A 72,089-nucleotide genomic window follows, 5' to 3' on the forward strand; every position below is an offset into this window, starting at 1 on the left:
AGCATACAAGTTGGATCTACCTGCCGAACTGAATAATGTTCACGATACATTTCATGTATCCAATCTGAAGAGAAGTCCAACTCAAGTTAACGTTACCATTCCTACCGACGAAATTCATATTGATGAAACGCTCCACTTCGTTGAAGAACCTGTCGAGGTCACGGATTGGAAAGTTAACACGACCCGCCGGAGCAGTGTCAAGCTCGTCAAAGTTCGCTGGAATGCTAGACATGGTCCTGAGTTCACCTGGGAGCGTGAAGACCGGATGAAAGAGAAATACCCCCACTTATTTCCTGAGAACCCTGCTTCTACAAGCAGAATTTAAAATTTCGGGACGAAATTTATTTAACGGGGGGAGAATGTGACAACCCTCACTAAACCAGGTATCCGTACGACTTAATTAACTAATAATTGTTGCCTAATTACTGTGCTTAACTGAGATTTCTGATAAACTGCTACTTGATTGTTGATACTTGTACATATCTGCATCATACCTTGATTTTTCCGTCACTACATTATTTACTTACTGAACTCTAGTGACAAACATGATGCACAGAAGCACAGTAGCATTTGAACGGATAACCTAGTGAACATGCTGATATAGCCAGCATCAGGCAGACACTGCCTCTAAAGGCCTGAATGAGCCAGAAATATTTTACTACACCCATAGTGTGTGTAGAGATACAAGGGTTGTATAATTGCGTCTCTAGGAATAAGATACAGAGATTGGATGTGCCTAAAACGTACTCTAAGCACAAAACACAGCACTTTTATCAACACACTAGCTTCTAGCTAATTAATAAAGTGCCAAAACATGAGGAAATATTCCTGACACTTTGCAGAATAAATTGTGTCGCTAAAAATATTATTTACGACGCTTAAAGGATTACTTAAGCACTTTAACGGATTACTATCCAACCGAACAACCGGACTATACCCGGAACATAAAAATATTGCCAAAAATATTATTAGTCTTTTTCTGAGCCAGTTAGGGTCCCTGATTACCCTAACACCCGCTTTATAACGCGTCTAACAACTAACGGGGTTAATCTCTAAAAGTAACCAACTTAACGTAACTGAACTCTAACTGAACAATCGAGATCCAACCGGGTACCCCCCCCCCCTTTTAGGCCGGTTCCATTCTAATGGAACAAAGGTACAAACTTTTGATTATTTAATTAGATTACGTGGATATCTAGACGACATATAACCGTTGGACGAAGGAGCATGATTTTTCTATAAATACCACACACACACATTTAGAGAATTCACACACACATTTCACTAAACTCTCTCTCCCTCTTGCTCTCTCCCTCTCGGCCGAAACTACCCACACACACACCTCCATTTTCGAGTTCTTGTCTTGCCATTCCAAGCTTACACAAGTGTCGGGGATCACGTACGAGGAAGCTTGAAGCAAGCGGAAGTTGAAGGACCACGTTCATTTGCTTTTATCCATGCCATTTTCGCCAAAGATCTTCCCTAGCCCCGAGCTAGAGGTATAACATTTAAAACTTGTTCTTGATCGTATCTAAAGTGGTTAAAAGGATTTTTAACGGTTAAAAGTCGGTAACCCATCTTTTGAATCTAAAAAGTCTACTAAAACTCGAATATTGTTGGTTAAAAGCATATAACGCGTGTAAAAGTCGTAGTATTCGAATATGTTGGTTGTAGAGACCCGATCTACGATGTGGTGGCTCTTATCATCGTTTAACCCGACTTTGTTAAGATCCCGAATCTTGACATACACTTGTTTCTTTTGTACAAGGGTTAAAAGGTGAAACTCCACCACACGGGAAACATGAACTTGTGTAAAAGTATTTTGACTTGTAAAATAGTATTTAAAACGAGCCGATCTACGTATGTACAAGTGGTACATTCGTAGAACCAAGTGTCGAGAAAATCATGTTTTATATAAGTTGGATAACATGCTAACAAAGATGATTTTTATAAACTACAAGTGTATAAACACTTGTGAAACGAAAGATCCGACAAAATAACAATTTTTATAAAAGTTGTCGGGAAGTTGTAAAGGATGATTTGTTCTAAAAACAGGGTTTTTACAAGACTAAACTATTATATACATAGATCCACTAAATATAACGAGATCTACACGATAGTTTTAGAAAAACTACAAGTTCATGTAATAATGCGATTTTACATACTAGTCTACAAGTTTGAAGTGTTGAAACTTGTTTAATGTGTTGGAAATTGATTGGTTGATTTAAAGAAGTATTGGAATGATTTTGTAAAAGAAAATGATACGCTTGATAGCGTGGCCACCTCCAGTTACAGGGGAAACTCTGGCGAAATTTTCTAAAATCTAACACTTAGAATTATTTACAAGTGTTAGACTACTTTTGACATATTTTCAAATATATTTCGCCATGACTTTATTTACAAATATTCGGAGGTGGGGTTTTCACAAAAATAAACGTGATAAATATTTATTCGATAAATATATTTTTCACAACACTGTTTATGATTATTTTGTGAAAATGTATAAATATTATTTTTAGAGTAAAAATAATATTTACTAACTTTGTCGAACCCAAAATAATACCAACGCCTTCACGACAAACATATAAGTTACAACGGTAATTACTATTACCACTAAATCGCCAAAACGTAACTTACACTTTATACGGAAATATTCACGAATGCGGATATTGTCAACGTATTATTTTGGAAAGTATTATGTGAAGAGAAAATATATATTTTTGAGAAAAATAATTATATTTTGGGAATGAGAAATAAAATATATTAAGTGAGACTTAATATTATAAACACGCATGTATTAATTCCCCCATCCTTGGGAAGGAGATTTTCTACCAAGTATATACACGGAACGGTTGTCTAACCGTTTCCCGAAAAATTAAACTATAAAGCTAAGGCACGGCCATCCGTCTAATAGAATTAGCACATGTAGGTCGTTGCACAGCAGTTGGATATTTGGATTACTTGGTGTTGTGACGCACTCACTGTGAGTTCATGTCCCCCTTTTCTCTTAACTGTTTTCAGTTTTATAAACTGCGGGGGTGAAATACATGTTACTATGATTATGAATACTTGATACATGGTATGGTTAGCGTAAGGAGGGTTACTACTTAGATCATGTGAGTGGGTAGGCGCAACTTGAGGCCATTAATCCTCGTAGTAGGACCGAGGGACAGGAGCGGTAGATCTATCTGGGTGTAGCGAGCCCAGCCCCAGGTCCAGCTGAACGGACCTCGGGGTGACTTAGTGCCCGACGCATAAATCCGCTAGGTTTGAGTCATCCCTACTTGCACTTCACACATATCAATGGCCTTGCAAACCATTGGTGATCTCTTTTTTCCTTATTTGCTACATACCAGGTTTTTGATAAAGATAAAGGTTTATATACTCACTTTCGCATGAACTCGCTCAACATTATTGTTGATTTTTCAACTTACATGTATTTCAGGAAATTAACGATCTGGCGCGGTATGGCTTGTTTTCCGCTGCATTAGGCCCGAGGTCATCCAGGGTTCGAGACTTGTGACTCTTTCCTGGACAAGTCACAGTCCCTGAACCATGTTTACTTTAAGTTTGCATTTGTAATGTTTAGACAAGTTATGGTTGTTGGGTGTTAACCCGCTAAGACAATGTTTAATATTTTTATTATCAATGGATGATCTTGCATGTTTTAATTCATATAGCTTTGTTATGATTAAGCTATGGTATTAAGAAGTCACACCAAATTAACCACGCTTCCGCAAAGCCAGGGTGTGACAGCTTGTGCCTTGTGCGCCTAAATCAATTTTTATAAACTCTTTTCAAATGAGTCGGTTAATTGTATTTGCCAGTGAAAACTGACGTATTTTCCAAAGACTAAGGGACACGTACCTCACGAAATTAGGCTGGAGCTACTTGGTGTCAAATAAGAGGATCTTGCAAATCCTTAGATGCCTGGAGTCTGTTATTTCAATTTCTTGTATTTTGTTTTATGATCCGCCTGTGGATCTCTATTACAACCAAGTCTGTATATTCTTTTATTTGGGCACTCGGACACTATGGTTTGTAATAGTATTTAAATACCAAGCCTTCCGCTGTGCTGCTATATTGTGTGTTTGACTATGATGATATCAACTACGTCACGATACTCCCCACCGGGCCCACTAGTAATACGTGGAAATATCGGAGTGTGACAGGTTGGTATCAGAGCCAACATTGAGTAAATTAAACACTAACCTTTTGTGTTTAATCTCAATGACACAATAAGCACATTCCTTAGACTTCCGAGTCTAGGCAAATGACCTAGGATTATTCTTAATTTTCCTTTTGTCGTTTATGTTTTGCTTTACTTGTTTTGACATGTTTACTAATTACTGATGTAGTTACATGTACATTTATCGTTGATTCGCTTCGTGCATGTGCATTATTTGATACAAGTGCGAATAAATCATTTGTTCACATGAATTTATTTTACACTCTTCGTTTATTGTGTCGAAATTACCTACACCCTTAGAAGTAGAGGTAGGTGATAATAAAAGTTTTCTTATTTGTGATATATACCGAGGTTGCAAAATTGATATTGAAGTCGATGAATACCCGATTGATTTGATACCTATGACGATGGGATAATTTCGTGTAGTAGTGGGAATGGACTGAGTGTCCTGCCACCATGCCGATGTAATATGTTAAGGCAAGGTGATACAACTGACATCACCAAATGGAGAGTATGTCGCTATATATGGAAAAATGAATTGCATGCTCGATGATGGAGGCTAGTAAGCTTATTCAACCTGGGTGCAAGGCGGTAGGTGGGTGGTGGCAGGTGATGAAGTATGGTGGTGGTGCTAGTGGCGTTAGGTGGTGGTGTGGTTGGGGGTTTTCCTTGGAGAGAGTAAGGATGAGCTCGGTACCAGTACCGGTATCGAAAATCGTCAAATACGGGTACCGGTATTGGTACTGAAAGTGTTCGGTACGGTACCAGTACTGGGATGATACCTGTATTTGTATGTAATATTCGGTAAAATACTAGTACCGCAAATGCCAAAAAGTGAGTACCGATTCTGTATCAAAGCTATTTTAGTACGGGAAATTTGGTACCAGAACCCGTATGATACCAGTATCCTTTAGAAAGAGTGTTTGTGTTTACAGAGGTGTATTTTTTAATTATGTGGGTGTATATATATATATATGTTTTGATTATTAAAATGGTTTTTTTATATATAGGTAAACATACTATATTTCTACGGGGTAGAGGTAAGGCTGTCTACATCTTACCCTCCTCAGACCCTACCTTAGCTTTGCTATTGGTGAGATTTACTGAGTATGATGATGATGATGATATATAGGTAAACATACCAATTTGCCCTACACTTAACAATTAAAATTAACGAGGTTAGGGTCAAATGATGTAACGTGCGAGATTTGTATATATAAAATACAAAATTAATCAATTTAAAAAGTAAATTACACCGACTGAAATTTAATATAAAGATAAAAGAAGAAAAGATGTGATTTACTCTAACATTTGTATTTGGCCACATGTATGCATGAAATTTCCTGAAATTAACTCTATAACATTTACCAACTGCGGTGAACAGTGCTTCTTAGTTTCTTTTTTCTTCCTACACCTGCCTGGCAGTTGGTAATTGGGCATTTTGGACGGTGATTTTTTTACATCGTTGGGTAAGAAAACTACAGCTTTGCCCTTGATTCCAAACCAACCACCGTCACCGGAGACGTCATAAGTTAACGTTGATTGCCGAAAAATGTAAACTTGACTTAAACGAGCTAGAGGTTTTGGTGTTGTACTTTAAAGATGCCGATCCACATCAAAATAAGACATGCAAGGTCAGATCGGGTCGTCGGAGGTTCGCCGGAAACCTAGCTTGGCCGGCCGGATCTAGGGTTCAACTACCTTTTTATCTTCTTTTTATTTTGAACTTTGAAGATGATTAGAAACCCAGAAAAAGATCTAAGATCCAGATGAAAATCAAGACATACAGCAGAGGTCGAAAACACCAAAGAAAGATTTAACTTTTGGATGTCGTTCCAGAAGAAAATCAAGAAGAACAACCACCTCCGACCATTTAACGGGCTCAACTATTTGGGTGATTTTACAGGCCAAGAGGTAGCACCAGCCACGGGCTGTAATATGTTGTCGTTATGGTGTAGTGGCTGGCGGATGGATAGAAGATGGTGTGGTGATGGTTTGAGATGGGGGTGGGATAGAGCTGCGGTGGCTATGGCGATGAAGTTGTGAGAAAATGAGAGGGATATTTATCTTTGGGCTTTGTGGTTTGCGTTAATAGAGGTGATAAATGTAAAAAAAAAGTAATTAAAAGCATTAACAGTTAACATGATATACTAAGAGGATTGCCATGTGTTGGTTTAAATTTTAAAACAAAGAGATAATTTGTAATAATTTGGTATGTGAATGAATTCTATATTCTTTTTTATTAGAGTTTAATGCCTGGATAGTCCCCGTGGTTTGAACTTTTTTTGTTTTATCTTTTCTGACAAACCGTGTTAATTCTGACCGAATAACATTTAGCATCGATATTATCGAAACCAACATTTATTTTATGGTTTTCCGATCAATGTAGAACATGTGCCGATATTCATTTAGACATTTTATGACTTTATTTTTTGGTTTCTTTTTTCGGGTGTTATAGTGAGTATCGGTACCATAATAAGGCATAACAATGCTAATCGAATTCCTCTTTCGGCTGTTACATAAAGTGTCGGTATCATAGTAACTGAATTGATACCAATAGAAAACCCGCTACGTAGCGCGGGTTATCCTTCTAGTTTAATATAAAAATAAAGAATAAAAGATGTGATTTACTATAAAATTTGTATTTGGTGACATAATTTTCCTATAAATTTCAATTTATACATTGGGTCAAAACTCGTGCGTGCATTGTCCAATGTCTTAATTTCTCCCAGTAGAGACGTTGTTGACTGCTCCTTGGAAGTTATCCAAAATTTTATACTACGACCAAGATTCTTCATAATTTGGTTGACCAAGGCGTGTAGCAATTTTCTACATATTCTTTACTATAATAACATGCAAGTTCTAAACTCAACAAATGCTATATATATTTTTTTAATTAAACCCCTAATGGCCTAATAACATATTTATAAAATCATGTAAGTTCTCCCGATCGATCAATTGGGGTTACTGAATTAAATACATATAACAATATGTTTCAAATGTACATGTAATGCAAACAGGTAATGTTTCATTACCAAGACGTGTAGCAATTTTCTACATATTCTTTGTTATAATATATATAGCCTAAAAACATAGATTCATGCAAAATTTATAAAATAAAACAATGTATTTGAATCATTCGTTGATTTTAATCTAAATGATAAAACTTTATAATTATCCCCTTTGTAAAAAAAGGTATTTGGTGTTACAACATGTGTTACGTATGTAACATGCGATGTATAATAAAAAAAAATGGGTTGATATGTAATATTTGTAACACAAACTTCCTATCGGCACCTTTTTTATTTTTGTATTTTTAGTGATGAAATTTTAGATTTAAAGCTACCTTGAAAAAAATGAAAAAAAAATTGTTACATAGCTTTTTTTTAGATTTTCTTATCTCAAGTGAGTTTGCTAATTACCCCTTCCAATATATACATGTTTGTTTGTTTGTTTCTACAAAAGACTTGTATTTCTAACGATATGAAGGTGTGTAGTAAAAAAGTACCTTTCAAAGTGACTGATAATTTCAGTCTCATGATAAACAATGTGGATTTAAGAAATATGTTTAAAGGGTATGTAAGTTAACCGCTTTAATGTGTGTGTATATGTATGTATATTTTTTCTATAATTACGTTTGTTGTAGAAAGGCACATGAGCCGAGGAGAGCATGAGTTCAACTAAGTTGGAATTTGGCTCGTTTAGTTAAAGATGGTTCAATCTTGGCTTGTTTCAAGCACTATGTCCTTATTAAATCCAATCCTTTAATAACGCATTTATTTTATATATCATCATAAGTTCATAACTATATATACAATCGGTGGCGAAGCTTGAATTTTTCGGTCGGGGGGGGGGGGGGGGAACGTATATACCCACAAATTTCTATACGAAAACTACATATATAACACTACTGAGCGAAAAATTCGGGGGGCGGGCGCCCCTCTCCGCCCCTCTTATCCTTCGCCCCTGTATACAGTATTTATAATGTATATATATATGTACATCGTATAAATTATTACGTACTTATATAAATAACAAACATGTTTAGACTCATAAACAGTGATAAACCTAATCAAGCTTGCTATATACAGTATATATCAAGTTCGAGATCAAAGTCATAAATTAAATTAGTTTTACTTTGGGCTCGGACTCATCAGATTCATGTTTTGAATACTTCAAACATGTTTGAGATTGATTGATATATGGAAAGCATTTTTTGAATTCGATTGTAATATATAGAGTTACACTAATGTTTGATTCAAATATACTGAAAAGATTTCATAATTGTAATGCATATAACAATCCTTTTCATAGTGAAGGATTGATGGATACTCCGGTTCACAACTACCCTCTTCTTTGTCACTATACTTGTAGGAAGGGCGAATTGAATGGCGTAAAATAGTCGTCCAATTTGAATTTCAAGTGATCATTCATTGTACCGAATTTTCTTTAGACGCGTCCCTAAAAATATTATTTTGTCTAATTCTCGATCATTCCATAACCAATTCAGCATACAAAAAATATATTGAGTTGACAAAATGTTAGTTTTTTATGGGTTGGCGTTGATGTTAATTATGTTGAAGTGAAAATTAGGTACGTATTATCATTTATTATATATTTTCCAAGTTAAAAAACAAAATAAAAAATATACCTACATACGATCCGATTTTATCATTTAAGCTTATATTTGGCGTCCTAAACATACACATGAGATATAGTTTTCTTTTTGAATTTTTTTCCCCATGTTTAGTTGCGAAATGCAAAAAAATCTATGTATTTACTCTAGTAGAGTAATTATAAGGTAATTATAATTACTCTACTAGTGTTATTTGCGCATTTATTTAAAAGATTTTGAGCCTAAAATACGTGTTTAATAAGATAAGAAAAAGATTCAAAAAAAGAAAAAAAATTCCCTCTTTCATTTCTTACGTTAAGTCAATTTGTATGTTAAGACTCATTTGTACCGGAACCTAACTCCATGTGTTTATCCAGTTATTTTGTATAATTTATGTTGTGTTTATGGGTTTGATTATGTTTTTGATGCGTGCGATCTGTTACTTGGTTTATACGTGTTTAATTGATTATATGCATGTTTATGTTTTTTTTTTGAACGACAAAATTCTTTTAAAGACTTTGCCTTTTCAAGAGACCATCGCCCCACTGGTTATATGCATGTTTATGTAGTTGCAATAATTGATTCCTAATGGGCAGCGATGGTACCTAAAAATAGCTAAAAATTCAACTAATAGAACTTAAAAATTAGTAACAATTACAACTAACTAGATAAAAAAACTTAGAGTAAATAAATTCTATAATATTATCATTATTATTATATATTATAAATTTGAAACAATTTGGTGCAATAAAGTTGGTATCTTCTGTTTAGAGTGTTGTATAATAGGTTTCATTGATTTTTTTTTTGTTATGAGTCATAACTAGGGACGCGTGGCTTAAACTTTTGAGAGCCGCGTCTCTCACTCTCATCTATTTTTAAACCTTTCTTCAACAATGGCCATTTTCCTCACCGGCACAGCGTTCCTGTTCTCTCCCAAGATGTTACAGAGAGAGACACGAGCCCCTCCGTCGAACCCAGCAAGCCTCAACGACAACGTCAGGTGACCGTCACTGTCACCATCACCTCAAATTCTTTGTAGTTTCTGCGTATCAGTACCACCGGGAGGTACGACGACACAAGGCGGCGTTCGAAGATGCTAACGGTGGCCCTTATTCTTAGCGGCGGTGGGTGATTTCTACACCTCCTGCATCACCCATTGATTCTGTTGTTCTCTTCCATCTATTTTTTCTAAACCCTATTTTTTATTTTGTAGGAACCGTGAACGAAGAGAATATCTTATGGTATTTTACAGTAACATTGAGGTTAATTGTTGTATTGTTAGATATTTGATTAACATTTGAGGTTAATTGTTGAATGCTATTTCGCAGAGAAAGAGGATTGGTTGACGGTCATTTGGTTAAAGGTTTGAAGTGGGTTTTGTTAATTGTTGATTTCGATATGTGTGGTGTTGTGATTGCTGATTTTTGGTTGTTAAGCCAGATTGGTGGAAAAATTGTTTGCGATTGAAAAGAAAGGGTTTTCAAACATATCATAGTTGGTGATTAGTGATTTTGTTCCTAAAATTTGGTCAAAATAGGGTAAATAGCAATTTTCTACAAGATATATTTTATAACTCTAACTCCAAAATGTTTCTACTGTATTGATTTCTTGTAGCTCAATTCGATGGCCCAATTCTTTTTTACAAAACAATATTTATTTATATACAAGACTATGACGTTTAGACGCCGTTGGACCAATCAGCAACTACATGCGAAGGGTTTGTGGAGCTTAGATTCAATGATTTTTTACTGCAAATTAGGTAGTTCATCCCTATATGTGACACCGTTTGATTTCGGTATCCTAGGTTCGAAGAGCGATGATTTGTATATAATTTGATTTGATAATCTATTGGCATCGACTATGAGTCAGTATACAGGACCACAACGAAAAAAAAAGATTAGAGCTAGATCCTTAAAGAACTTTCTGAATCTGAAGATACCCGAGATGACCCTAAAGAGTTTGGAGAGCTCAACAAAGCAACAAATGTTAGTAAAGTTTCTTATTATTTCTTATAAAATTTGTAGTTAATAAAGTAATCATGCTAAAGAAATGAAATTGATGATATCAATTTTTTGTTTTATGCAAGAAAGATGCAACATTCTTGAGGAGGACAACTGGCGACTTAGAGACGGATTTGTAAGGGGAATTCTGCCTGAAGATGATCTGGTATGTTTAATCTATGTACACAGTTTTTGAACTCAGAATATAGCAACTATTATATAAAGGACCGAATTGATTAACATATACAAGTAACTGGCATAAAAAGGTGAACATAATAGGTGTATTTTATCAGTTTTTATTAACATTGAAGACAATTGAATAGTGGAAAAATCAAGAATATGTAAACATATTTGAACTCAGAATATAGTAACTATAAAAAGAACCGAATTGTGAAAACATATGCAAGTAACTAGCATCAATGGTGTCACTACCTGCATAAAGGCCTTTTTCAACACTCTTTATTGAGGTGTAACTGAATACAACATTACTGGATTGTATTGTTCGATAGTTAGATGTTAATTATGACAGGCTGGTTTGGTTAGAGAGAAGGCATTTGGTATGACAAAAGATCGAATGCTTTATACGAGCATTGTGCAAATTCAAAGGTTGTAACCATATTTATTCGTGTAGGTAAGTTAACTAATTTTGTTTAGTGTAAACTAATTTTATGGAGACATTAATTACAATAACGATTATTTTTTAAACATGTTTTTGTGCGAAATCAGGTAACAAGATGATGATAGAGGAGACCAAACGCAGTATCCATGATGCATTGTGCGTTGCTAGAAATCTGATACGTAATAACTCAATTGTATATGGTGGGGGAGCTGCAGAAATTTCATGCTCAATTGCAGTTGAAGCTGCTGCTGATAAATATTCAGGAGTTGAACAGGTATCATTAATATTATTATAATCATGTTGCACTTGGCATTTTGATTTTGTGGGTCCAGTATATACTGAATTTGGTTTTCGTTGACGACAGTATGCGATCAGGGCATTTAAAGATGCTTTGGATTCTGCCCCCATGGCTCTTGCTGAGAATAGTGGTCTGCAACCCATTGAAACACTGTCTGCAGTCAAAGTCCAGCAAATTAAGGTATTTATCACTCTACTTTCTAGCATGAGGTGGCAAAATGGGCACAACGGGTAGGTTTTGACTGATGAATGCAATAACCTTGGCAGACTTTGATGCTCCGCCTCTTAATACCAATTATACGTTCAGTAGTTTCTCAAGGGTAGCTGCATGTCGCAAACTAATACAAAAATTATTATTTATACGTGTAATTTTGATTTTGTGATCATAATTTGTCCCAGTTGGCTTCTATCAACTATGATATGTCACTTACATGGCATGCCTCCCAAACATGATGGTCATGGCTCCTTTTGATGAGGTTGAGCTTTTTCATATGGTGGCAACTGCTGCCAGTCGACCTCACAAAACATCCCCTTTAAAAACCTAAATCACTCTCTTCTCTCTTCGACTGCAAATCCATTTATAACTAAATCTAATTAACTTGAAGCATGAGCGGAACAATAGCAACAGAGAAATGTTCATTAACTTGAATTTTGGCGTCGATTATTATCAAGGTTTGTTAAGTTATAAGTTATCCCCTATTTTGTATTATTTGTTTATCTTTAACTGTAATTTGGATTATAAGCCCCTGTATTGGAAACAATCGTGTAGGAACGTTGTTTATTTATGAAATTGATATATGTGTATTAGCCTCGCATTAATTGGTTGCAATTTGAAGCATGCTATCGAACCTGATTCTCATCTCGAGGCAGGAGATTTCGTGCCAAGTTAGGGTTCCGTCAAGTTTTCCGGTAAGTCTTCCTTCACCTGCATGTTCTATTCTTGGATACATCGGTGTTCCACCGGTTCTGATTTAGTGACAATTGTTACTTTGTTGAGTAGGAGACCCTTGGGGACACTACAGGTCGAAATAAATACAGGCAGGAATAAATCTGTGATGATTGATGTAGTGGTGATTGAGAACTGGTGGTGGGTTAGTGCAACGTTGATAGTAGGATTAATGGTAATGGAGTTGTAGTGGTGTAGATACTAGATATGGCTGTTAATGGTGTATAACAGTGGTGGTAATTGCCGGATAGGTGTATTAGTAGTGTCATCAGGTTCTCAGGATGAAGATTCGAGACTGTTAGGGAGTGCTCAGTCAAGTGTGGTCATCAAGTGTCAACCCGGTCAACATAGTCATTCAGTCACGAGTGGAGGTATAATCGAAACTGATAATTTAATAACATTAACTATATGACGTATTAAGTTGTAGATTACTTATTAGTTGTAACAACTCTCACTAAAATCAATACTTAGGATGATAATTAGTCAATAAGGAAACCATAATTAAGACACCCAAGTAATTCTGCACTAACCCTAAAATTTCCAGAACAATCAGAATCAGGATCAGGGCCCCTAAAACTCAGGGGGGGGGGTAAACCCTAGTTGGACGATTATCTTTAAAATTCGTTGTCTAAACAGAATTTCTTGAAAGTATTGACTCAGCAAGCCTAGTCCCACGCGTGGCAAACCTAGGACTTTTAGGTGTCCCTTACGGACCGTAAGGGATCAGGCTTACGGTCCGTAAGCTAGTCCAAAATCGAGTATAAATAGCAGAACATTGGCACTTGAATTCTGTTCTTATTTCGACAAAGAAATTCGTTGTGTACATAGAGTTATAGCACAATCAGTCCACAATTAAACACACACGATCACGAGGTGCTACCGCAATCAGGGTAATCACTCAATCGCTATTACGATTCATTTTCCGACTGATCAATATATCCAATGGATGTTTAAGTGCCGCCCACATAGGGTTATACTTTGTCGTTCGTCGTTAAATCGATGGATGTTTAAGTATTGCACTTTGTCGTTCGTTGTGAGAATTTGATCTCGTGAGTTATCGTAATTGCTGTATTGATTATTAACCCAGTTTTGTGTGCATGGTTATTTAAATTAGGTTAACAAGGCTAATCAGTAGGCTTATACACTGCTCGTTAAATCTGCAATGTGAGTCATTCTCTTTTTATCAACTGTTTTACAATACTCCAAACTATTTTCAAAAGTTATAATTATAGGGACTAAGTCATGGATATCTTGATTTATTGGTTAATGGGGTATTGTGCACATTACTATTTCTCCCAGTTAGGTTCATTGACCTACTAGGGAGGAACGTCACTATTAGAGTTCATTGACCTAATAGTGGTATGACCATCGTCACCATTGTGACTTGTCACCATTGTGACAGAAAGCCAGATAAAAATAAGATATGAACCATTGTAATCGCTCTTATGCTGTAATTTATAACTATGGGTCATTTCCTAAAACCTGAATGAACTCACTCAGTATTTCCCCGCTGACAAAACCTTTTTCAAACATGTTTCAGGTGATATGTTGTGAGCAAAGAACGAAAAGTGCCAAGAAGCACTACAAGCTTAGAAAAGTGGCTCAATGTAAATAAATAAAGGAACATGTTTTAAAAATAAAGATTTCCATGGAAATCACATTATTGTACTGGGTTTTATCCCTAAATTATGTAACGAGCAGTTTTAATACTAAAAGATCCTGTTTTAAAAAGACTTCCGCTGTCGCCTAAATTAAATACCGCAGGATTTCTGTCCCGCGGCTCCTGAAACGGGTAAAACCGGGTCGGGGGCCGTGACAGAAATAAGGTGGTATCAGAGCCACTTATCAAGCCACTGATTTAAGCCAATTAAGTATTTAGAAAATACTTAATTTTTATTAATTGTTATTTCATGATTAAGTGTTCTATTATCTGAATAATTGTGCACAGTATGGACAAATCTTTATATGTTAGCCAAGGTAGCAATTAATTCTTAAATAAATTTGACTCAAGTATTTGTACCTTTATTATCTACAGTCTAGAAGTTTTATTCGGGAAATCATAAGAATTACAACTAAAAACCTAATATGTTTTAAATTTTAGTTTTTTTGATAGTTAACCAATATGAAATAATATTTAAAAAGTTTTCCTGCAAAATTTTGTTATGAATTTTAACTTAATAATTATGTGTATTTTGCTAAACAGCATGAGTAACTTGTCTGAGGCCCTTCAGAATTTAAATCTCTATCCAGTAAGAGTAGAAGTTTCCAGAGATTTCAATAGGTATATACCAGACATAGAAGAACCTATAGAATTCAACGCTTTACCTCTCAAAAAACCCAAGAAAATAGAAATTGGGGAAGGTTCTAGGCAAATGGAAGAGTTACCATCTCAGGAAGAGCTAGATTTTACAATGGCAAACTATAATATTATTAATCCTGATAATGAAAATGTTTTTATTCATTCTTTTGAAACACAACTACCGATGAACTTAGAACCAGCTATTCCAAACCCTTCAATCCACTCGCAAATAGACGAATGGTTGACTAGTGAAATACAGTTACAAAACCATCCCTATAAACTTTTTCCTCAGTTCAATTCAGAACCTTTACTAAATCTACCAATAAGTAACGAGAATATGAATGAACTTCGCTTTGCTGAAGAACCAATGGATACTGGGAATAGAATCCAAGAGAATTGGGGGACAGATGAGAAGGAACGCCGTTACTAGAATATTATCTAACAAAGAATAGGAGATTATGGAACTATGGTTATGTAATAGTAATAGTAAAATCAGTATGTGTGAAATAAATAATAAAATGATTGTATATAAAAGTATGATATAATCAATAAAACCAATGAAATTTTAGAAAATTTACAAATCTTGTTTGTTTACGTGATTATGTGCAATTAAGTATAACCTTGGACTATTTCTTGTATACTAATTATTTATCTATAAAGTAGTTATCAGATGGAAAACGCTAATAACGAACCAGTTAACGAGATTAATCAATCTAAACACCAATCAGGGGATCAATATATGACAAGGCAGGATATAGAAAATATCGTTGCTCAAGGAATTGCCAACACTGTTCCAACAATGATTGCTCAAGGGATAGCCAACGCTATTCCAACAATCGTTGCTGCTGTTAAAAACCCAATAGAACCACAACAAATCATTCCTAGCAAATGTATTTCTGAAGACAATTTCAGTAACAGCGTAAACGAAGGCGATAATCGTGTTAATCATGATAATGAACCACGACAAGCTCCGCTCCCTAAGAAAATAAAAGTTGCAACGCCTGGTTGCACTTACAAAGAATTTCTTGCTTGTAAACCATCTGAGTTTGCAGGCAATGAAGGAGCGACTGCTGCACTACGTTGGTTAGAGAAAACTGAGGCAGTAATTGCCATAAGTAAATGTGCTCAGGATGATCAGGTCATGTATGCTCAAACCTGTTCAAAGAAGGGGCGCTAGAATGGTGGAACACAGTGCTACAAGCAAAAGGAAGAAGGGTGGCCTATGCGATGAATTGGGAAGAATTTAAGAGCTTGGTAGAAAGAAAATTCTGTCCCGAATATGAAAAGGAACAAATGACAAATAAGTTTCTAACCCACCGGATGGTAGATGTAGATTGTCGAAAGTATACTACGACATTTTTTGAGTATGCTCGAGTGGTACCAACCCTGGCTTCGCCAGAGTCGGTACTTATTTCTCGTTATATTTGGGGATTGATTGCTGAAATCCGTAATATCGTCAAGGCTGCGAAACCTCGCACAATTGATGATGCGGTAGATTTAGCCAATACTCTGATTGACGAACTAGTACGGACAAGAGAAGAAAATAGAAGAAAGGAAGTAGCCCAAAAGATTACCCAAGTATTCCATACGGGTAACCATAACAATTTCAATGAAGGAGGGAATGGGCAATCTTCCACTAGTCCATTTTGCAATTCTTGTAAAAGAAAGCATTTTGGAAGATGCAAGGGATATTGCAATTTTTGCAAAATTCCAGGGCATCAGGAGGAAGACTGCAGGAGGAAGAGATCTTCAGTCTGCTACAACTGTGGAGAAGCTGGACATCTTAGGCCAGATTGTCCAAAACTAAACAAACCATCTGACAATAACGCCAAACCTGCAGAAGGAGCAAAGAGGAATGTAAGAGCCTTTCAATTGACTGCTCAGGAAGCAGAACTCATTCCAGATGTGATAGCCGGTACGTTCTAGGTTTACAACGGTTACACAAAAGTATTATTTGACTCTGGTGCAAACCAAAATTTTATAAATACTTCATTCTGTCAAGATCTTAACTTACCTTTAACCAGCATTAGACAAATCTTTACCGTCGAAATGGCAAGCGGAAATACCCTCATCTATTTCAGTAAATCTCGAGGACGAGATTTTTTCTTAAGGTGGGGAGGATGTAACAACTCTCACTAAAATCAATACTTAGGATGATAATTAGTCAATAAGGAAACCATAATTAAGACACCCAAGTAATTCTGCACTAACCCTAAAATTTCCAGAACAATCAGAATCAGGATCAGGGCCCCTAAAACTCAGGGGGGGTAAACCCTAGTTGGACGATTATCTTTAAAATTCGTTGTCTAAACAGAATTTCTTGAAAGTATTGACTCAGCAAGCCTAGTCCCACGCGTGGCAAACCTAGGACTTTTAGGTGTCCCTTACGGACCGTAAGGGATCAGGCTTACGGTCCGTAAGCTAGTCCAAAATCGAGTATAAATAGCAGAACATTGGCACTTGAATTCTGTTCTTATTTCGACAAAGAAATTCGTTGTGTACATAGAGTTATAGCACAATCAGTCCACAATTAAACACACACGATCACGAGGTGCTGCCGCAATCAGGGTAATCACTCAATCGCTATTACGATTCATTTTCCGACTGATCAATATATCCAATGGATGTTTAAGTGCCGCCCACATAGGGTTATACTTTGTCGTTCGTCGTTAAATCGATGGATGTTTAAGTATTGCACTTTGTCGTTCGTTGTGAGAATTTGATCTCGTGAGTTATCGTAATTGCTGTATTGATTATTAACCCAGTTTTGTGTGCATGGTTATTTAAATTAGGTTAACAAGGCTAATCAGTAGGCTTATACACTGCTCGTTAAATCTGCAATGTGAGTCATTCTCTTTTTATCAACTGTTTTACGATACTCCAAACTATTTTCAAAAGTTATAATTACTGGGACTAAGTCATGGATATCTTGATTTATTGGTTAGTGGGGTATTGTGCACATTACTATTTCTCCCAGTTAGGTTCATTGACCTACTAGGGAGGAACGTCACTATTAGAGTTCATTGACCTAATAGTGGTATGACCATCGTCACCATTGTGACTTGTCACCATTGTGACAGAAAGCCAGATAAAAATAAGATATGAACCATTATAATCGCTCTTATGCTGTAATTTATAACTATGGGTCATGTCCTAAAACCTGAATGAACTCACTCAGTATTTCCCCGCTGACAAAACCTTTTTCAAACATGTTTCAGGTGATATGTTGTGAGCAAAGAACGAAAAGTGCCAAGAAGCACTACAAGCTTAGAAAAGTGGCTCAATGTAAATAAATAAATAAAGGAACATGTTTTAAAAATAAAGATTTCCATGGAAATCACATTATTGTAAATTACTGGGTTTTATCCCTAAATTATGTAACGAGCAGTTTTAATACTAAAAGATCCTGTTTTAAAAAGACTTCCGTTGTCGCCTAAATTAAATACCGCAGGATTTCTGTCCCGCGGCTCCTGAAACGGGTCAAACCGGGTCGGGGGCCGTGACATTAGTTATGTGTAACATGTGTGGGGCGAATGGGCGATGACGTGGCTGCAGAGGTGGTAGATCATCAGCAATGGGAATGTTCATCTGAACCAAACATCGGCCTATGTAATAGTACACGACTAATTGTCACACAACATCCACTCAGAATTATCGAAGCACAAAATATCACGGGAACCGCTGTGGTAACCATGTATATACATACTAGGCGGAATGTAACAAACAATTAGCTTCTACTTTATGTGAAACCGAACACCGCCGGCGGATACTTGTATTGTTTTTAATTTGTAAGCCCAGGCCGCAACGCGGCGGGGGGTTTTATCTAGTTAGAGTAAAAATATAAAATGTGAGTTACATGTTTGAAAATAATAAACGAACTTGAACTTTATATAAACAAGCAAAATAAAGGGTAAATTAATTTTTGCGTCCCTGTGTTTTAGTGGTTTTACCACTTGAGTCCAAAATCAAAATGTTTAATGCCCTGAGTCCCTATAGCCACTTTTCTTAACCATTTGAGTCCAAATTTTTAACACTGTTAGAATATTTTGGTTAACTATTGTTAAATGACTAAATTACCCCTAGTTATAAAAACTAATTTGTTATCTTTTTCTCCCTTCTCTCTCTCTCTGAATCTGCAACATTCACTGTTGTTGGTTTATTTAAGTTACACAATTAGCTTGTTATCTTGTACTTTGATAGATTCTGTTAGTTAACAGTTAGTTAGCCGTTAGGAAGTTAGTTTTCTGTTAAGCTAGACAGTTAAGTGTAAGTAATTAGGTTAAATATTGTTTTGGTTAATGAAAGAGATAATCTTCCCCAATTCATTCTCTTCTTCATTTCTTCAAAATCAACATGGTATCAGAGCAGGCTTCTCTCTGATTTCCGTTTCCGCAAACCCTAACTTTCATCACCAATCAATTTCGTTTCAATTCGTCTGATTTCTGTTCATTTCTGTCCGAAATTGATTATTGTTCAATCAATTTCAAATCATGTCTGTTTCCAATTCAAATTCGTCATCAATTGATTCTTCAAATCCTCTCTATCTTCATCCGTCAGATCATCCTGGAATGATTTTAGTTTCTAAACAATTTGATGGATCTGGATTTGGATCGTGGAAAAGAGCAATGTCAATTGCTTTATCAGTGAAGAACAAATTCGGATTTGTTGATGGAACTATCACAAATTCTATAAACCCTAGTCTCTGGAGCAGATGCAATGAAATGGTGATTTCATGGATAATCAATACTCTCTCAAGAGACATTAGTGAAAGTGTTTTGTATGTTCAAAGTGCTGCACAACTTTGGAAAGAGTTGAATGATAGATATGGACAGGCTAATGGAGCAAAATATTATCAGTTGCAGAAGAGTTTATGTGAGATTTCACAAGGTAACAGTAGTATAGCTGCTTACTTCACTAAAATCAAGAGTATATGGGATGAATTCGGTTCTTTATCTGCTGTTCCTGCATGTAGTTGTGGTTATTATGCACAATTTTCTAAGAAAGAAGATGAACAACGACTTATACAGTTTCTTATGGGTCTAAACTCCGCATATGAAAATGTTAGAGGAAGTATTTTGTGACAACCGTCAAAATTGCATGTGTCTGTACAGTTAATTAATATTGATTTATGCTTAATGACTATGCTTAATTATAACTGATGACTTAAACTGTTTTCTAATTTCTTATCATGCATACATGTGCATCACATTTCATGCTGTCACACCATTTATTACATACAAACTTTAGTGACATACATGATGCACAAAGCACGATTAGCACAATGAGCAGATAACTCAAAAACATGCTGACAGTGCCAGCATATAGACAAACAATGTTTTGAGGCCCAGTATGAGCCAGAGACAAGGTACTACACTAGTATGGAGTGTAGGGAAGTAAGGACCATAAAATTGCGTCACTAGGTGATAGTTTAAGTGCCGGAAAGTGCCTAAAACCCACTCTAAGTGCAGAATTCTGCATTAATCATTAAAATTCAGCATTTTAACATGCTAGAAACATGCAAAAATATGGCAAAATGGTCCTGTATGCTTTCCTAAGTGTCGGGAATTGAAAGTGTCACAAAAAGTTACATGAAGGACACTATATGGTATAACTTAGCACTTTAACGGAACGGTATCTAACCGAACAACCGGACATCACCCGGAACACTAAAATATTGCTAAAAGCATTGTTTTTATTTTTCTGAGCTAGTTATGGTTCCCGAACACTTAAACATACTACATAATACATGATACACATAAGACACTAGCTTTTACAAGTAACCTTCCACTAATCATCTACTTACCATCAAAATTACACTTAACCCCCCCCATATGTAATTCACGGCTCACGAAGGGGCCCCACTCCAAGATTTAGCTAATCTCCTTCTAAATCTTCCATATCTCCTCTTGGATTTAGTGTGATCTTGTTAGTACTATATGAAACACATCACCCTTTGGATATTAGAGGAATGAGATTATAAGAACACTAATCACTTAACATCTACACTCAACACAACTCCTTCTCTTCCTCTCCATAAAGCTCGGCCGAACATACCCCTAATACACCACCATTTTTGGATTTTCATTCATCCATTCCAAGCTTCATTCAAGGTGCAAGGAGCCGTATTAGAAGGTTTGGTGAGCTCGGATCTTGAAGGACCTCTCTTGTGTGCTATTATCCACTTGATTTTCAACATTGTTCTTCCCTAGCTTTAAGCTAGTAGTAAGATCTTTACTAACTCTTGTTTACTTCATATTTTTGGTGGTTAAAAGATATATCTTGTTGAATTCATATGAACATTAAAAAGATTATAAACTTAAAGGTTGAACATAAAGATGAAATATGATGAAATATTGTTAGTATGATATTGTTTTGTATATGTTGATGATTGCTTGTTGATTTCTTGGTAATATGATGTTGATCATGATGTGAAACTTGTTAGATTATGATTAAAAACATGATCTAACAAGATAAGAGGCGATTATGTGTTTACATGAAATAATCATCTTCTAGTCTAAACATGAACTTGAAAGTAAAAGTGATTTCTTGTAAAATAATAAACATAGTGAGCTAGTAAACTTATGGCTTCAAGACTTGTGAATGATTTTTCCAAAAGAACCAAGTTTTAAAAGATGATTTTTGAAAGATCATGGTTTTTATTAAACCTACACTATTTTTAGTAACAAAATAAGTATAGAAATACTTTTGAAACAAGAAGATCCAATAAATAAACATTTTTGCAAAATGTGTTTACAAGTTGTAAACACTTAAATTCTTTAGAATGTGATTTTTAAGGAAATAAACACACTTTAGAGGGTAACTAATGCTACTAAACACTTCACCAAGTTACTACGCGTTTTTGTGAAAGGTCAAGTTCATGTTACTATGTAAAGTGTATTGTTTTTACACTTGGTAAGTATAAATGTCTAGGGTTTGATTGATGTTCATTGTGTGATGATTTTGAAAAAGAAAATGATATGCTTAATAGCATGGACACCTCCATTTACAAAGGAAACTATCGCGAAATTTTCTAAAAATTCCAACACTTAGAAAATATTTTCTAACAAGTGTTTACAAGTATGTTTTTAACTTTATTTTTCAAAATAAACTTCGCCATAGGTTTTGTTACAAAAAATATAAAGTATCGTAGGTTGGTTTTTGTAAATAAAAATGGATAAATATATATTTAAAATATATATTTTAGTAAGACACTTGTATGAATATTTGCTTACTTGGTGGAATAGTTATATTATTTTAGGGTAAAATGATATAACTTACAAATTACCTTGACATTTACAACTCCGAAATAGTACCAAAAATCACAAGGAAATAAACATTTAAGTTACACACTTGTTATTGTGAAACCAAACGCTAAAACGTAACTTATGAAATATTCCGGAAAATACTTTTACAAATATATTTTTGGTAAATATTGTTTTGGAAACAAGAAGTGAAAATATATTATTTTTGGGAAAAATATATATTTTGGAATACATTATTTTTAACAAATAGGTTATATATTTTCTAAGTGGGACTTAAAAATATATTTTCGGAACTACAAATATACATATATAAATTACCCCCATCATTGGGAAGGAAATACGGAGTTAAAATACTTGTGAAGTATTAATACAAAAAAATACTGATTAAACAATTATTCCAAAGCTAAATATAATGTAAAGTTAAAATAATTATTATTTTAACAAATAATTATAACTTGGAATAATATTCGGAGACATAAGAACGCAACTCAAAACGTTAAACTCTAAGCCAAGGCACGGCCCGTTCGTCTAATAGACGTTAGTACACTGTAGGTAGTCGTGATTAGCTATGGAGATTTGAGTTGACGATACTGAAGACGCACTACTGTGAGTTCATGTCCCCCTTTTCTTTTAACTGTTTTCAGTTTTATACTTCGGGGGTGAAATACATGTTACGATTATTACAAACGTTTTAAACATGGTATGATTAGCTTAAGGAGGGTTTACTACTAGATCATGTGAAAGGTGGGTATAACACTTAAGGCCATTAATCCTCATTGTAGGACCAAGGGACATGAGTGATAGATCTATTTGGGGTAGCGAGCCCACAACCATGCGGACCAGGGTGGCCCATGTGGTGACTAGGTCTTCTTCCCGGAGACAAATTTGCTAGGTTTGAGTCTTCCTGCACCATTTCACACATACCATTGGCTTTGCAACGCATTGGTGATCTCTTTTTCCTTATTGCTACATACTAGGGACATACATACATATAAGGCAAACTTTAAAGGTTTATTCATATACACACACATGAACTCGCTCAACTTTTGTTGATGTTTTTAAATTACATGTATTTCAGGGAACTAGTGGATCTGGCAAGTGTTGCATGTGTTTCGAGCTGCGTACTAAATAAAGGATGTCATCCATGTTCGTAGAGTTTAGGAGATGTATCCTATTCCTGGACGGGATACACGTTTCTAAACTTGGTTTTAATTAACGTCTTTTGTTGAGTCTTTATGAACTCAGTTGAACATGTTATGGTTTGTAACTTAATTTGATGTCAATGATTTCAAGACAAGTATGTTGTGGTATTTTCTAAACTTAATTAATGGATGAACATCTCATGTTTTTATCATATAACATTGTTATGATTGAATGCTATGGTATTAAGAAGTCACACCAAATAACCACGCTTCCGCAAAAGTCAGGGTGTGACATATTTCAATGATGCAACCTCTACCATCCATTAGCATAGCTTATTCTCTTTTGATTCAAGATAAAAAACAGAAAGAGATTCATCCTGCTACACAACCATTTCCTGATATATCATCTATGAATGTTCAAAGTAAACATCAAGCAAAAGTTTGTAATCATTGCAAGAAACCTGGACATACTATAAACAAGTGTTATAGATTAATAAAGGATTACAAATTCACAAAATCAAAGAATACTACTACTAATGCTTGTGTGAATGATGGTAGTCAACTAAATTCTCATGCTCACATGATGATTTCTGGAACTAGTCTTACATCAGAACAGTGTCAACAGTTAATTCAGTTTCTTCAACAAAGTCAAGTGAACAATGCTGCTGGATCACCTCAAGGTAGCAACAATGATGATTCTTCAACTTCTGAAATCAAGTATGCCAACTTTGCAGGTATAATGGCTTGTTGCTCTTTGTCCATTCCTAATTCTAATTGGATCATAGATACTGGAGCAAATGATCACATGTGTTTTGATGAAAGACTTTTCACAAATCTCAAAGTTCTTTCTAAACCAGTTTCTATTCATTTGCCTAATGGACAAACTATCATTGCCACTAAAGTTGGAACTGTTCAGTTATTACCAAATCTGTCTTTACACAATGTGTTACTAGTACCAGAATTTAAACATAACTTGCTGTCCATTGCAAGATTGTGTATTCAAACAAAAGGTCTAGTGTTCTTTTCTGACAGATCTTGTGTATTGCAGGCCCCTTCTCTGAAGAAGCCAGTGGTTCTTGGTAAACTCATTGATGGGCTTTATCTTCTCAAGAACAATGAGATACTCTATCCAATTAGTAGTGTCTTTGATTCTAGAATAAGGCAGTCCTATTGTAATGCTGTTGTTAGTGGCAGAACGTGGCATGATAGGCTAGGCCATTTACCCTTGTATAAACTCAAACAGTTGTCTGTATTTTCTTCTACTCATATTGATGAGATTGAATGTTGTTCAATTTGTCCAAAAGCAAGACAACATAGGTTGTCTTTTCCTCATAGTAAACGAGAAACAACTGGAATATTGATCTAATTTATGTTGATGTATGGGGTCCATATCATACATCTACTTATAATGGATTCAAATATTTTCTTACAATAGTGGATGATTTTAGCAGGGTCACGTGGACTCACCTTCTTTCCACTAAGAGTAATGCTTTCAATGTTTTACAAAACTTTATTGAAATGGTTGAAACACAGTTTAACAAGAAAGTTAAATGTTTACGGTCTAATAATGCTCTTGAGCTAGGTTCAGCACCTTCTTATGCTCAATATCTCCTTTCTAAAGGCATTATACATCAGACAAGCTGTGTTGCCACTCCACAGCAGAATGGTACGGTTGAACGAAAACACAAACACTTGTTGGAAACCTCAAGAGCCCTTCTTTTTCAATCACAATTGCCACTTAAATTTTGGGGTAAGTGTGTTCTTGTTGCCACTTACTTAATCAATATGTTTCCAACAAAATTATTAAGCGGTAAAAGTCCTCATGAAGTGTTTTTTGGCAAATGCCCAACTTACACACATCTTAGAGCTTTCGGTTGTCTTTGTTATGCTTCCACACTTCAACATGGGAGAGACAAATTCCAGCCTAGAGCTGTTCCTTGTGTTTTTATTGGATACCCAATGGGAAAGAAAGGGTATAAGTTGTATAATATTGAAACAAATTAATCCTTTATCTCAAGAGATGTTGTTTTCTTTGAAAACATTTTTCCATCCATCACTTCAAATTCTTTAGTTCTGTTTCCTTTATCCAATTTTCATGTTGATTTCAATGATCCTCTATCTTCTTCAACTTCACAACCTGATCCTTCTACTGATGGTTCTTCTTCATCTTTACCTCCTTTTTCTTCAACTTCACAACCTAGTCCTTCTCCTGCTGGTTTAAGAAGATCCACTAGACAAACATCTAGACCATCTTACCTTGATGATTATCATTGTAGTTCAGCTTATTGTCATCATACCATCATTGGTATTTCTACAGTCCATTCTTTGCTTCCTTCTTCTTTTTCAGCATCCAGTAAAACCCTTTCTCAGTCTCTCGACACCATTACTGAGCCTACTTCTTACAAAGAAGCAGCTTCTTATCCTGAATGGTAGGCTGCTATGCAACTTGAACTTGATGCCTTGAATGCCAATAATACATGGGTTGTTATTTCTTTACCTTTGGGTAAGAAACCTATTAAGTGCAAATGGGTTTATAAGGTGAAATATAAGGCTGATGGGACACTTGAGATGTATAAAGCCAGACTTGTAGTGAGAGGTGATACACAACAAGCTGGGATTGATTATCATGAGACCTTCTCCCCTGTAGTGAAAATGACAACTATCAGGAGTCTTGTTGCTACAGCAACAAAGAAACATTGGTCTATGCATCAATTGGATGTTAACAATGCTTTCTTACATGGTGAATTAGATGAGGAAATTTATATGGTGCCTTCTTCTGGAATGGTCTTATCTAATTCAACTCAAGTTCGAAAGCTTCAAAAATCTTTTTATGGGCTTAAACATGCCTCAAGACAGTGGTATGGTAAACTATCTGATGCTTTAAAATCTCGTGGATATCTCAGGTCTCAAAATGATCATTCATTATTTACCAAAAGAATGGGAAACTCAGTTGTTCATATTGTCGTATATGTTGATCATATCCTCCTTACTGGCAATAATGATCAAGAAATGGAAGATTTGAAGTCATTTCTTCATAACACTTTTAAAATCAAAGATCTTGGAACCCTCAATTACTTTCTTGGAATTGAGGTTTTGCATATACCAAAAGGTACTGTCATGACTCAAAGAAAATTTGCTAAAGATTTGCTGCAAGAATTCAAAGATTTTGTTGGTCCCACACCCAGGGCTTGTCATCTTCCTCCTAATCTTCAATTACCTACTGAAGTTGGTATTCTTTATCACGGCCCTTTGCAATTACCTAATCTTTCATTTGCAGTACAATTTCTTAGTCAGTTTATGACTAAACCACATGTTCCTCATTGGGAGGCTGCGATTCATACTTTGAACTATGTTCAAGGCACTTTTGATCAAGGGTTATTCTTTAACAATTCTCCAACCTACAAGTTAGAAGCTTTTTGTGATTCTGATTGGGCTTCCTGTCCAAATACAAGAAGATCTGTTACTGGATACTTTATTACTCGTGGTGGCAGTCCCATTTCATGGAAATCAAAGAAACAAGTGACAGTTTCCTTAAGTTCTGCAGAGGCTGAGTATCGTTCTATGAGAAGAGTTACTGCTGAGTTGACTTGGCTCACTAGATTACTTCATGAGTTTTCTATTTCTTCTATCACTCCCATTCCTTTAAAGTGTGATAGTCAAGCTGTTATTCATATTGCAAAAAATCCAGTTTATCATGAACGAACAAAGCATATTGATTTGGACTGTCATTTTGTTCGAGAAAAATTGCAGGAAGGTCTTATTTCACAGTCTCATGTTTCTACAATTGATCAACCGACTGACATGTTTACAAATAGTCTTCCAAGTCAGAAGCATGGTGTTCTGCTCTCCAAGTTGGGGCTTTCACAACCTCCAACTTGAGGGGGGGGGGGTGTTGGTTTATTTAAGTTGTACAGTTAGCTTGTTATCTTGTACTTTGATAGATTCTGTTAGTTAACAGTTAGTTAGCCGTTAGGAAGTTAGTTTTTTGTTACGCTAGACAGTTAAGTGTATGTAATTAGGTTAAATACTGTTTTGGTTAATGAAAGAGATAATCTTCCCTAATTCATTCTCTTCTTCATTTCTTCAAAATCAACAACTGTTGTTAATTAAACCAATACTAAATAAATTGAAAAACTAAATTCATTGCTTGAAATATTTGGACTGTCTGCATCCACTAAAAAAACCCAGTATATCTATTCATTTATTCAAGATTCCAGTTTTGCTCCAAGTTCCAACAACATTGTTTTCAGATATTATGGTTTTTTGCTTTCTGGGTGTTTGTTTATGTTCAAATTAGTGAAGTTTTTTTGCTTCATCCTCCCACCACCCCACCTCCACCTCGACCATCACACCACCACTACACCATCGCTGCACCCCTCCATCGTCACCACCACATCACCTACAACCGCCGCACCACCGCACCACCTCCATCGTCACCACATCACTGGACCCCCAACATTAAAACGAAACCCTAATTCGCTCCGACGATCATCGCTGCACCTCCATCATCACCACATTACCAGACCACCAAGTCACAGCAGGATCAGTCATCGGAGTCCCCTACTTTCAGGAGCGAATCATCACTAGACGACGAAGACCTCATCACTTCGCCAATCTCATTCTAACCACATCTAGATCGTCACTAAAACCTAAATCGAAAGGTAAGAGATAGAGGAGGAGAGTTAATATTGCAATGCCGTTGATTCGTAAACGACGATCGGAGAGATCTGTTTTGATTGTCGGTGAATGATTGATGCGTGTGTAGTGTAATATATTTTTAATGTATATTTTAAGCCCTTTTTACACTTTTAGCCAAGTTTTAAATTTATAAAACACGATATTTACTAACACTAAACACACATATGGGCAAGTGCACCCATCGTGGACGTAGTATAGTGTTGGTAAGATACCGAGGTCGTCCAAGGACACAAGAGCTTTTAGTACCGGTTTATCCTCAACGTCTAATCAAATCAAAAAGTTAGAAAAGGTTTTTAAACTAAGAAAATAAAAACTAACTAAATGCTGAAAAATGAAATAAAAATAAAAACAGATAGACAAGATGAATCACTTGGATCCGACTCGTGTATTAGTATTGTCACACCCCCAAATTTCCACCTAGGGCATGTCCCTAATGGGGATGCAACGATCCAACAAAGAGCCACCAATCATATCAAACACAGGTTATAATGTACTGAAATACCCAATTGAAAGAAATGTATCGTTTGAAAGTTAAACCAAAACCAAAGTATTGAGCGGAAGCATAAATGTATGAGCGTATAAATGTATCAAAACCAAATCAATGTAATTGTTTATTATGACCATGACTACTCCAGCAGCATCAGACGGCAAGTTCCCAAGTTCCTTCAATAATTACCTACAAGCATGTAAACAAGTGTGTCAGACTACGCTGGTGAGTTCAAGGTTTGTGTTTGTTTACCAAGTAGTGTTACCAATCAGGTGAGCAAAACAGTTTACAAGACAATATGTTGTTTGTTGTTATGATGTTTGATGTTTCGATGTTGTTATTACTCGATTACCGAATGGCCATATGATATGTGATTGCCAACCCCAATGCCTCTATCAAAGCATTGGTCATGTTTTAAGGTAATTAGTTCACGCCCGTTTTCCTCGAACGTCGTGAGGGTGCCAAACCTAATAGCGCTATCAACTAATAACCCCCGTTGCCCTACAAGCAACGTGCCGGTAGATATTGTGTTCTTACAATGATAGAAAACTGAGTACAATAACCAACATCCCATTACCCATGCATTCCTCCTCGGAACGTTACCCGTTATCCCTTCCCTGGGATCCATGCTTGAGAAAAGAGCAATGAACTCACCTTGATTTGCTCGGTTAGACAAGCTACTCGTTAAATAAATTCAATACTCACGACCTAGAAGAGTGTTTGGTAATGATCAGTTTTACAGTTTGTTTACACATAGATCACATCAGTGGTTGTCACGTATGGCACGTATAACAGTTAAGTAACCATTCAAGCAGAGAACAATGATTATTCAAACAGTTGATCCAATAGTACATAGTATCGAGTAGTCCAGTCAAGTTACAAGGCCCGATCCAATTAACAATTCCAATCCGAATTACCAACCCATCTTGTTATAGCCCATTCGGATACAGGCCCACTCGGCTATAACCCATCCGGTCCATATTAACATAATAGTAACACACCTTTGGGCCCACCACTTATCCATTAATAACTTGATTCCTAAATAACACTAATATGTAATCGATCAACACAGGGTTTGCCAAATAAATCACATTCATCATATATTCCTATATACTATTTTTTTTTACATAAGATCAATCATTTAATAAGTCATGTAATGCCATATTATTAGATTGTTACCTCAACAACTCCCTGATGACATTAAAGAAACAACTTATTCATCTTATCATACGATCAGCAAAAGGGGAAAAACAACTACCAAATCATTCGCATACTAAAATAACATACACTGAATTCAGCATCATTATATTGGTTAGATTAATTTAACTATCAACTCCCAGCCCCCTTAAAGCCCAACCATACGAGCCCAGGTGTACCCAGCCACCATTCCAAGGGGCTGCTTGTGTGTGTGCGGCCCATCTGCCGAACAAGCCCAATTCCCAGGTTAAAGATTATTGTTACCCCTTTTTGTGTAGTCCAGCTAATCCCCTGTACACCTAATTAATGCTAGCCATGTATCTCTTTTTTTTCTTAACAGTGACCAATTATAATACCACTAACACCCAAAACAATTAACCAAACCCTCTAAATATTAGCGAACATTATAAAACCATGACCTACACATCATCAATGGAGTCTAAATAAATCATCATTATAACCAATTGCATGACACATAAATTCAAGATATCCATTCAGAACATATTAATACATAATATTCACCCTATAGCATTTGGCCGATTACATGTATACATCAAGAACAGATCATCATGCAATTGTTAACCCACACCAGCAATCAGCAATCGACCAGGTCACATAACATCAGTTCTTTATTTACACATGCAATATTGTAATTTATTGGTTACACATGCAATATTGTAAATTATTGGTCAACAAAAATAGAACAAGTTATGCTAATACTAACCGAGTTCTTTGATGACAAGATGATAACTCACAGGAGCTCTGCTATGTGCGATCAGAGGAAGACTAGGGCGTATGGTTTGTTTGTTGATAATAGCATAGGGTTTGTTTGTGGATCCATAATATAAGGAAGTGTATAATACGCATGCTAGTTAGGCCAGGAAGTCGTATACTAGTTGGGCCAGGAAGTCTAGGGTGGTTTAAGTTGTTGTCCGAAGTGGGCTCAAGCCACTTGATTGTTATTCGAATAACAAGAGGGGTTATTGTGTTGCAATAATTTGGGCAGTACATTAGATGTGTAATGGGCCGAGATTAACTTAATGATGTGACCCACACTAATCAACCGGTTATTGTATAATCAGGTTCAACGAAGTTACACGGACAAAACGTTTAACGTAGATGAAAGGAAAAACAAAAGATTGGAAGTACCTAAATAATACGAGTTGTCACATCATCCCCAACTTGAAGGAAATTTCGTCCCGAAATTTAGTAAGTAAACACTGAGGAGTGAAGTGGGGAAATCAAGATTGTTATGGGTTCTGCTCAGTTGTGACATCATCCCCAACTTGAAGAGGAATCTCGCCCCGAGATTCACCAGTTTTGCTCGACTCGGCTTTGTCTTTGGGAAAAAGGTGAGGATACTTGAGCTTCATCTGATCCTCGCGCTCCCACGTGAACTCTGGTCCACGTCTTGAGTTCCAACAAACCCTAACGATGGGAATACGACTGTGTTTACGCACTTTGACCTCACGGTCCATGATTTCAATGGGTTCTTCAACAAACTGTAACTTGTCGTCGACTTTTAACTCTTGAAAAGGTACCGCTAATGGGTCGTCAGCATAACACTTCTTTAACTGTGATACATGAAATACGTCGTGAACATTACCCAGCTCAGTAGGTAACTCCAGCCTATAAGCCACCTTACCGATACGCTCAAGAACTTTAAACGGCCCAACATAACGTGGATTCAGCTTGCCATGCTTCCCAAAGCGTACGACCCCTTTCCACGGTGAGACTTTCAGCATTACGCGGTCATTCACTTCAAACACTACTTCTTTGGCGCGCTTGTCAGCATAGGCTTTCTGGCGGTCACGAGTAGCTGCCATACGTTCCCTGATTTTCACAATCATATCTGAAGTTTCGAGTACCATCTCAGGACCGGTGATCTGACTATCACCCACCTCAGCCCAGCAGAGAGGTGAACGGCACTTCCTCCCATACAGTGCCTCAAATGGTGCCGCTTTGATACTGGTGTGGTAGCTGTTATTATAGGAAAACTCTACCAACGGTAAGTGCTTCTCCCATCCTTTCCCAAAATCAATAACACATGCTCGCAGCATATCCTCTAGTGTCTGAATAGTACGCTCACTCTGACCATCCGTTTGTGGATGATAAGCCGTGCTCATATCGAGACGTGAGCCGAATGACTTATGCATAACCTGCCATAACTCTGAAGTAAAACGAGGATCTCGATCAGAAATAATAGAAGTCGGCACCCCGTGCCTAGAAACCACCTCTTTAAGGTACGCTGCTGCGAGCTGCGAATACTTATCTGTCTCCTTGATTGCTAGGAAATGTGCTGACTTTGTGAGACGGTCGATAATCACCCATATAGTATCGTTCCCAGCCTGTGTTCTAGGTAACCCCGTAACAAAATCCATAGCGATCTGTTCCCATTTCCACATAGGTATCTCCGGCTGCTGAAGTAAACCCGAAGGCTTCTGGTACTCTGCCTTGACCCTAGCACAGGTCAAACACTTACTCACGTAGGTGGCAATAATAGCTTTCATGTTTGGCCACCAATACAAAACCTTGAGGTCCTGGTACATCTTATCAGACCCTGGATGAATAGAATATCGTGACTTGTGTGCTTCGTCCATCACAAGTTCTCGAAGATCACCAAATGAAGGAACCCATATCCGTTCCATGAAGTAGTAGATATTGTCAGACCGTTGCTCGAACTTCTTCTTGTGTAGACCTCGTAATCCTTCGGCTTCGATATTTTCTTCCTTTAATGCTTCAATCTGAGCTGAACGAATCCGGGCAGGTAAATCAGAGTGAATAGTAAGCTGTAGGGCACGAACACGCTTCTGTTTTGGTTCCTTGCGACTAAGGGCATCAGCTACAACATTAGCTTTACCCGGATGATACTTGATAGCACACTCATAATCATTAAAAAGCTCGACCCAACGGCGTTGCCGCATATTCAATTCCTTTTGGTCGAAGATATGTTGAAGGCTCCTGTGATCGGTATAAATGGTACACTTGGTACCGTACAGGTAATGCCTCCAAATCTTCAACGCAAAGACTACGGCTCCTAACTCCAGGTCGTGTGTCGTATAGTTCTTCTCGTGTACCTTCAACTGTCGAGAAGCATAAGCTATCACCTTGTCTCGCTGCATCAACACGCAGCCGAGACCCTGATTAGACGCATCGCAATAAACCACAAAATCTTCAGTACCCTCTGGTAGAGATAAAATCGGCGCGCTGCACAACTTCTGCTTTAAGAGCTGAAAAGCTTCTTCCTGGTTCGATCCCCAAGAATAAACAACTTTCTTTTGAGTCAGGGCGGTGAGGGGTTGAGCAATCTTAGAAAAATCCCGAATAAACCGACGATAATATCCCGCAAGTCCAAGAAATTGACGCACCTCCAAAGGATTCTTTGGTGCCGCCCAATTTCGAATAGCATCGATCTTGGCAGGATCCACATGAATACCCATTTCGTTAACGATGTGACCGAGAAAGTGTACTTCCCGAATCCAGAAGTCACACTTAGAAAACTTTGCGTACAACTGCTCCTTCCTCAGGAGCTCCAAAATAAGACGAAGATGGCGCTCGTGGTCTTCCTTGTTCTTGGAGTAGATCAATATGTCGTCAATGAAAACGATAACGAAGTCGTCAAGGTAAGGTTTGCACACGCGGTTCATGAGATCCATGAAGACCGCTGGTGCGTTGGTCATCCCAAATGGCATAACCAGAAATTCATAGTGGCCATACCGCGTTCGAAAAGCTGTTCGAGGCACATCCTCCTCTCTAACCCGTACCTGATGATATCCTGACCTCAAGTCAATCTTGGAATAGAAACTTGACCCTTGCAGCTGGTCAAACAAGTCGTCAATGCGTGGTAAAGGGTAGCGGTTTTTGATTGTCACCTTGTTGAGCTCGCGATAGTCGATGCACATACGAAAAGACCCGTCCTTCTTCTTCACAAATAATACAGGGGCTCCCCAAGGAGAAGAGCTAGGACGAATGAAACCCCTGTCTAGTAACTCTTGAAGTTGATTCGATAATTCTTGCAACTCTCCTGGTGCAAGACGGTATGGAGCACGAGCAATCGGTGCTGCTCCTGGCTGGAGTTCAATCTGAAATTCTACCTGACGATGTGGAGGTAAACCAGGGAGCTCTTCAGGAAAAACATCAGGAAACTCTCGAACAACCGGAAGGTCTTCGAGTTTCCTCTCGTCAGTCTGAGAGTCAGTAACAAGGGCCAAGAGGGAAGGATAGCCCTTACGTAGACAACTTAGAGCCTTCATGGCTGAGATAATACCTACTGTAGCACCGCTACGATGACCCTGAACCGATAAAGATTCACCACTAGCAAGGGGAATACGAACGACTTTCTCCTTGCAGAGAATTTCCGCCTGATATTTGGATAACCAATCCATTCCAACAACTACATCGAAGCTTCCGAGAGTGACAGGAAGTAGGTCAATGTCAAATACTTGACTTAAGAGATCTAATTTGCAACCTATGAGGACATGAGACGCTTCAATAGTTTTACCATTTGCTATTTCCACTACATGCTTAACAACAAGAGGTGTAGGACTCAATCCTAGACGACTACTGAACCCCGTAGACACATAACTCCAATCGGCACCCGAATCAAATAAAATAGAAGCATAAACACCATTCACAGAGAACGTACCAGTAACTACATTGCCGTCGTTCCGAGCTTCACCAGCTCCAATAGTAAATCCACGCCCACGCGCCACGTTGTCCCCATTGTTCCCCGCGTTGTTACCACCTGTATTCTGTTTCAATTGTGGGCAATCCCGCTTCATATGTCCCTCAGCCCCACACTGATAACATCCTTTTCTAAACCCCTGACCCTGCTGAGATTGCTGCCCTTGCTGTCTCTGATTCGGTTGAGTCTGCTGCTGCTGCTGTTTTGGCTGAGGGGCCCTACAATCCTTGGCCTCATGGCCTACCTTGTCGCACCTGCGACAAACTCGAGCACACTGCCCATAATGATAAAACCCACATTTGCTACACTGAGGCTTCTTTCCCACATAAGAGCTCTGATTTTGATTCACTGAGGATGATTGGCTAAAGCTGCGAGTACTGCCAGTGTCTGTCTTCTTTTGGGGCTGAATCGAGTGGGACGCCTTGTCCATATCACCCCACTTGCGTTTACTATCAGTAACAGGAGTAGTGGCTGTGGTGGTGGCAGCAGTAGCTTTAGAAACACGCGGTGGTAGTGAGTTGCTTTCCACCTCCTGATCAATAATCTTGTGAGTCAACCGGACAATCTGGGTTAAGTTATTGAGGTTTGCAGCAGTAACCAAACCCTTCACTCGTGGAGGTAACCCCTTGATGAATAATTCAATTCTTCGAGACATAGGTCGAGACAAATTCGGACACAAGTCAGCCAACTCATACGACCGCTTCACATATGCTTCAACCTCAGATCCCACCAGTTTCAGATCGTAATACTCGTTCTCTAACTTTTGTATCTCATCACGAGGACAGTACTCCTCCCTCATCAATTCCTTAAAGTCGTCCCAAGTAGTAGCGTTTGCCGCCTCGATACCCAACAACTGAACCTGGGCATTCCACCAGGTCAGGGCACCATCCTCGAGAGTGCCTGTAGCATATTTCACGCGGTCTCCCACGGGACAGTTGCACATAGCGAACACTGACTCAGCTTTCTCGAACCACCTCAATAGTCCCACAGCCCCTTCAGTCCCACTGAAGGTCTGTGGCTTACAATCCATGAATGTCTTGAACGTGCAGGCAGGCTGGTTGTTCGGGTGCGCTGGGTGAAAGAAGATACAACACAGGAGTAAGAGTTGTGTACACGATACAGGATTAAAAGTATTTGGTACAGTTCATACCAGCTTGGTAGGCTGCCAGAGCCTCAGCCACACGTGTGTTTATCAGATTTGTTAACTCAGCCTGAGTCATGTTGATGCTACCACGTCCGTGTCCTCGTCCACTCATGGTTCTATAATAGAAGAAGGGAACGAATTTAGGAGTCGAGAACGAGAAGAGTGTTCAGGTTTATCACGTTAGGGACGATTAACTACCATGTTCATACACAAACAGGGAAGAATCCCTCTTACACTCATTAAGCCTCATTGGGATTTGCATGCACCACGCGTTATTATTATGTGTGCACCCATGATAATAAGGCGGTTTGCATGCTCCTCTCGATGCTTCTTAACTTATGTTTGAAGTTTCTCCCACCCCAATCAACACAATATATGCACTACCAACAAGATTAGAATTTACTAGCTGCAAGAGTTATATTACACTATCAATGTGTCATGATGCCTACCATGTCGTATCGTGCATGCTATAAATATAGTTACGTTTACTAGGCATATAATGCATAAGCTAATGAGGAACGAACCTTGCAATCTGAAGCTGAGTGTCATGGTCATCGTTTGGATCAATTCGGTTATAGTTTGGTTTTATGAAAACATTTTAAAACCGAGTTCTCTATAACCAGTGGCTCCGATACCAAACTGTCACACCCCCAAATTTCCACCTAGGGCATGTCCCTAATGGGGATGCAACGATCCAACAAAGAGCCACCAATCATATCAAACACAGGTTATAATGTACTGAAATACCCAATTGAAAGAAATGTATCGTTTGAAAGTTAAACCAAAACCAAAGTATTGAGCGGAAGCATAAATGTATGAGCGTATAAATGTATCAAAACCAAATCAATGTAATTGTTTATTATGACCATGACTACTCCAGCAGCATCAGACGGCAAGTTCCCAAGTTCCTTCAATAATTACCTACAAGCATGTAAACAAGTGTGTCAGACTACGCTGGTGAGTTCAAGGTTTGTGTTTGTTTACCAAGTAGTGTTACCAATCAGGTGAGCAAAACAGTTTACAAGACAATATGTTGTTTGTTGTTATGATGTTTGATGTTTCGATGTTGTTATTACTCGATTACCGAATGGCCATATGATATGTGATTGCCAACCCCAATGCCTCTATCAAAGCATTGGTCATGTTTTAAGGTAATTAGTTCACGCCCGTTTTCCTCGAACGTCGTGAGGGTGCCAAACCTAATAGCGCTATCAACTAATAACCCCCGTTGCCCTACAAGCAACGTGCCGGTAGATATTGTGGTCTTACAATGATAGAAAACTGAGTACAATAACCAACATCCCATTACCCATGCATTCCTCCTCGGAACGTTACCCGTTATCCCTTCCCTGGGATCCATGCTTGAGAAAAGAGCAATGAACTCACCTTGATTTGCTCGGTTAGACAAGCTACTCGTTAAATAAATTCAATACTCACGACCTAGAAGAGTGTTTGGTAATGATCAGTTTTACAGTTTGTTTACACATAGATCACATCAGTGGTTGTCACGTATGGCACGTATAACAGTTAAGTAACCATTCAAGCAGAGAACAATGATTATTCAAACAGTTGATCCAATAGTACATAGTATCGAGTAGTCCAGTCAAGTTACAAGGCCCGATCCAATTAACAATTCCAATCCGAATTACCAACCCATCTTGTTATAGCCCATTCGGATACAGGCCCACTCGGCTATAACCCATCCGGTCCATATTAACATAATAGTAACACACCTTTGGGCCCACCACTTATCCATTAATAACTTGATTCCTAAATAACACTAATATGTAATCGATCAACACAGGGTTTGCCAAATAAATCACATTCATCATATATTCCTATATACTATTTTTTTTTTACATAAGATCAATCATTTAATAAGTCATGTAATGCCATATTATTAGATTGTTACCTCAACAACTCCCTGATGACATTAAAGAAACAACTTATTCATCTTATCATACGATCAGCAAAAGGGGAAAAACAACTACCAAATCATTCGCATACTAAAATAACATACACTGAATTCAGCATCATTATATTGGTTAGATTAATTTAACTATCAACTCCCAGCCCCCTTAAAGCCCAACCATACGAGCCCAGGTGTACCCAGCCACCATTCCAAGGGGCTGCTTGTGTGTGTGCGGCCCATCTGCCGAACAAGCCCAATTCCCAGGTTAAAGATTATTGTTACCCCTTTTTGTGTAGCCCAGCTAATCCCCTGTACACCTAATTACATGCTAGCCATGTATCTCTTTTTTTTCTTAACAGTGACCAATTATAATACCACTAACACCCAAAACAATTAACCAAACCCTCTAATTTCTTATCAACAGAAATCGGTTCAAGATAACATATCATGTATTCAACGAGTTCAATCTAAATATTAGCGAACATTATAAAACCATGACCTACACATCATCAATGGAGTCTAAATAAATCATCATTATAACCAATTGCATGACACATAAATTCAAGATATCCATTCAGAACATATTAATACATAATATTCACCCTATAGCATTTGGCCGATTACATGTATACATCAAGAACAGATCATCATGCAATTGTTAACCCACACTGGCAATCAGCAATCGACCAGGTCACATAACATCAGTTCTTTATTTACACATGCAATATTGTAATTTATTGGTTACACATGCAATATTGTAAATTATTGGTCAACAAAAATAGAACAAGTTATGCTAATATTAACCGAGTTCTTTGATGACAAGATGATAACCCACAGGAGCTCTGCTATGTGCGATCAGAGGAAGACTAGGGCGTATGGTTTGTTTGTTGATAATAGCGTAGGGTTTGTTTGTGGATCCATAATATAAGGAAGTGTATAATACGCATGCTAGTTAGGCCAGGAAGTCGTGTACTAGTTGGGCCAGGAAGTCTAGGGTGGTTTAAGTTGTTGTCCGAAGTGGGCTCAAGCCCACTTGATTGTTATTCGAATAACAAGAGGGGTTATTGTGTTGCAATAATTTGGGCAGTACATTAGATGTGTAATGGGCCGAGATTAACTTAATGATGTGACCCACACTAATCAACCGGTTATTGTATAATCAGGTTCAACGAAGTTACACGGACAAAACGTTTAACGTAGATGAAAGGAAAAACAAAAGATTGGAAGTACCTAAATAATACGAGTTGTCACAAGTATAACCTTTGATTATTTTTGCACTTTTGCACTTGTTTAAGAGATTATCTTAGTTATTGTAGTAGGCCCCTCTTTTGAAGGCGACGTTACCCTCAACCTAGTAGTTTGAGTCAGCAAGGATACAATCCTAAAGGGTTGGATTATTGGAAGATAATGAATTAAGTTATTAATGCAAATTATGGTAGGCCCCGCTTTTGGCGGTGACGTTACCCTCGATTAAGTAGTCTGAGTCAGCAGGGATACAGTCCTAAATAGCCGGGTTATAGTATTAATAGTAGTTAACTTATGAGGGGGGTCAAAGAGTTTGGATCCCCGCCATCCAATACCTATGGGCATTGAAGGAGATCCTACTAAATTTGACCTAGGTCCCTTGCAGGACCTCTAAACGCTGAACAAGGGCAAGACCCTTACCAAACTGTTCCCTTAACCCCCGACCAGGTAGCCAACATACCTCCATATAGACCGTGGAGATATGAATGGTGAAAATCTTTTATTTTATATAGACAGTAAAATAATGCCAAGACACCACGGACAAACAATAAGGAAAGATCACCTTCAACATAAGCAACTAGTTATTAAAGTCATTAATACAAAACCAAATAAAAAGTGCAAAAGATTAAAAATAAAAAGTATTATACTAAACACTTGTCTTCACCAAGTGATGTAAGAGACTTAGGCAAACATGGCCTTGATTGTCAAGAACTCTTACGATCAATCTTGGATCCCGAGACGACTCACACACTCTATGATGGACAATGGATGATTGTGGTGGATGATGGTGTTATGGTGGTGGTGGGTGGTGGATGAAGTGTGAGAGAGGTGGTGTGCCAAGGGATGAGTTGCAATGAAACCAAGCACTTCTATTTATAGGCTGAAGAGAAGGCTGGGCACGGCCCCGTGTCCGCTGGACACGCCCCCGTGCCTGTCTGACACTCTCTCTCTCTTCATTAATTGTAATTCGCAATTACAATTAATGCGCCTGCTGTACTTTCGCCACGCCCCCGTGTCCGCTGGACACGGCCCCGTGGTGGGCAAAAGAAGCTTCTATAGGTTTGTCTTTTCTGCTGCTTCTTGGGCACGGCCCCGTGCTGGCTGAGCACGGGGCGTGTTCAGTCTTCTGTCTTCTCTATTTTGCTTGGGAGGATGCCGTTGAGGGGTCGGGAAATCCACTTGTGTTCCTTTTCTTGTATTTATGTTAGATTTAGCTGTCTTTTTTGCTTCTTTTGTGAATTTGAGCTCATTTAATCCTGAAAATACAAAAGGAAGACAAAAGCACTCTTTTTTCCAACATTAGTACTTAAAAAGGGTTAGTTTTATGCCTTATTTGATGTATTTTATATGTTGCATTTTACACACATCAATGATTCTGGTTCTCGATTGTAATTTACTGTTTGATTTTACAGATCTGTTCTACTGCATTAACAGATCGTTATTACACCTCATGATCAATGTAAAAATCAAGGGTTTTTGTAAATTGGGCCTTTTTTTACCTCGGTGATGCTTTGCAATATTTAGTGCTACGCTTGATTGAAAAAATGCTGGTATTTTCAGCTCGATTGAAACCACGGTGATGGTGGCGGCGGTGGTGGTGGTTGTCAGAGAGATAAGGAAGAGAGAGGGACGAGGAAGAGAGATGTAGATTGTTCTGTGTTTGTGTTTGTGTTTGTATATATATGTAATTATGTAATTATAATAATAAGAGTAAATAAGATTTTTTAATATAAAAGGGTCTTTTGGTCATTTAAAAAAGTTAACTGAGATAATCTAACTGAGTTAGTAATTTGGACTCAAATGGTTAAGAAAAGTGGCTATAGGGACTCAGGACGTTAAACATTTTGATTTTGGACTCAAGTGGTTAAAACCGCTAAAATACAGGAACTCAAAAAGTAATTTACCCCCAAATAAATAAATTTTATAATATTATCATTATTTGTCAAGGGAAAAGATCAAATAGGAAGTTTATTTTGGCTAAGAAGTGTAGGAAGCAATAGGATTAGGACATGTGGCAACATTTAGAATAAAGAAAAAGGGTATTTTAGTTAATCCAACCCTTTCTTCTTCCTTTTCAAAACCCAGTAACTTTAAAACCCACCATTTTCAAAACCCACCATCTTCAACCATTTCTTCACTTTCTATCTCAATAATCACAACATTATAGTGCAATTTTCATCACAAATCAATGATTCAAACACCCGATCAACGTGTTCTTCAGTTTTTTTGAAGAAAACCCAGTTTAATTTCATAAAAAATCTCGTTTTTCCGGTGATTTTGAAGATAATCACTCGATTCGTTCGATTCGAGCGCTGATAAGTGTTTCTATCATTCAAATTTCGTCAATTATTGAAGAAATCACTCCGATCCATGTAATAAATTCTTTAATTTCATTTTTACGATCTGGGTTTTAGATTTAGTCATTGCGTTTTACGATCTTGGCGGGGTCCGGGGTCAGCGCCCCTGGTAGCGGGGTCCCAGGGGCCGCAGCCCCTAGCGGGGTCCAAGGGGCAGAGCCCTTGGCTGGGGTTGAGCTGTGAACAACAGCTTCTGGTTCTGTGAACAAGAGTTTCTGGTCATTGCGTTTTAGACAGTTTCTGGTTCTGTGAACAACAGTTTCTGGTCATTGCGTTTTAGACAGTTTCTGGTTCTGTGAACAACAGTTTCTGGTTCTGTGAACAACAATTTCTGGTCTTTGCGTTTTAGAAATAAAACATTTTTGAAGTGTTTTTACTCATTGCGTTTTAGGTAAACACATTTTTATGTGTATTCAGTTCATTGCGTTTTAGAGAGAACAGTTTCTTTTGTTTTTTCTGGCCATTGCGTTTTAGAAATAAGACATTTTTAAGTGTTTTCTGGCCATTGGCGTTTTAGAAATAAGACATTTTTAAGTGTTTTCTGGCCATTGCGTTTTAGAAATAAGACATTTTTAAGTGTTTTGGGTGCATTGTGTTTTAGAAATAAGACATTTTTAAGTGTTTTCTGGCCATTGCGTTTTAGAAATAAGACATTTTTAAGTGTTTTGGGTGCATTGCGTTTTAGGTAATACACATTCAGTCCATTGCGTTTTAGAAAGTACATTTTTTTTGTGTTTTTAGGCTATTGCGTTCTAGAAATAAGGCATTTATTTGTGTTTTCTGGTCATTGCGTTTTAGAAATAAGACATTACTTTGTGTTTTTGGTGCGTTGCGTTTTAGAAAAAGTCTTTTTTTTTACGTTTTTTTTCATTGCGTTTTACGCATCTGGGTTTTCTCCATTGCGTTTTACGCAACTGGATTTTCAAAAAAAAATTCGAAAATATAGCAATAGTATACTCGTTTTAAAGATAAAAAAACGCTCGTTTTTTTGGTGCAATTTTTATAAAAAAATAATGTCGTATGAAAAAGTTATTAACGTTTAAAAAATGGGGGGGGGGGGGAAATTGGAGGAGAGAGAAACTATTGTGCTGGATTGACTAGAATGCACCTAACAAACCCACGCGCCTCTTTTTTTTATTTCAATTTCATTCATTTAATCTTAGTCCTTGATTAAATAAATGGATGGTCAAGATCACTTTCTAGCGTTCCTAACCAAATAAACCTCCTATTGTATTTCCACCCTCTTTGTCAATTCATCAAAGCAAATAACATGTCATTTGTTAACTTATCTGTAACAATAAATTATTTATTATATGTGAAAGAACATTTTCATCTTGTAAAAGTTATTGGTATGGAAAATTCATTCAAACTTGTCTATCTGATTCTTCAAAGATAAACTCAAATTAAGTTCATGATTTCGACTCAGAAGAATATTATAATGTTAAACAGTTGTTTTTAATAAAGTTTGTCAATTATGTGTATATAATCAACTTGATTTAAATCGTTGTTAAATCAAAATTGTATATAATTCATACGGTTCTATTACAAATCTTTTGTCCATCTTGACGGTATTTAACATCCAATTGATTGGTCTTATTTTTGTCCAGTTTGAGCGTATTTATCATACAATTGATTGGTCTTATTTTAATAAAAATAGTTATAAAATTAGCCATTTTTTCACTAAATCATATAACAAAGACATTTTTTGTCTTATACTTTAAACAAAGTTAATGTCCATCATCATGGTCTTACTATTTTAATAACCATTTTTACAAGAGAGATGACTTAGCCATTTAGTGACCTAATTTACCAAATTAAAATCAACTTAAGAATGAGACTGAGGCAAATAACAAAACTCAAAAGTAGTTATGAGAATACACCCCAAGGGATTTTAGTTCAATTTTTTTTATGAGAATACATAACACGTCTAAGCCACCTGTTAAAATGGTGGGTTTCTTAATCAAATTCAGCAAAAGACAGATATGGAATGATTTTAGTCATTCAATTTTTTATGAGAATACATAACACGTCTAAGCCACCTGTTAAAATGGTGGGTTTCTTAATCAAATTCAGCAAAAGACAGATATGGAATGATTTTAGTCATTCAATTTTTTATGAGAATACATAAGACGTCTAAGCCACCTGCTAAAATTCTATACGATTTAAAGAATTTGATTGACTTGTAGGTTGATGAAATAATTCTCCAAGTCAATTTTCTTGTGAAAACTAGGTTCGGAATCGAACGAGCAAAAACAAAAGTCACACCTCATGTTTGTTCTATAAGGGCACTCAGGGCATCACCCTGATGCCCCTGATAGCGTGACCACCATGGTCATGATGGTAGTGGTGGCCTTCACGGTCATGATTTTGTGGTCGTGTGTTTCGGCGGTCATATGACCGTTACAATATATACATAGGTAAAGGATCCTGTAAAAAGTGTCCAAAGTGTGAGAAGTGTAAGAAATAATCTGGTGTTGACATGTGTCCATCAATTATATTAATGAATAAGGGTAATAATGTAATTTACTCCTAATGGTAGTTAAATTCAATTAAAGGAAATGAGATCATGTGTTAACTATTTTAGGAGAAATTTTAGGAAACATATTTGTTTTTACGATTTTATACATCTGATTGTTTTATCTTCTTCTTTTAATCGCAACATCTTTTAATCATATATTATTCATATCTTCTTTTCATCATCTTTAAATTGCAATACAATGTTTTTTGGATTCCAGATAAAACACCATGACTTGAATCATAGTCAATGTCTCCAGATGTTTAAAACACCACGCCATGAACAATGTCTCTAGATGTTTAAAACACCACGCCATGAACAATGTCTCCAGATAAAACACCATGACTTGAATCATAGTCATGGTGTTTTAAAATCTGGGAATGTTTTGTATTAATTGTCCAGATGTTAATACACCATGGATGTAATCACAATACAATGTTTTTTGTATTCCAGATAAAACACCATGACTTGAATCATAGTCAATGTCTCCAGATGCTTTAAAACAGCACGCCATGAACAATGTCTCCAGATGTTTAAAACACCACGCCATGAACAATGTCTCCAGATAAAACACCATGACTTGAATCATAGTCATGGTGTTTTAAAATCTGGGAATGTTTTGTATTGATTGTCCAGATGTTAAAACACCATGGATGTAATCATAATACAATGTTTTCTGGATTTCAGATAAAACACCATGACTTGAATCATAGTCAATTTATCCAGATGTTTTAAAACACCACGCCATGAATCTGATTACAATTCTTCTAAATGCAAAACACCACGCCTTGAATCTTATATAAAACAAAGAGGCTTCCGATTTAGATCTTGGTCATTAATTCCGATATTTAAGGAAAAAGGAGTGAATGTAGATGTTTTTGGTTGTGTAGGATACGGTTACCATATTTGAAACATTGAAAAAGACACTATTGCACTTCAATTTTACATAAGGTCCCTCTAATTAAAACACAATTTACATTTTTATACCCTATTGATCTCAACCATTAGATCAAATATCCAATGATTTAAAACACTTCTTACCCTTCTCACATTTTAAACACTTTTTACCATATCCCTACCCTATATACATATATAGATAAAAAAAAAATCTTTTTCACCCCTTTAAATATCTAACCTTATACTATTTTTAAACACATTCATTATAAACCTTCTACAAATTTTCCTACTTACACAACTTCAAAAAAAAAAAAAAAAAAAAAAAATACCAATGGAGGGGTTCAAGTTCATTTCCATCCAACTCATCTAGTCCATCAGACTCAATGGCTTCTACTCTTCATTTTTATTTATTGTGGTTGCTGAAGGAAGAGGGAGAGTGAAAAGTAAGTGAAGGATATAGGTATTGTTTTGATAATTTTTAAACTAATGGATTGTAATGGTTATTTTCAACAAACCACAGTGACGAAAAACGTAACTAACTCTTTATTTATGTTAATTTTAACTTTAATAACAGGGGCATTATGGTCATTTCAAATAAACTAACAGGATGACGTTAGTGAGGGTGGACTGTAATTGTTACAAAAGTGAAAGTACAAGGACTGTTTTAGCAATTTCTAAACTAATGGACTGTAATGGTTATTTTCAACAAACGACAGGGACGAAAAAAATAATCAACTCTTTAAAAAACGAAATATAAATTAATATCCCCCTCTCTCTCTCGTATTGCCACAATCAACAACCATAACCACTACCATCATTCAACAAAGCCCCTACCACCTATTCCTTTTGTGTCTATTTATATCAAATCCTAACTCGGCCAGATACCGTGTTCCCACCACTTTGACTCGGCCCAACCTGTTTTGAGTCAAGAAAACACACACACATACACATATAGAAAAAGTATATCGTACAATATGTCTTACGTACATTGCGTACGCGATGACAAAATCGCACGTTATGTTACAAAAAAATGAAAATCGCATGTTTCAAGAATCCTGGAAATCGCATGAGCATAAAGAAAAAAGGGAATCGCATGTTAATAAATAGCCTAAAATCACATGTACAAGATTTTTGTTGAAATCGCATGTGATAAACGAAAAGGGAAATCGCATGTTATAAACCCAATTCGCATGTTGATAATGCATCGCGTACGCAATGTACGTTAAGGCATTTTGTACGCTAACCGTACAAAATGGCTTAACGTACATTGCGTATGCGAGACATTATCAACATGCGAAATTGGTAACTAACACGTGACTTTCATTTTTCCCTCTCACATGCGATTTCATTTTCTTCCTACAACATACGATTTTGGGTTAATTTTAACATGCGACTTCACTTTCTTCTTATACACATGCGATTTCAAGGTTTTTAGCAACATGCGATTTTCAATTTTTGGTAACATAAGGTGCGATTTTGCCGTCACACACGCAATGTACGTTAACCATGAGAACATCTACTTTCCGCGCGAGTTGGGCCAAAATATTTTGCACAAACGTAAATAAAAATATTATAAACACATCTGTGAAAAAAAAAACAAAAAAAATTGTCGAGTCGTTAGTTGCGCATGATGTACGTTCGTTTACGCCTAATGTAAATTTTGTTATGGCGATGAAATATTTTGGAATAATGGATTATAATAATTCCAACTATTAATCGTTGGCCATCAACAGTCCAAACTTAAAAAATAACTAGTATTGGTCCCAACTTTTCATATATTATAAACTAATGGACTTTTACTAACAGAATCTTAATTTCTTTTGTTATTTAAAAGAATTCTTTTGTTAATAATTTACTTTTAGACATGATTAAACTAAATTATCGCCATAGCGTGTCGTGACTAAAGGAATAAAATATTATAGACTCGTCACCTTTTTCCTTTTGAAGTTGTGATGTACGAATTTTAAGTAGTCAAGGGTTTCTAGATTCGTAGGGGTTGGTGAAAGCGAAACAAATAATATCCAATAATATTTAAGTTATTATTATAAAGAATATATATTGATTATCAACTCCTAATATAAACCAACTTGTTCTCCAAGTTTATTACCCCTATATATAGTCCATGTATTCTATTGTGTATGACACACCCATTAATAATAAACATCTTTTCTCTCCCAATTATCTCTTCTCATCTTCTTGCTATTAGGCTTATTCATAACACGTTATCAGCACGATTGCTTTGGATCACACAATCATAAGGTATATCATATTCATTATTTTACTTTCATCAATGCTTACAACCATTTACCGAATGCTATATTAATAACGATTTAGCAGCATAAGGTATATATTTTAAAAATAATTGTTCTTAATTCTGTTGCTTTGGGGGAGTTGATTTTAAACCTTTTGGGTTTACTTTGATGGAGTTGAATCTGGGTAATATATATATAACGATCTTTACTGTTAAAATCTATATTAATGATATTATATTAAATATTTAACTTGTATTTTAAAGAATATATTATTCAAATACGATGATATTAATGATATTAAAGAATAACATTAATGTTGAGATATTCAAAATTATATCTAGATGGGTATATATAGATTTAAAATATATTTTAGACTAACTGATAATATCTCTTAGTCAACCGTTATAGATTTAAATGGCTAATAATATATTTTAAAAATAAAACATCTTTAATTGTTTCATCAGTAAATGTTTTTTCAGTGGTGAGTTTTAGATAATTATAAATCAATACATATATTAGATTATTGGGTAGTTATCTTTCATTTATTTTATTTAATCATTCATCCACTTTTGGTTTTATTTGATGTTAGGAATATGTCTAAGTATGAAATTACTTATGGTATATCGTTCATGTCACATGTTAATGGCCAAGGAACCCGGCTTTAGTCGGTTTTGTTTTGGCTAATTTATTTTTGGTTGCCATCTTGATCGAACTCGTATGTCAAACTAAAAGCCCCAAAACACAATTTCTTTAAATAACATAATTATTGAACATGCAAAGGTAATTGCTAGTTTCTCAAAACCAATATATCACTAAAAAAAAAAAAACTGTATTAGATATTAAACAGTTATATATAATCTATCTGTTATCTTATTATATTGCAATCAATGTTATTTACAGTTTAAATTCACATGTATCTTTTTAATACAGTTCATCATGACAAATCTTGCAAAACTTGAGTTCATGGCTTTAGATATTACTGGGAAAAACTATCTGTCATGGGTATTGGATGCTGAAATACATTTGAATGCAAATAATCTGGGTGAAACAATTAAAGAAGGAAATAAAGCAAACACCCAAGATAAGGCAAAAGCCATGATCTTTTTACGCCATCATATTCATGAGGCTTTGAAAAGTGAGTATCTCACTATCAAGGATCCACTTGTCCTTTGGACCAACCTGAAAGAAAGGTATGACCACCAGAAAACGGTAATATTACCAAGAGCTCGTTACGAGTGGATTAATTTAAGATTGCAAGACTTTAAGTCTATAAGCGAGTACAACTCGGCAATGTTTAGAATCACATCACAATTGATTCTATGTGGTGAAAATATTACTGATAAGGAAATGTTGGAAAAAACATTTTTAACCTTTCACCCCTCAAATGTGATACTACAACAACAATATCGTGAAAGGGGTTTCACCAAATATAGTGAGTTAATATCATGTTTGCTTGTGGCCGAGCAAAACAATGAGCTCTTAATGAAAAATCATGAGACTCGTCCGGTTGGAGCAACCCCAATCCCTGAAGCTAATGTGGCAACATATAATGGCCAAAGTGAAAGTTATGGACGTGGTCGAGGTTATCATCGTGGTCGTGGTCGTGGTCATGGCCGTGGTCGTGGTCAAGGTCGTGGACGTGGCCGAGGAAATTATCATAGTGTTCAGTTTAAAAACAAAGGGACCCACCAAAAGTGGCATAATAATGAACATAAATCCAATGAAGAAAAAAATAAAAAGAAGGTGGGATCTTCATCGAATGCATGTTATCGATGTGGAAGTAACAATCATTGGTCGAAGACTTGTCGTACGGCCAAACACTTGGTGGAACTTTATCAACAATCCATCAAAGACAAAGCAAAAGAAATAGAGACAAATTTTACATATGAGGTTGCAAATGTTGATAAAGACCATAATGATGCAACTAATTTGGATTATGATGATTTCCTTATTGAGCCAACTAACTTGGATTCTGGTGATATTGTGGCTGATACAACCCAGTTGGATGCTTGCAATTTTCCTTACATATGAATTATTAGTTTTCAAGTGATGTTATTTCCTTCATTTCTTTAAGACATTTTGTTTGAGTTTTGTTTTGGGATTTGTTATGTTTGAAGCATGTTAGACATTTTATTTATATGATTTTGTTTTGTTTTGAAGCATATGGAGTGTTTAACTAAGATCCCTATTAGTGGAGAAGATATATGTCTAATAGACAGTGCATCAACGCATACGATTCTTAAGAAAAAGAGTTATTTCTCTACTTTAACCATGAAAAAGGCAAATGTTGGTACTATATCTGGTAAATCAAAATTAATTGAAGGTTTTGGAGAAGCTTATGTAATGTTGCCAGGTGGAACACCTTTTAAAATAACCAATGCGTTATTTTCCCCAATGTCTCAAAGAAATCTAATAAGTTTTAAAGATGTTCGTTTAAACGGATATCATCTTGAGACTACATCTGAGGGACATGATGAGTACCTTCATATCACAAATATAAGTTCGGGTAAAAAGCATGTGTTAGAAAAGTTGCCCGCACTTGCCTCTGGTTTGTATTATACTAAAATTAATGCAATCGAATCAAATGCAGTCATAAACAAGAAGTTTATCGACCAAGAAAATTTTATCATATGGCATGACCGGTTAGGCCATCCCGGATCAACAATGATGCGAAAAATTATAGAAAATTCAGTTGGGCATTCTTTGAAGAACCAAAAGATTCTTCAGTCCAAGGATATTACATGTGTTGCATGTTCACAAGGGAAGTTGATTACTCGCCCATCACCAATGAAGGTGGGGACTGAATCCCTGGTTTTTTTGGAAAGAATACATGGGGATATTTGTGGACCTATACATCCTCCTAGTGGACCATTTAGATACTTTATGGTCTTAATTGATGCATCAACTAGATGGTCACACGTGTGCCTACTATCAAGTCGTAATATGGCATTTGCACGACTACTTGCTCAATTAATAAGGCTAAGGGCACATTTTCCTGATTACCCCATCAAGAATATTCGATTAGACAATGCTGGTGAATTTACATCCCAAACATTTAATGATTATTGCATGTCTATTGGGATAAATGTAGAGCATCCTGTACCTCATGTACATACACAAAATGGGCTTGCTGAATCGCTTATCAAGCGACTTAAAATGGTTGCAAGACCAATGATTATGAAATCAAAACTACCAGCATCTGCTTGGGGACATGCAATTCTACATGCAGCAACACTAATTCGCATCAGGCCAACGAGTTATCATACATCCTCCCCATTAAAGTTGGTTCTTGGTCAGGAACCAAATATTTCCCATCTAAGGATTTTTGGTTGTGCTGTATATGTTCCAATCGCTCCACCACAACGCACACAGATGGGGCCTCAAAGGAGGTTAGGAATATATGTTGGGTATGAATCACCATCGATCATTAAGTATTTAGAACCTACAACGGGTGATTTATTTACAGCTAGATTTAGTGATTGTCATTTTGTTGAATCAACATTCCCAACATTAGGGGGAGACAAAAAACAGCTGGATAATAGTATTATTTGGAATGAATTATCATTATCTCATCTTGATCCTCGAACTAAACAATGTGAACTAGAAGTTCAAAGGATAATTCATTTACAAGGATTAGCAAATCAATTACCAGACGCATTCACTGACCCAAAGAGAGTGACTAAGTCACATATACCAGCTGTTAATGCTCCGGTAAAAATAAGTGTCCCACAAGGACAACCACATGTTGGTAATGAGTCTAATGCACGCTTAAAACGTGGTAGACCAATCGGTTCAAAAGATAAAAATCCTCGAAAGAAAAAGGGAGCAAATAATGTAGATGGTCAAGTCGAGGTAACAATAACGCAAGAAAAGGAGTCTCCAGAAGAGACACTAGACATGATGGTTCTAGAAGAACCTCAGGTACCTGAAAACGAAGAGATCTCAATTAATTATATCATGTCTAGAAATGTATGGAACCGAAGCGAAATCGACGTCGATGATAGTTTTTCATATAATGTAGCGCTACAAGTAATGGAAAACAATGAGGATCAAGAACCAAAATCAGTTGAGGAATGTAAACAAAGAAATGATTGGCCAAATTGGAAAGAAGCGATAGAGGCAGAATTGAATTCCCTAAATAAACGAGAAGTTTTTGGACCTGTGGGTCATACACCTGAAGGTGTAAAGCCTGTTGGATATAGATGGGTCTTTGTGCGAAAACGTAATGAGAAAAATGAAATTGTCCGATACAAGGCAAGATTAGTAGCACAAGGATTTTCGCAAAGACCTGGAATTGACTATGAGGAGACATATTCTCCAGTGGTGGATGCGACAACTTTTCGTTATCTTATTAGTCTGGTAATACAAGAAGGAATCGATCTGCGTCTAATGGATGTTGTGACAGCCTACCTTTATGGCTCACTTGATACTGATATTTACATGAAACTTCCTGAAGGATTCAAATTGCCAAACTCATGTAAATCTAGTTCTCGAGAACATCTTTCAATCAAATTAAACAAATCATTATATGGGCTAAAACAATCTGGGCGTATGTGGTATAATCGCCTTAGTGAATATTTGTCGAAAGAAGGCTATAAAAATGATTCTGTATGCCCATGTATTTTTATAAAAAGGTCAGGATCTGAATATGTTATAATTGCTGTATATGTTGATGACATGAATATAATTGGAACTCCAGGGGAGCTTCAAAAGGCAGTTGAATACTTGAAAAGAGAATTTGAAATGAAAGACCTTGGAAAGACAAAGTTTTGTCTTGGGTTACAAATTGAACACCTTAAGGGTGGAATCCTTGTGCATCAAGAAACTTACATAGAGAAACTATTAAAAAGATTTTATATGGAAAAATCACATCCATTGAGTACCCCAATGGTTGTAAGGCCACTTGATGTGGAAAAAGATCCATTCCGACCTCCTAAAGATGGAGAGGAAATCCTTGGTCCAGAAGTACCATATTTAAGTGCAATTGGTGCATTAATGTTTCTTGCTAGCCATACACGGCCTGATATATCATTTTCTTTAAATTTGTTGGCAAGATATAGTTCATGCCCAACAAAGAGGCATTGGAATGGGGTAAAACAAATATTTAGATACCTTCAAGGTACAAAAGATATGGGTTTGTATTTTACAAATCAATCGAAAACAGGTTTGGTTGGTTTTGCAGATGCAGGGTATTTGTCTGATCCTCACACTGGGCGATCTCAAACTGGATATTTATTTACAAGTGGAGGTACTGCAATTTCATGGCGTTCGGTAAAGCAAACAATCACAGCCACATCATCTAATCATGCAGAAATATTGGCGATACATGAAGCTAGTCGAGAATGCATTTGGTTGAGAACTGTAATGCAACACATTCGTGGATCTTGTGGTATTTCTTCGGGAGATGAGGGACCGACAATCTTACATGAAGACAACGCAGCATGCATTGCTCAACTTAAGGAAGGATACATCAAAGGTGATAGAACAAAGCACATTTTGCCAAAGTTCTTTTTTACACATGATCTACAAAAGAATGGAGATATTATTGTTCAACAAATTCGTTCCAGCGAAAATTTAGCAGACTTGTTCACTAAATCATTGCCGACCTCAACATTCAAGAAGTTAGTTCATGGGATCGGGATGCGTCGACTCAAGGAGCTTAAGTGACCATCATCAGGGGGAGATAATACGCGCTGCACTCTTTTTCCCTTAGTCAAGGTTTTGTCCCATTGGGTTTTCCTGACAAGGTTTTTAATGAGGCAGCATTAAGCGTATGAAGTTGATAATCAGGGGGAGTATTATAAAGAATATATATTGATTATCAACTCCTAATATAAACCAACTTGTTCTCCAAGTTTATTACCCCTATATATAGTCCATGTATTCTATTGTGTATGACACACCCATTAATAATAAACATCTTTTCTCTCCCAATTATCTCTTCTCATCTTCTTGCTATTAGGCTTATTCATAACAGTTATTCTTTTATATGGAAAAACCTACAATTATATAAAAGTTTTTCTATTTCTACTTTTTTAAGAACATGTGATACGGATCCCTAGAGTGGATTAAGCTTCAAAAGAGATAACCCTTAAACAAGTGAAGCTTCAAGAACAAAAGATAAAGAAGTGACTCTTTTTTAACTTCAATATTCTCCTTAATTCATTCATAACTTTTTTTTTTAAAGGTAAAATTTCATTCACAACAACGACGACCCAAGCCGGGCCAACGAAACAAACACTACAAACAAATTACAAAATTATAAAAGAACACCAATCCTTTCATTCTATCATTCATAACTTAATTTGCCTTTTATAGGCTTACAAGTGAAATATAGAAACTAACCCACTACTACTAACTACTAGAAAATATTGAAATACATAAATGCATGAAAGATGGTAAAGGCTACTTGGTGGGCTACTGTGCATTAAAATGTGAGGGAGTTGTATCACAACTGTGGGTATGATGAGATAAGAACGTGGACTGTATTATAAGAGGAATTATCTCTTATGGGAAGATCAATGTTTAATCCTTGGTAAATGTAAGTATTTAAGGAGAAAAATTAGCAGTTAAAAAACGATTCATCTAAAATACTTAGGGTGAGGGGTATAATCTTCGGTGAGTGATGCGGTCAGTTGGTGTCACCGAGCGGTGACCACACCGCAGTGATGAAGAGATTCGGTGAGTGCTATTTCGGTGAGGTAAATCGGTGTGTAGTCACCGATGTGATTGAGAGGAGAGGAGAGAGGAGAGGAGAGGGGAGAGGAGAGGAGAGGAGAGGAGAGAGGATCATTCAACCAATCAAGTTTTTTTTTTTAATTGATGGGTGTTTGACCATACTTAGTGATTGAGTGTAAAATGAGGAGTAGAATGGGGAGTTGACATGACATAATATAATGAAGAAACCTAAACCGTAACCGAAAGGTCGGTTAATCATATTCACCTAACCATAACCGTTCGGATGTTTGGACGGTTTCGGTTAATTTCAGTTAATTTTTTCGGTTAACGACTTGGTTTTCGGTTGTGGTTCGGATTTTGCTCACCCCTACTTTTTCAGCAATCAATCAGTTAGCAAACTAAGGGGCTGTTTGTTTAGCTCTTAATGGCTCAGTATTTAATGGTTTAGAGTGTTTGTTTCACGAGCAGATGTCTGAATGGTTCAGACATTTGTCTCTGAATGGTTAAGCATTATACTGAGTCTGAATGTTTAAGACTTCTAATCTGAATTAGTCAGGCATTTGTCTTTGAATGGTTAAGGATTATACAGTAATGGTTCAGACCTCTTACTAATTCAGGACTTAATGGTTCAGAAATCTTATTGATTGAGCACTTAACCATTCAAAAGTTGTCAAACATCCCCTAAATAAAAATTCATATTTATTAATGAACCTAAGCAGAACCAATTAAAAAATTGTGCAAATATGAAACTTACAAAGTGCTTTGGGGAATTAAAGGAGAATGGAAAAGGCTAACCAATGGTGGTGGGGGTTGGTGACAGGCGAGCAAGCAACAACATTGTCCGGTGAAGTAGCAAGCATCAAACGATCTAGGGTTTTACACTCTTCAGGCAGTAATCGAGGTAACAACAAAGAGCAAGTAGGGGCGGTGGTTTTAGGGTTTTAAAATTATAAAATGTGTTTGATCTAGTTTTTCATAAGGAGTATCGAATGTGAACATTTGGTAATCATAATGCCCTCAGGGCACTCAACACAAGGTTCAAGTTTATTTCGATGTGATATGTGTATGTGGACAAATGCAGTGCAATCAAAGATTCGTGGTTCAAGGGTGAGAAGCGGCAGGATTTTGGAAAATTTTGATAGAGTGTGCAGTGGGGTTTTCAGGTTGAGGACTTTGGTTGGGATTCGATTGGTTAGGTTTTAGGTTGAGGATTTTGGTTGGGAGTCGATTGGTTAGGTAAGTGGTTGTAGTAAGGGCATCAGAAAAAAACCTTAGGGGCTCATGATTCAATCAAAAGAGCCCGGGTCATTTCTAATAAAGTGTGGTTCTTTCGCTTTATGACACCATTCTGTTCTAGGGTATCTGGGTATGTAGTTTGATGAATTATCCCTTTGGTTTGAAAGAATTGTTTCATAGGGTGTTAAATTCACCTGTATTTTTAGATCAGAAAATTTGAATATTCTTTTGAAACTGAGTTTGTACCATGGCATAAAAATGTTACATTTATCAAGAACCTCAAATTTATTCTTCAAGAAGTAAACCCAAGTCATCCGAGTGCATTCAACCACAAAAAATCACAAAATATCAAAGATTTTGTCCTCCAGTAATTGGAGAAGGACCCCAAGCATCTGAGCAAATTAATGAAAATGGAAAAAATGCCAAAAATGAAGGGTTACTTAGCACAAAAAGTTATTTTGGATGGAACTGACAAACATGCGTCATGCGTCAGGACACGATTTTTACAATTTACTCAAAAGTGGGTCATAACAAACCTGATACCTATTTCCATCACAAAAGACCCATCCCATGTTCCTCCTTTGACGTCGCAACGCCACCGAAGTCACCGGTGAAGCCTTCCTCACTTGGATTATCTCCGCCGTGGCTAGTGGCACCATTGTTGCTTATTGCGGTGGCGATTACACCCATGTCTGGTCCGGTGTTCTTGGGGTGTCACTCCACCTAGCAGGATATCTGGCAATCCGAAAACATTGCTCCTTGATGTGTCTCGTCATGCCATAGTGGGTACATTTCAAATGAGTCTTATCTTCTTTAGGTGGAGGACCACGAAGCATCTGGTCAACGGTGACCTTTAGTCATTAACCCTAACCTTGTGTTTGTGACCATTAACCTTGCACCTATACCTTGTGTTTATGAATCACTCTGAACTGCAGCCAGAATATTTTGGTGAGCGGTTTTTTTTAACATCAACATATGTCACCTCTGCTAATGGAAGAGGATCCAGGCGAAGTATCTCTCGTTTTATGGGATCGTACTTTTGGTCTAAGGCATTCAAAAATTGAAACAACTTTTGTTCAATCTGAAATTTGTATAGTTTAGATGTCATCTGGGCACTTCATGGGATTTGGGTCGATTCTTTCGATTTCTCCCGGAATCCCTTGTACTGTAATCCAGAAATTCTCGAGAGAAGCCTCGTTTTCATTAGCTCTGACATGAAGGTTAAAGGTTTGAAACTTGTATTTTCCATTGTTGTAAGTGATGACCAAGGCGTCCCATAGCGACTGTTCGCCATGGGAAATTCGGTTAGGTTACTGATAAGCACAGGCTCTATATTTTGTATAAGCCATGAGAATACAACCAGGTCATCATGTTCCCATTGCTCGAAATAAACTTAATTATATTTATATGTTATGTATTATTAAACTTAGGATTATATGTATATGGGTCAATATTAACGAAGAGGTATGATGGTTGGTGTTACACCGTTTCCCGCATAATGTAACCGCCACATAACCGTCTTTCATAATGTATATAAGAAACTTGCCGGCAATCTTTGCCGGGTACCAAGACAATTTTATTTCATACGAATTGTCCAAACTGTTTCTCCTTCGTTCCCATATTCCCCCTCTGTTTTATTGTTCAATTGTGACTCACCATGAAAACCAATTCAAAGAATTCCGGTCATGCTTCCGCTGATGTTAAACCGGATATCCAACATAGTGGTATCAGAGCCACGGTGGGAAATCGAAGAAAATCGGTCGATATTATACGATTCCGGGCACAACCGGATGAAGAACAAAACAGAGGATACGGAGACGAAGACGGAGACAAATTCAACCCCGATCGCACAACTCCGCGATCACGAATGTTTGCAAGAATGAAGCGAGAAACGATGCTATGCAAACATTGTTCCAATGAAGTGAATGAAAGACGAAGATTGGAACAAGATGTTGTTCCAACAATGAATTACGTCTACAAGAAAAACCGTGGAATAGCGAACGGAATCGATAAGGATTCCCAGAAGTTAAAATACGGACAAGTAAGTGTCCCAAGTTTCAGCCATGTGAGGGTTGAAGACGGCTATGGTATGGGCCGTAGTATTCACGAAGACGGGGAACCATTCAAGAGTACCATACGGGGAAAAGATGAAGTACCAAGCGTGAATTTTGCAACACGTTCAGATGACGAAGAAGACGTTTCGATGTTGAATCCGGCAAGTACAGATGTTCACGATGGGGCATGCTTCACCATGAATATCTATATGGTTGGTTACGATCGGGAAGAGCAGGAAGAACCAATCAGTGATCAGAAGGATCACAATGATTCAATTGAAGAAACAGAACACTACGATTCCGGTGGTGACCGCAACGATGAAGAAGATGAAGAATCATATGTCTTCGTAACTGAAGGCGATATGCAATATAATGTTCCGGTCACCAGAACCGTTCATGAAGACAAGAATATTAAGAAAAGAAAATTTGGAAAGGGAAAGGAAGGAATCCTTTACCCGAATAAAATATGCTCTATTAAAGAAATGATCATATTCTTGGATTCATTAAAAGCTGTGAAATTGGCAATTACAAATGAAGATGAAATTCATTAAGATGGTCAAATGGTTTACTAGGGTTGTTATGAAACAAAGTAGTACATTCCCACCAAAACTTCAAGGCAAAGATGTAGATCTTTATGATCTATACATGGCTGTTCTTTTGAATGGAGGGAAGCCCGTAGTCTCTAGGAAACAATACTGGCCACGTATCGCAACAACTTTGGGTTTGGATCCTACAAAATTCATTTACTTAGTTCTACTCTACAATGAATATCTAGATTTTTTGGGCTGGTACTATACAAGGATGAAAAGGAATTCAAGTGGACAGTGCAGTAATGAACAAGAAGGAGAGCACTTTGCATTCTATGCAAGTAATGACTGGCACGGGCTGAAAAAAAACTGCAAAGGAGGAGGAAATTCGATTTCAAACAGGCTGAAAAAGGCGTTGTTTAAAGCAAGCAAAAGGGTTATGATGCATTCTCGAAAGAACAATTAAGTTATAGGAGTGTGTTAGTAAATAAACTTAATTATATTTATATGTTATGTATTATTAAACTTAGGATTATATGTATATGGGTCAATATTAACGAAGAGGTATGATGGTTGGTGTTACACCGTTTCCCGCAGAATGTAACCGCCACATAACCGTCTTTCATAATGTATATAAGAAACTTGCCGGCAGTCTTTGCCGGGTACCAAGACAATTTTATTTCATACGAATTGTCCAAACTGTTTCTCCTTCGTTCCCATATTCCCCCCTCTGTTTTATTGTTCAATTGTGACTCACCATGAAAACCAATTCAAAGAATTCCGGTCATGCTTCCGCTGATGTGAAACCGGATATCCAACAATACAAATACTTAATTATTTCCAGTCTGATTATAACATTTATCAAGAACGCATACTAAATTTGTTACATCAATTCAACAAAACATGATCCAATCAACGGTATCACCAACATTTGTATGTCTAGGTTTATTCATCCCTTTTCAGTCTTCTGTTCTTTGAGGGAACACCTACATTGAAATAAAAACTATGTAGTTGTGGGAACAAGAACTTTATCAAGAAGAGAGCCTTCATGAACCTTGGTTCTGTAATAGATGTTGCTCCTTTGCATACGCCATCAACGATGGCTTTCGTGCATGGTTCAGCACCCATTGTTGGGAGTACATCTTTGACATCCTGCTCAAAGTAGCTTTTAGCATTAGTAGATATGATAGATCTAGCAGTTGCAATTTGAAGGGAAATGTTAATACTTACTTTTCTTAAACGCACACCAAAACCTTTGGTAGAATATTCTGCTGTTATGAGGTTTGTTTGTATGAACCCAAGTGTCAAGATTGTTATCGTTATTGTCGGAGATACTTCGAATCTAAGGGATTCATAGAAGCTGATCAATGCCGCTTTACTTGCCTGTCGGTACCATAAAATATTCAGAAACGATATATCATCCTACTTTGTATGTTTTTTATCCTCATAACAACATGACTATGACACAGAGAGGAAACAAAATAAATATTAAGAGGTGTGAACACATGTTATCATTTTCTTGATAGTAGGATGGACTAGACATAAAAATAGGATGATATATTATGGTTAAATAATAAAGACAACACGCTAAAGTAAGTTAAGTGAATCGGGTACATTACATTGTAGAAGCCGCCTTTCGGTGGGTGCAACACTCCAGCAGATGAGGCATTGACAATGATCTTTCCCTTGGTTTTCATGAGGTGCGGAATCGCAAAGTGAGTTGGATAAACCGAGCCCCAAAAGTTTATGTCCTACACATTTTGTTGGTAACCCCCATTGGAGTTGTCACTATAATTTTTATTGATTTTTGTAAACACAAAAGAATAAATTTGTGTCACACTTAAGAATGTGTAAAGGTAGTCTAGCTTTATAATTTGTGAAAAATAATTAAAACTCCCCTGTAACTATGCAGTAAAAGTAAAACAATAAGTGGGCATCAAATCAATGCACATGTGTATACAGTGGCGAAGCTTTAGATTTCCGACTGAGGGGGCGGAAGTCATCGGGCCTAAAATTTTCTATAAAACCGGGGGGTTGAAAACGTATATACCCAAAAATTTGTATACGAAAACTACATACTCTCCATTGCTGAGCGAAAAGTTCGGGGGGTCGGCCGCCCCCTCCCGCCCTACTTAAGCTTCGCCCATGAATAAATGATAATGAATGAAGATTATAAAAACATTTAATTTATTTGTTGTGGTGTGTGTTTGAACATTGTGATCATACCATGACAGGTACGAATTTGGTGACTTCATGTCTGATAGAATAAATGGGTCCAATTCCTGCATTACAAACAAGATGATCCACTGTAATGGAATTGATTAGTTTGTTAGTTCACACAATGTGACGGTGAAGAAAGTGGTTTATTAGGATGCCTCACAATGACCAAAATGTTTAATGGTGTTATCTACGAACATCCTACACTCGTCGACTTTTGACACGTCAGCAAACATGTAGAGAACATCAGGAGAGCCGAGTTCACGAGCTCTATCCGCTACTTGCTCGAGTCTACTCTCGGGTTCTTTTATTGCTATAATCGCTAGATATGCGCCGCGTTTTGCATACTCATATGCCATGAGCTGCAATTTTTATAAACCATATAAACATATAAATGTTCCATTTTATCTGTAATAAAAGATTCTAGGATTTCCATACCTCTCCAAGTCCAGATGATGCACCAGTAATCAAAACCACTTTTCCAGACATGTTTTCGGAACATCGAAAACATGAACGGACAGTGTGGATGAGTTCCCAGAAGAAAAGAAAGGGTGAAACCAGAAGCAAAAGTAACAAGAAAATGTAAAAAACAAGGGCATTTGTGAACTTGTTATTGAAGCAGGCTTCATACATGACTGTTGATTTGCACACCCCCACTCATCTTCTCTGAATTTATATGCTTACAGAGGTATGGACTCACTCACCTGGGTCCCACCCATGTTTTGATAACCAATCTTTTTTCTTTACATGACAGAGATCCGGAAACATGTTTACAACTTTATTATAGCCTGTTTTGATTTGCCTTCTTGACCCGTTTACTTTTTTTTTTGAAAGGAAAAAAAAAAAAAAATTGACCCGTTTACTTAAACGAGACAATCACATGGTATTAAGTGCGTCTGGGTTAAGTTCTATGTTTTTGACACGATTAAATTTATGAATAATGTTTGGTTCATCCATAACAACATGTCAACCTGCTAACCTAACACGATCTACACTACTAGTTCATATGAACACGTATCTATATGCGTTCAACGACCAAGCGAACTAAGTAAATATTTATGCTCATCAAGTAATTTAATTTCTATTTTTAGGTTGTGTTATAGTGTGTTCTACTAAAACAATAGTTGTGTGGCACTATTGTTAGGCTATACGGTATGGTAGAGGGTCATCCCTTGGAGGATGATCCATCACGTAGGCGTCACAACATCATAGTCCTTGGAGGATGCCCACAGGAAATAGAGGATGAGCCTACCCCACCATCTTAATTTTTTTTTTAAATTTATCTACTTTTTAACATTTATTAAATAAGATGTAAAAATAAAATCATATATATTAAAAACCAAACATTACATAATATTATAAACCAAATATTACATAAAACTAAAATTAATATAAACTAAAATTACATAATATTATGAACCGAATATTAAAAAACTAACATATTCTAAAAAAATATTAAAAACTACTAGTCTTCATCCGGCATGTGGTCGTTAGGTTCGTTTTGTGCGTTGTTCCAAATTACTCCAACAAGTCCGCTTGTAGGTTTTGACGTGTGTACTCGTTACGTAGAGAGAATCCGTTTAAATCTTGTTGTTCCAAACTAAATGGAATAGAATAGAATTCCCGTTAGATGCGTTTTCGTCGTTGAAGAAGAAGAAGATGAAGACATGCCTATTTTTTTTTTATAAAAGTATGAAAGTTGAGAGAGAGATGGGGTTGAAGTGGGTAAAAAATGGGGTGTCGGGGTTGTATTTATAAAAAAAAAAAATATTGAATTTTGGGTTTTTTTTTAATAATAGCCGTTAGATTTAATTTAATTTTTTTTCTTTTGCAATGGTCATAAGTAGCCAACGGTCCCATTTTTTTGTCATTTAGTGAACGTCTTCAACGTCTGAGGGGGGACGTGCATGACGACGAAAGAGGGGGGGGGGGGGAATGGTGTTGGGTGTGACGACGGGGCAGGCCGAGCCCAAGCCGACCCCTACACCGCCTAGCCTTATCTAATCATATAGAACATGGCATAGACGAAGAGGGCATTTAGTAGGCTCATAAATACCCAACCGAATACATGTGCGTGCCATCTGTTAACCCGTACCATTGTATTTATGTTGGACAATTACTATTAATTGGCTTTTATTTTGATACCGCAGGGGTTGAAGTTTAAACATGAATTAAGGACAAATCACTATCTTTCTTTTTAACAACAATTTATACACTTAAATATCATGTACCTTGCATTTGTAAGGATTTGAATCTATACTTGTGGGGGCGGACACCATACCACCATACCACTAGGCCATGGGTAACCATTCACATCTAACTCTCAAATTAAACAGTCACGAGACTCTTGAAACTTGAAACCAAAGCGCCAACAATCATGGCGTTGAAGTTTGAACACGTGATCCACGGCCATGAGGAAGACACAACGCAAAGGCTAGATTCAATTCGATAGTTATGAACCTAGAAATCTATGTGACCGGGGACCAAAATAGATTTGTAAAAATAGGTCGCGTCAACAGGGCCGTCTCCGAAAATGCTAAAAAGATTTTGGGCCCTAAGCGAGATTAAAAAAACCGGGCCTGACCTAACCTTTTGCAATAAATAAGGAAATAGCGAGAAACAAAGTAAGCCCACTGAACAGAAAAAACGCCTAGCACGTACACTCGAACCCAACACCTGAACTTTAGAAGGGGAGTCGGCAACCGGTTCAACTATGGGTTCCCTCCAGATCTTTTATATTTATGCTTCTAAAAAGCGTACGGGCCCTTCTACGTTTTTGGCCCTGAGCCGTCGCCCACCCCGCACATGCTTATGGCCGGCCCTGCGCGTCAACACGATTAATATATTTAGCTTCAAATTATTAACAAATTAATTTGTAAAACTAATTTACGTACAGCCATATAGTATTATATATACTATTTATGAATATAAAACAAAGAATGTTATTTATGTTTATTATTATTTATATTACAAATTACAACCACTATAATAAATAGAGATAAAATGTAAGAAGTGCTTTGTGAAGTGATATGTAAATATCAATTTGGAAGGGAATTCAGGTGAGATTAATACTTATTTATGACTGTTGGCAGTTGGCACTATAAATTTTGGGTGGTTGTACCTTGAGTGGGCCAAAAAATTCATACCAGACAGGTTGTTCCGTTGCTTTGACCGAGTGAAAGGAGGTGGAAGCATATCACTTGGTCTAGAGATAGATGTGTACAAATCTGGTATTGTTCCATACCCGGCTCGGGGTTGAAAACAATTAGGCCAGGGGGTGTGGCTTAACGTCATCTCGCCACCTTAGCCACTTTTGCGCTCTGGGGCGCCACCGACCACACCGCAGCGGTTAAGGGGGGAGGGCGCCATGGCCCTTCCGCCAGCACGATAACGAGCAAAATAGGGGTGTGCAGATGGGCCCACCTCTTTTCAACCAATAAAATCTGTTTTTTTTTTTTTTTTAATTTTGTTTAATAGGGAGGCTTTAAACCATTGCATGCAAGTTAAAGGGAGGGGCTTTAAAGCCCCATATGACGTGGCGCATAGGTAGATCTGACGTGGCGCGATAAAGCCCTAAGGGCTTTATACCACACCCTCCAGCCTTACGGGTATGGTCATTGGTCAACAAGGTCAAAAACCGGGTATGGCACCGGGGTTTGGAGAGGAAGTGATCATTTTTTCTATTCCGGCCAGCTCCAAGTTTTTTCCTAGGTATGACCGGTCGGGTCGGGTATAACCGGGTTAGAACCAGTTTCAACTTTCAAATTATAGGGTACGCAATCCATATATACCTAACAAGTATGATCAAGTTTGGAACTATATGCGTTGCCTGGTTTTGGGTTTTCGTCGGGTCAGATTCCGTACCCGGTTTGTTTGTTCATCTCAAGAGGATCTCTATCTACAGGCGTTATTTTGTCCATACATAGGTCACATATGATGGGATAAATTAAAGGCTTTCCAAAGCAACGTTTGCTTTCCTAAGTGATCTATTGACCAATAATCATTAATGTCTCGGAGGTTGTTCCACGAGAAATTCCTGGGTTTGAGTTTAGAATAAACAGTTTTGGGTCAAACCCCACAGACACATTTAGCTAAGCAGGTCACGTTTGAGTCGACATGGTGTTAGGTCAGAACATGATTCACACAAACACTAGAACAAACACACAGATCAGCTCACTCACACACACTCTAAATCACAAGAACAAGAACACAACATTTATAGTGGTTCGATCAAGCTTGATCTACATCCACTCCCCACAACTAGTTCTCTCTTTGTATTAGGTGCTCAAAAAGTTACAGTACATGAATGAGAAGTATTTATAGGGGGTACAATTAGGGTTGTTGACTTTAAGCCACAGTAACAAAGAAAACCCCTGCTAGATGTAGCTGTGTATTCCTCTGTGTAGAGGAAAAAACCTCTGCTCGTTATCCTCTGCTCTAGTCAAATCCTTCACAAACCAACACATGGTGGGTTTACAAGTTGATTCGTTTAATTGTATACATTTTTTTTTAATGTGTTATGTATCATAACTTAAATTGATTAGGTATATTATGCCAAAATTTAATATATAAAAGAGAACTGAGGATAAGATTTTATAATTTAAACGTAACTATTTAAGATAAGGCTGTATTTGTGTTATAACTACAGAATAAATATGTGAAAATATAACATATTGTATGGGTTAAATGGGCCGTATTCGTGTTAAGCATTGAAAACTTGTGTCGTGTTTGGGTTCATGTTGTGTTCGGTTCAACCCATCAGGCCACCAACCCATATGAACACGACCCATTTAACACTCCTAGATGGCTTTATATATGTCAATGAGAAAGTTTTGAATTCAAGAGATTGTGGCATCTAAGATATGCCACCAATTAACTTCACTAGTGTCATGTTTGTCAACTCTTTGGATATGGTTGTTAAGAGGCTTACATATCTTTTGTTTCACTTTTATTATGTTTGCCAACTGTTTGGCTAGAGTTTTGTTAGTATCAAATCCCAATTAATTAAGACTTGAACTCACAACCACTTGGATGTTGTGGGGGTGGGGGATTTATAGATACATCTTGATATGTGATTTATTATCAGGATCAATACATTGATTGTTTGTAGCATTTATTAGGTAAGTTGGACTTTGGAGTTTGGATCAATCAAGTGAAAGCGACTATGATAGAGGAATTATTTACAACATCAAGTCTTTAGGTTTCTTATGGCTTAGCATAGATCCAAATATAACTTGGTCTTTTAGTTGGATTGGTGTAAATTTAAAGTGATCCAAGTGTCTGGCGTTTTTTGCCTTGTTTGTTTGGTCGCCCATGTTGTGTGTGTGGGTGGGTGGGTGGAGGGGGGGGGGGGGGGGTTGTGAACGAAATTTGCCTTTCAAAATAAATAAAAAAAAATTACCCACATTCACTTGCTCATAAAACCATAAATGCCAATACTTCCTCAACTAACAGATCATTAATGTCAACAACTCACTTAAACTAGTCTAGTTTCATTATAGTATATTTACCAAGGACAAAAACACGTATATACTATATTTCGTGTATTAATTGAACGAAACACGAAATTCCCATAACAATGATCGAGTTAAAATATGAATCGGATCCAATCAATCAACGGTATCACCAATATGTGTTTGTCAATGATATATGTTGCAAAGCTTTATGCATCTCTTTTCAGGCTTCTGTTCTTTGAGGGGAATAATATATTGAGGTAGAAACTGTGTAGTTGTGGGAACAAGAATTTGATCAAGAAGAAAGCCTTAAAGAACTTTGGTTGTAATGGATGTTACTCCTTTGCATACTCCATCAACAATGGCTTTCGCGCATGGTTCAGCTTCCATTGTTGGGACTACATCTTTGAAATCCTGCTCAAAGTAGTTTTTAGCATCCACAGATAGACATACATGCATTGCGCGCAATCTGAAGGGAAATGTTACCACTTACTTTTCTTAAACGCACACCAACACCCTTGGTAGAATAGTTGGCTGTTATGATGTTTGTATTAATGAACCCAAGTGTCAAGATTGTTATTGTTATTGTTGGAGACACTTCAAATCTAAGGGATTCAAAGAAGCTGATCAATGCTGCTTTACTTGCCTGTCGGTACCATAACATATTAAAAAATGACATATCATCGAATCTTGTATGTTTAATTATTCCCTTATAAGACCATGATGAATAAAAATAAACAAACTAGGGGAAACAAGGCAATAGAAATAGGTGATAAAACACATGTCATCATTTTCTTGTTAGCAGGTTGAGTTAGATATATAGAGTAGCACAGTAAAGACATCACACTAAAGTAAGCCAAGTGAATAGGTAATGTTACAGTGTAGAAGCCGCCATTAGGTGGGTGCAACACTCCAGCAGAAGAGGCATTGACGACAATCTTTCCTTTGGTTTTCATGAGGTGTGGAATCACACAATGAGTTGGATAAACCGAGCCCCAAAAGTTTGTCCTATACATATTCGTTAGTAAACCCATTGGATTAGTCACTATATTTTTCATGATTTTGTAAACACAGTATAATAACTTTGTGTCACTTATTTGTGAAAATAGTACGTGTGCATATTATTTAAATGTGAATAAAAATGATAATGAATGAAAACGACAAAACACAAACAAGAGAGTATCATAGATGGGTCAAAATAATCATTTTTAGAATGTAAAAATAAAATTATGTCATTACGACATTAACAAACTCGTCAGGGCCGGCCCTGAGAATTTGTGTACCCTGTTCGAGCTCCCAAAAACGGTGCCCTTAGGCCTTAACGAAATTGGGTATTGGGCTCGATAAATGTCTAAACCTAATGCTAATGGGCTAATAACTAATCTAAAGCATAAGAATAGTTTGTAAGTGGGCCTATGTTGTGTTTGTATAGGTATACCCTATTAAAAAAGAAATTTTTACGTATACATATCGGGTTTTTTTTTCTAAAAGTAGCGTGCCCTCCGAAATACCGGGCCCTGGCCGGTGGTCCTCCCCGCCCACCCCCAGGGCCGGCCCTGAAACTCGTCCACCGGGTATACATAATTCACCTAGTTAAAGTTGGTTGTCGACAAAAATCAGCCTTTCTAACATCATACATATATATTAGATACAGGTGCATATTTGTTAAATTTGTCATGGTGTGTGTTCGTACAGGGGTCCAATTCCTGCATTACAAACTAGATGATCCACTGTGATGGAATCAATTAGCATGTTAATTCACACAAGGTTATGGTGAAGATAGTAGTTTATTAGGAAAGGGTTACCTACAATGACCAAAATGTTTAACGGTGTCATCAACGAACACCCTACACTCGTCGAATTTTGACACATCAGCAAACACAGAAAGAACGTCAGGAGAGCCACGTGCACGAGCTCTATCTGCTACTTGCTCAAGTAGACTGTCGGGTTCTTTTATTGCTATAATCGCTAGATATGCGCTGCGTTTTGCATACTCATATGCCATGAGCTGCAATTTTTATAATCCACATTAGATGTAAGTATAGATCTTTCATTTAATCTATAACTAAAGATTCTAGGATTTACGTACCTCTCCAAGTCCAGATGAAGCACCACTGCACCAGTAATCAAAACCACTTTTCCAGACATGTTTTCGGAACATCGGAAGCATGAACGGACGGTGTGGATGAGTTCCCAGAAGAAAAGAAGGGGTGAAACAAGAAGCAAAAATAACAAGAAAATGTAAACACAAGCGCATTTATGAACTTGTAACTGAAGCAGGCTTCATACATGGCTGCCAATACGCATACCACCACTCATGTTCCCTGAAATTATATGCTTACAATGTTGCCTGGGTTAGTACTCACTCAGCTGGGCCCCACACGCGTTTTGACAAACAAACAAGTTTTTTATATAACACGAACCCGACATGAAAAAAGTTAGGTTTTGGTTGACATGTCTAATTCGAACTGTGTTTGGGTTGATATGTCTAAGCCGTTTAGTAAACATGTCATGTTTGGGTTAGAATGTAGTTAAACATGTCAATCTGTTTAGAACTTTATTACAACCCGAATTGATTTACCAGCATGTTTGATCTCTTTAAATAAACGTGGTACATGATCGTGTCTGACTTACATGGCATTAGCTATTAGGTTATGTGTAATGGGGCGCGAGAAAAGGACATAGCGCCGCTATGGCGCCAAGAACACCGCCCCCCGGGGCGCCATGACCAAAAAAAATTTAATGGCGTGAAATATATCGCGGCGCGAGAAGGAGGAAGGATTGTTCTGCATTTTCCACTTTGGTCCCTGCATTTTACACTTTGGTCCCTGCATTAAAACACTTTGGTCCCTGCATTTTACACTTTGGTCCCTGCATTTTACACTTTGGTTATGATGAGGTAGGGGCTTTATGACTACGGGCTCTAGTGACATAACGCCTCATAAAGCCCCTATGTGACGTGGCACGACACGTGTCGCATAACGCCCACAAAAGGGCTTTATGACTACACATGGCCTTAAACATGGGTTTAGTTCGTGGAATTTAATGGAATTCAAATTATACAATGGAATGAAAATTTAATTTTCATTTCTTAATATTTTTGGTTGGTAGATTTGTTCGAATTAAAATCTCAAATTCATTTTTGATGTCTTCGATTTGCAAATTAATTAGAATGAACTCTATCAACCCCTTCCATACAACAAGCATTTTAACATGTCAAAGAATTCAATCAAACTTTTTTTTTAACGGCCGACGAATCATTCAAATGGGCTACATGCGAAATTCACCACATCGGGATACCCTCTCCTCCGAACCGGGGAAAACTCTCACCTAGGGCCGAAGCCCATGAACACTCGCCCGAAGGCACGACAGTGCGGTGAGGTAAAACCATCGAACTAGCGATCACCACCTATTCGCCTAGTCTCCCATCATCACCAGGTGCCTCAAAAAATAATGGAGAGGGCAGGAATCGAACTTGGGTCCCTTAGAACACCAAGTTTCTCTCTTACCACTCCTCCACCATCTTATTGGCTAATTCAATCAAACTAAATACAACCTCTATCCATTATTCACAGTTGTTGTGACCACCACCCCACACCCACACTCACCCCTGCCAACAACCACCTTGCCTCCCTCCCTGCCACTCCACCACCGCTTTGATCCCGAACCACCTGTGGGTGGTAGGGGCGGTAGTGGGATCTCTACGATGGCTAAGGTAGCGTGATTGGGTCTGAGGTGATATCGGTTATGGTGCGACTGGTAGGTGGTGTTTGTTCTAATATATTTTAATTCATTTATATTGTTTTGTGACTAATATTCATTACAAATTCAAATTTCTTTCGATAAATTCACACTTGTTTGAATTCTATTTTTCTTCGCCAATGTTAGGTTAGTCAAGTATAGTCATGTAAAGGTAGGATTAAAATTCCTTAACCTTGTGGATTCACCAAAACACGAATAATCTTAAGGATGATTCGGATGGTCATGAATGAATAATTACAAAATGAAATCCTCTGATTCACCAAAATAACGAAGTGAGTTAAACTAGACGAGTGCATTTCAAACTTAGATAGTGTTCGAAGACTTGGTGTAGTTTGTTGACTTTATTTACTAGAAAGTCATTTGGTGACTTAGATGGGGTAAAAATAAGCTAATTAGCTAAGTAATCTAATGAGGTAGGTGGAATCCAAGTTATGGAAACAATGTTCCACGCTTGCACCTTCACAATAACTCAAATCTTTCAACATTTAAGATTGGAGACTTGGTTTGATTTCTCTCATCTTAGAGCTTACTTAGGATCTTTATGTACAAAAGAAAGGAGGTGTTTGAACCTCATACTTTTTGGAAAAACACCTAAACTTAAGCTCCTCAACATGTAGATTAATTGGGGACTAGGTTTAGTACAAGTTCATCCAAGAAAGACAAGTAAAAGTTGAAGTAAGTTTGAAAGTATAAAAAAAAAACAGAAAACAATCCTACTTTGGGCCTCAACAATGGTGATGTACCACATTTGTTTACCTTGGTAAACATTGAGTAACATCTCTAGAGGTTGTCCAAGTAAGAATAAAGCAAGAAATAGAAGAAACTATGGAGAAAAAGGTTCAAAACTCACTGCGTTGAACCTTTGTACAATCTGCCCACTTGAAGAATTGCTGAAAGATTTAGAGAATTCTGAGAGGATTTGGAGTTATGGAAAGTGAAAAAATGTTAGAGGAGGCTTGGATTATAGTGAGGGATTAGGGTTTGGGTTTAAAGAAGGTTGAAAGGTGATTGGAGGTGAAAAGAGGTGGAAAAGAGGTCTAATCCGCGAGTTGGGCGAGTTCTGCTATAAAGTGTTCGTCCCACGCATCGCGGGAGGGAGCTGTCACACCCCAACCAGCATCGGGATGATACGGGGCATGATGATTGCCCTTAGCTATTGACACTATTAAAAGTTTAGATATTTAAAGTCACCAAATTAAATTTGTCACGCATAACCATAAAAAAACCTTTAACATAATTCATACGTTTCTCAAAAGATAAAAAACTATGAACAATGGTTCAATTTATTACTAAGGCATGCCCTACGTATCTTTGTCTTCAACACTATCTCCTACATGTGTACCTACATTGCATAAAAAGGTTTTGGGTCAACAAAATGTTAGGTGAATAGATCTATATTTTAAATAAAGTGTTTTGTTTTTTTAATTTTAAAAATATATTTAACATGCAATTCCGTGGTGGCAATACTAGGCTATAACCCATGGCCGCAGAGAACCTAGTCAGCCAGGTGGATTCACGCGAAACATGTGACACAAAGCGAGTAAACACATAGATACACACAAATGCAACCATATATACTAGAAATAATAGAAACAATGAACGCAATACACATAGTGACACATTGACTTTGCATGCTATTTAATTAAATAGAAAACATGACACATGATATACCCCAAAAATATTTAATGACTAAAAAGAGGAGAGAAATAGATTTACTCACTTGTTGCGAAGATATGATCCACGAGAATTACCGCACGAAAAGGAAATGGATAATATCTAAAACAACAATCACCCTAAAAAATATCAATAAACAAGGTACCAAACGAGCGAAATAAACGAATACGATGAGATGATGATTTCAAGGTTCACATGATTCGAGGATTTTCTTGTTTAAATGGTAAAACGATTTAAACGACTAAGATATATAAGCACAATTAATACAATTTGTATTTATATATAATTATAAAAATATGACGAAATTGTACGATCTCGACTAAAAAGATATTATATATATATATATATATATATATATATATATATATATATATATTTCTCTAAAAACAAATCTATATCATCTTCAAGTTCGATATAATAAAATATATTACATTTGTTAAAATAAATATATATATATTTCAAGATTGATTAAGAATACCAACAAATAATGATTTAGTCTAAACGTATATTTATTTATTTCGATCATGAATATAAGTCTAAAATGACTAAAAATATAGATTTATAGTTTCCATAACAACTGATTTTGGCTACAAGCATAATATATAAATATATATATATATATATATAATTTAATTATTTCGCAATAAAGTATATATAGTTGATATAATGTGATCAAAATGTTTATTTAATCAAATATACATTTTTAATGGATGAGACTTAAATTTAGTGACAAAAATATATAATAGTCCGTAATATCGTCTAAGACATAAATATATACTTATAGTCCAAAGTAACCAAAAATATACTTATGTATAATTTAACCATTTAACTCAATTTGGTTATAGTCCAAAACTAATTTGATTTAAGCCTATGATCAAAACTTCATGTTTAATTGGTATATAGTTAAAGGAAATATTTATAGGTTAATATGATATAGATTTCTAATAATTTATATATTTTGCATAAAGTATAAATTATGATAAGAATTTGTAGCATGATAAGCCTAGCAAAATATAAGCATATATACTATATTATGATAAGAATAAATTCTATAAAAATATGTAATCATGATTAACATGAACACTACTAAAATTGCATCTTAACATATGTCTAAAAATATTATACAATAAATTCACTGATTCAATTTTATAAAATATAAAAATCCCCAAATGCTTATAAACCCTAGAATAAGATTCTTTAAGTTGAGAATCAACTGCCCTTTATCAACGAAAATTGACAGAGGGCTTTTGCAGATGCCAGAAAATAAATAGGTTTAGGCCCAAGAATTACCTAAACGTATTAGAATCGAGGTTGAATTTGTTGAAGGAAGCTCCAAGACCTAGAATGAGAATTCTTAAATTGCATTGGGTTTTATTTTTTTATTTGTGAAATTGATGGAATCACCAAACAAACCTTTCTTTCGGTGCTAGTAGTTTGTTTGAGAATTTTGAAGTATGCAAGATGAGGAAACATAGAGAGAGACTATGGATATGAAAATGATTATTTTTTTCTAGTCAAGGTTGTATAAAAGGATTTATAATATCAATACTATAAATACATTTACTTGCAAACTAATGAGATAAGTTACACAATTTATGTTGGAAGATGAATAGAATATTAATCAATACAAGCCAATAACTTCAAATTCATAATTAACTTCTACTTAAGTTGACTAACCATATATTCATTTAGTTATAATACTTCTCATATTAAATTTCAAATTCACTACAA

At 36.7% G+C, this 72,089-nt stretch overlaps 5 protein-coding genes across 6 annotated transcripts; 3 read left to right on the forward strand and 2 right to left on the reverse strand.

The window, feature by feature from the left end:
- Positions 1–10,664: 10,664 nt before the first annotated feature.
- LOC110939517 (T-complex protein 1 subunit epsilon) lies at positions 10,665–11,955 on the forward strand. Its single transcript, XM_022181079.1, has 5 exons — positions 10,665–10,789; positions 10,895–10,970; positions 11,348–11,435; positions 11,531–11,697; positions 11,788–11,955. The coding sequence occupies exons 1-5, from the start codon at positions 10,665–10,667 to the stop codon at positions 11,953–11,955; spliced, it is 624 nt and encodes a 207-aa protein (XP_022036771.1).
- Positions 11,956–19,455: 7,500 nt separating this feature from the next.
- Positions 19,456–20,046, forward strand: LOC110939518. Its single transcript, XM_022181080.1, has one exon. It carries the CDS (start codon positions 19,456–19,458, stop codon positions 20,044–20,046), a length of 591 nt encoding a protein of 196 aa, XP_022036772.1.
- Positions 20,047–46,552: 26,506 nt separating this feature from the next.
- Positions 46,553–48,896, forward strand: LOC110939563. Its single transcript, XM_022181119.2, has 2 exons — positions 46,553–46,764; positions 47,688–48,896. The coding sequence occupies exon 2, from the start codon at positions 47,694–47,696 to the stop codon at positions 48,786–48,788; it is 1,095 nt and encodes a 364-aa protein (XP_022036811.1). The 5' UTR covers positions 46,553–46,764; positions 47,688–47,693; the 3' UTR covers positions 48,789–48,896.
- A 9,277-nt stretch (positions 48,897–58,173) lies between these two features.
- Positions 58,174–60,213, reverse strand: LOC110939564 (11-beta-hydroxysteroid dehydrogenase-like 4A). The gene is made up of 6 exons (XM_022181120.2): positions 59,908–60,213; positions 59,633–59,831; positions 59,479–59,558; positions 58,872–59,003; positions 58,483–58,635; positions 58,174–58,404 (listed from the first exon to the last, which is right to left on the reverse strand). Exons 1-6 carry the CDS (start codon positions 60,100–60,102, stop codon positions 58,198–58,200), a joined length of 966 nt encoding a protein of 321 aa, XP_022036812.1. The 5' UTR covers positions 60,103–60,213; the 3' UTR covers positions 58,174–58,197.
- A 4,681-nt stretch (positions 60,214–64,894) lies between these two features.
- On the reverse strand, positions 64,895–68,519 carry LOC118489112 (11-beta-hydroxysteroid dehydrogenase 1A-like). Of its 2 annotated transcripts, XM_035986730.1 has the most exons (5): positions 67,012–68,519; positions 66,728–66,930; positions 65,801–65,930; positions 65,416–65,568; positions 64,895–65,336 (listed from the first exon to the last, which is right to left on the reverse strand). In XM_035986730.1, the coding sequence occupies exons 1-5, from the start codon at positions 67,177–67,179 to the stop codon at positions 65,232–65,234; spliced, it is 759 nt and encodes a 252-aa protein (XP_035842623.1). In that variant the 5' UTR covers positions 67,180–68,519; the 3' UTR covers positions 64,895–65,231. The 2 variants fall into 2 exon arrangements, 1 of the variants encoding a protein (XP_035842623.1); XR_004886252.1 differs by having other exon boundaries at positions 65,416–65,930; positions 66,732–66,930.
- Between the last annotated feature and the right edge of the window lie 3,570 nt (positions 68,520–72,089).

Source organism: Helianthus annuus, chromosome 17 (genome assembly GCF_002127325.2).
Source record: "Helianthus annuus cultivar XRQ/B chromosome 17, HanXRQr2.0-SUNRISE, whole genome shotgun sequence".
Classification (NCBI taxonomy): Eukaryota; Viridiplantae; Streptophyta; class Magnoliopsida; order Asterales; family Asteraceae; genus Helianthus; species Helianthus annuus.

Excerpts from the sequence above, each read along its gene's own strand:
- LOC110939517 (XM_022181079.1), top strand. The coding sequence starts at position 10,665 with ATGAGTCAGTATACAGGACCACAACGAAAAAAAAAGATTAGAGCTAGA. Across the intron at positions 11,436-11,530 it reads AACCATATTTATTCGTGTAG|GTAACAAGATGATGATAGAG; the intron begins GTAAGTTAACTA and ends GTGCGAAATCAG. Across the intron at positions 11,698-11,787 it reads AATATTCAGGAGTTGAACAG|TATGCGATCAGGGCATTTAA; the intron begins GTATCATTAATA and ends CGTTGACGACAG.
- LOC110939518 (XM_022181080.1), top strand. The coding sequence starts at position 19,456 with ATGTCTGTTTCCAATTCAAATTCGTCATCAATTGATTCTTCAAATCCT.
- LOC110939563 (XM_022181119.2), top strand. The coding sequence starts at position 47,694 with ATGACAAATCTTGCAAAACTTGAGTTCATGGCTTTAGATATTACTGGG.
- LOC110939564 (XM_022181120.2), bottom strand. The coding sequence starts at position 60,102 with ATGTATGAAGCCTGCTTCAATAACAAGTTCACAAATGCCCTTGTTTTT. Across the intron at positions 59,832-59,907 it reads CATCATCTGGACTTGGAGAG|CTCATGGCATATGAGTATGC; the intron begins GTATGGAAATCC and ends TAAAAATTGCAG. Across the intron at positions 58,636-58,871 it reads CGAAAGGCGGCTTCTACAAT|GCAAGTAAAGCGGCATTGAT; the intron begins GTAATGTACCCG and ends TGGTACCGACAG.
- LOC118489112 (XM_035986730.1), bottom strand. The coding sequence starts at position 67,179 with ATGCGCTTGTGTTTACATTTTCTTGTTATTTTTGCTTCTTGTTTCACC. Across the intron at positions 65,931-66,727 it reads AAACATTTTGGTCATTGTAG|GACAAACTTTTGGGGCTCGG; the intron begins GTAACCCTTTCC and ends GAATATGTATAG. Across the intron at positions 65,569-65,800 it reads CTAATGGCGGCTTCTACACT|GCAAGTAAAGCAGCATTGAT; the intron begins GTAACATTACCT and ends TGGTACCGACAG.